General features: G+C 40.0%; 5 protein-coding genes across 14 annotated transcripts in view; 3 read left to right on the top strand and 2 right to left on the bottom strand.

The window, feature by feature from the left end:
* Window positions 1–1,021: 1,021 nt before the first annotated feature.
* cdc123 (cell division cycle 123 homolog (S. cerevisiae)) lies at window positions 1,022–12,191 on the bottom strand. Of its 2 annotated transcripts, XM_078242865.1 has the most exons (13): window positions 12,062–12,185; window positions 11,692–11,763; window positions 10,645–10,708; window positions 10,077–10,109; window positions 8,525–8,620; window positions 8,100–8,206; window positions 7,580–7,631; window positions 6,618–6,693; window positions 4,423–4,545; window positions 3,442–3,470; window positions 3,229–3,333; window positions 2,767–2,904; window positions 1,022–1,613 (listed from the first exon to the last, which is right to left on the bottom strand). In XM_078242865.1, exons 1-13 carry the CDS (start codon window positions 12,133–12,135, stop codon window positions 1,515–1,517), a joined length of 1,068 nt encoding a protein of 355 aa, XP_078098991.1. In that variant the 5' UTR covers window positions 12,136–12,185; the 3' UTR covers window positions 1,022–1,514. The 2 variants fall into 2 exon arrangements, with proteins under 2 accessions (XP_078098991.1, XP_078098992.1); XM_078242866.1 differs by lacking the exon at window positions 3,229–3,333 and having other exon boundaries at window positions 12,062–12,191.
* A 665-nt stretch (window positions 12,192–12,856) lies between these two features.
* nudt5 (nudix (nucleoside diphosphate linked moiety X)-type motif 5) lies at window positions 12,857–17,911 on the top strand. Of its 3 annotated transcripts, XM_078243102.1 has the most exons (10): window positions 12,897–12,931; window positions 13,212–13,360; window positions 14,070–14,137; window positions 15,109–15,161; window positions 15,266–15,373; window positions 15,670–15,765; window positions 16,483–16,584; window positions 16,952–16,960; window positions 17,051–17,104; window positions 17,224–17,911. In XM_078243102.1, the coding sequence occupies exons 2-10, from the start codon at window positions 13,250–13,252 to the stop codon at window positions 17,331–17,333; spliced, it is 711 nt and encodes a 236-aa protein (XP_078099228.1). In that variant the 5' UTR covers window positions 12,897–12,931; window positions 13,212–13,249; the 3' UTR covers window positions 17,334–17,911. The 3 variants fall into 3 exon arrangements, with proteins under 3 accessions (XP_078099227.1, XP_078099226.1, XP_078099228.1); XM_078243101.1 differs by lacking the exons at window positions 16,952–16,960; window positions 17,051–17,104; window positions 17,224–17,911 and having other exon boundaries at window positions 12,857–12,931; window positions 13,287–13,360; window positions 16,483–16,808; XM_078243100.1 differs by lacking the exons at window positions 16,952–16,960; window positions 17,051–17,104; window positions 17,224–17,911 and having other exon boundaries at window positions 12,889–12,931; window positions 16,483–16,808.
* Window positions 17,912–18,773: 862 nt separating this feature from the next.
* Window positions 18,774–42,526, top strand: fbxo18 (F-box DNA helicase 1). The gene is made up of 21 exons (XM_078243094.1): window positions 18,774–19,169; window positions 19,761–19,928; window positions 20,775–21,328; window positions 22,013–22,149; window positions 23,248–23,395; window positions 23,699–23,880; window positions 23,966–24,040; window positions 25,670–25,761; window positions 26,009–26,177; window positions 29,880–30,099; window positions 31,443–31,530; window positions 31,631–31,726; window positions 31,837–31,973; window positions 32,855–32,951; window positions 33,128–33,294; window positions 34,742–34,805; window positions 34,898–35,095; window positions 36,368–36,493; window positions 36,798–36,904; window positions 40,471–40,605; window positions 42,059–42,526. The coding sequence occupies exons 1-21, from the start codon at window positions 19,151–19,153 to the stop codon at window positions 42,218–42,220; spliced, it is 3,141 nt and encodes a 1,046-aa protein (XP_078099220.1). The 5' UTR covers window positions 18,774–19,150; the 3' UTR covers window positions 42,221–42,526.
* A 3,572-nt stretch (window positions 42,527–46,098) lies between these two features.
* Window positions 46,099–56,940, bottom strand: il15ra (interleukin 15 receptor subunit alpha). 4 transcript variants are annotated; one of them, XM_078243095.1, is made up of 7 exons: window positions 56,765–56,940; window positions 55,320–55,517; window positions 54,549–54,596; window positions 52,698–52,820; window positions 49,602–49,703; window positions 48,496–48,586; window positions 46,099–47,604 (listed from the first exon to the last, which is right to left on the bottom strand). In XM_078243095.1, the coding sequence occupies exons 1-7, from the start codon at window positions 56,880–56,882 to the stop codon at window positions 47,523–47,525; spliced, it is 762 nt and encodes a 253-aa protein (XP_078099221.1). In that variant the 5' UTR covers window positions 56,883–56,940; the 3' UTR covers window positions 46,099–47,522. The 4 variants fall into 4 exon arrangements, with proteins under 4 accessions (XP_078099221.1, XP_078099224.1, XP_078099222.1 ...); XM_078243098.1 differs by having other exon boundaries at window positions 49,602–49,700; XM_078243096.1 differs by having other exon boundaries at window positions 52,698–52,817.
* Window positions 56,941–58,844: 1,904 nt separating this feature from the next.
* rbm17 (RNA binding motif protein 17) overlaps window positions 58,845–60,948 on the top strand; it is a 13,336-nt gene continuing 11,232 nt past the window's right edge. For all 4 annotated transcript variants that reach the window (XM_078242821.1, XM_078242820.1, XM_078242819.1 and 1 more), the window contains exons 1-3: window positions 58,845–58,946; window positions 59,170–59,321; window positions 60,048–60,164. In XM_078242821.1, the coding sequence (XP_078098947.1) occupies window positions 59,199–59,321; window positions 60,048–60,164 (240 nt within the window). In that variant the 5' untranslated portion in view covers window positions 58,845–58,946; window positions 59,170–59,198. The remainder of the gene's footprint in view (window positions 58,947–59,169; window positions 59,322–60,047; window positions 60,165–60,948) is intronic.

The following is a 60,948-nucleotide window of genomic DNA, read 5'->3' as shown; positions in this document are numbered from 1 at the left end:
TTTATCAAAAATGTCTTGTTAATATTTTGTGAAAGCACCATTAGTCAACCCTAGAATATCGTCGCAATGTCGACATTGATGTATTCGTGCAGACTGGAGTTCATCATGGGCTATGCTTTGTATTCAGCAGTAAAGAACCCTGTGTCCAGACACTGAGGTATACTGAGATATACGCAGGTCAGACGGGGATACCTCCTCCAGGTCTGGCTGCTTCGTTTCCAGCCAGATTTCATTTTTAAAATGATGATTAATGTGCAACATTCTCCACAATATGTGTACTCTGCTTCCTCCCGTCCACAGCCTTTCACCCGGGGAGCTCTAACTCTCATCACACCAGCTCATTCCATCTCCCTGTAATTGCTCTATCAATCCAGCGGGGAAAAAAACAACCCAAAATGAACTGCCCTGCGTTGGGCGTGCACAGCTCATTTAGCTCCCGGCGTAATGAGAGCCGTTGCGTAAAAGCACAATCAATTTCTAATGTGCTAGTTTACAGCACCCACCGGACTGACAGCCAAGCCAATACATGACGACAAGTCTAATGGTGGTTTTTTGTTTGTTTTTGGACTAACAGTCTACACCGATGCATGATGGGAAAAAAACAGGACTTGAAAAGAGTGCCTTGAGGGGCTTGGAGCAATGAGTGTGTCAAAACTGCTCAGGGGAAATTGGCAGGGAGAGATGGAGGAGCAGGGATTGCTGGGAAAAACAATTAAAGGTGACTCAGTGATGAACGGTCTTTGGTGTTAAATAAAGAAGTGTGACAGACACACACACACACACACACGCATGCGCGCACGCTCGATGGTGTTTTAAGCCCCCAACGTCTCCTTCCAGGCAACGCTGCGACCGTTGACTTCAAGGCACATAACCCTAACCATTGCCTAATCCTAGGGCTGCCTGGAAGGAGAAGTTGGGGGCTTAAAACACCGATAAACCACACACACACACACACACACACACACACACACACACACACACACACACACACCATTTGGGCTGCAAAAAATGATACACAGACTGTTATATACACCTATTTTTAAGTATAAAAGCAGGTATTCTTTACAGTGTTAGTAAATACATCCCCTTACAATAACACATTTTGCTTCCCCCTCCATTAAACAAAAACGAATCATTCCCTCCCAAACTGAAATAAACGACTAATTGACACTGCGGAGGCCTCCCTTTCCTGTCTCAACGAGCCATTACCATCAGCAAGACGGCGCTCTGCAGTGTCGGGTGCAACAACAACAAAAAAACAGAAAATGAATCCACAGAGATACATTAACATGATACTGCTAATTTAACATGTTCAATAAGACGTAACACGAAAGAGCTATTTAGGAAACTCCGGGTACGCCGTGTGTGGTTTTACAATCGCGTGAGAGAGAAACTGAAAAGGGAAAAAGAAGCTCAAATGGGACAGAGAGGTAAAGAGTCACTTTGTGCAGAAAACATTATATGGAGGGCTGGTGACACTAGCAGCTAGTCTTTAGCTTTCGGCTAAAGCTGCGTCACTGTGGAGCGTTCGCCTCCTCTTCCTCCTGCTCCTCCTCCTGCTCCTCCTCCTGCTCCTCCTCCTCCTCTTCAGAATCTTCCTGTTGGCTTTTCTTCTGTAGAGAGGAGAAGAACGTGGAGATGAGATCAAAACGTCAAGTTATACCCTGGTTCCCAATTTAGTAAATGCATTCACTCGACAAGGGTGTCAGTATTGGAAAAGTCGGAAATATTCCGGATTATGTTCAATGTCAACATTAAGCGAGCTAAGGCGTGGAATGAGCTGCCCACTGAGCTAAAAGCAATACAAAACAGTAAGCATTTTAAAATCAAACTGAAGAAGTGTTTAATTGATAATCAGACCGGTAGTCACATACAGGGGTGGGCTGGCATGGGACGGCGTATGGGCGGGGGGAGGGGTACAGACGGACGTGTCTTGTATGTTTACGTGCTTTATGTATTTTAATGCGGCAATGTGTCATGCTTGTTTCTATGACTGTTTAAAAGCCCTTCTGGGAATGGGCATAGGAAACCAGCAGTAGCTAGAAATGCTGTGTTGCTGTACATTGGAGATTTTTTTTGCACAAATGTCATCTGTCCCTATTTCAAATAAACATGGAGAAAAGTTACTGGCGGTAACACTGAGAAGGTCTTCAAGCGAGTTCCTTTTGAAATGACACATTTATCGATTACCGTAGGTACTCGGTCAGAAATACGTCGGGAGGAGACGAGCGACCTGTGGTCTCTGTAGAGTGGGAATGGCGGACCCTGCCGCTGACAATGCAAACAAACTAATATATGAAGAGGGAAGTAATGAGCAGATCCAAATGGAATCTGCCGAGTTTGTTTTTTGTTTTTTTACATTTTCTTGTCCGTTTACACTTTCAGTGTTAATCCAGAATGAAAATCTGCAGAATTTCTTTCTTTTTTTAATTGTTAAAATCTGCAGAAAATCCTGCAGAATTCAGCATCTGCAGATTCTGAGTGGGCCCTGGTAATGGGGCCAAATAAAAATGCCTAAAAATAAAAAATAAAAATATTGTGGTTATGGTCAATAAACGAGGTGTGCGTTATTTGACGTGAACTCCAATCCCCTGTATGAAAATGAAAGTCTTGGTACAGCCCAGCCTGATGAGAGCTAATACCAACTACTGGAGTTTTTCCTCTCAGGGTTTCTGTGTTCTAGCATTCTGTGGTTTTGTAAAGCAACAGCCCAGTATCTGCTAGCTAAATACTCATATAACAAAGGTTTCGTAAACACCATCTTACCAGTTTGAGGAAGTCGATGAGTTTGTAGGCGTCTTCTCCGGTGGAGAGGTCGACAAAGTCCCGCGGGATTCTGTAGCTCAGACAGGGACTGGGCTGCACCGTCACCTCGCTGGTGGTGCAGCGAAACGCCGGGCCTTCCTGCACATACGGGTAAAAACCACGTCGGTTTTTTTTTATTGATCGTTTTGTAATGGGGTTTTTTTTTGGGGTGGGGGGCTTTTACGGCCTTTATTGACAGGACAGCTTGAAGACAGGAAACGGGGAGGGAGAGAGAGAGAGAACGGGGGACGAAATACATAGTTAAACTGTTTTCAGTTTTGACGGATTTAAGCGGGGCTCTAGTTCAGCATTACTACATAGGTCAAAAACGAACACTTGGTCTCATCTGAGCCCTTTTTCCACCCTCCAAACAATTCAAATGAAAAATATTTTGTTTTATAAAAAAACGTCACGATGGCTGACCTGCTGCTGGGCGATTTCCCCCCCACCCGTCAGCTCCTCCCAGCCGAACAGCAGCGAGTCTGTCACCTCTCCGAACGGGTTCACATCTATCAGCCACACCCTCCCCTGCGACACGCACACAGTACACAAGTGTTAACTCACTTTGCACAACAACAACAACAACAACAACAACAACAAAAAGGGACAATATCAAAAAATCATCAGTGCGCTTACCTGGCTATCTCTGTAGACATCAAACACAACTGCCAAACAGAGTAAACAAAAACTGTTTAAACAACTACATATGCAGTCACTTAACATTTACAGTATGTACATGTATATGTATATCTGCTAGTTTAACAAAGACAAAGTTAAACATTTAAGAAACTTGAAATGCAAGTAATAAAAAGACACATTTGATCAGTGTTTCCCTGCATGTTCTCCTGTCCCAATACAACAACAGTGAAAATGTAACCACTTAAAAAAGAAGAAGAAAGAAACAGAAACATCTGTTTCTGTCAGAGGAGAGCTGAAGGAGATGTGAAACTTTCCACAGACAGAGTAAGGCTTCCTGCACACTGCCTGTGTGGCGTGAGGGTGGCGTGAGGGTGGCGTGAGCGTGGCGTGAGGGTGGCGTGAGCGTGGCGTTTCTGTTGCGTCTCAGCTGCGTGGCGTTTTCTATGTCTTTACACACCAGAAACGTGTCAGCTGCTGCTGCTGCTAGCCTCGTCTGTACACATGTACTGTATGTTTCCCATTGATGAAATGAAATAACAGCAAAGACAACGTCGGCAGCATTGACGGCAAAATAGGCGACAGAATATTTCATTCTGTATTGACAGGTGCAACATTTGAAAATCGCTAATTATTTCTTAAATTACATTTATATCTGCATTTATGTCAACACCTAGAGGCTTTCAAACATCAAAATGTCATTTATTAATATGTATGCGTTTCTAAATGACATATAAACATCTTTTCGTATTCTATTTTGCCTGGAAACGCTTCCAACGCGCTTGCGCGTCGCGTAAAAAATAGCCGTCGGTCCTATTTCTAGCATTCGTGTCACGCAGGCAGTGTGCAAGCTCTAACCTGTTAACATGGGAGCCGAAATAAAAACGGACACGCCACGCAGCTGACACGCTCACGCCACGCAGGCAGTGTGCAGGAGGCCTAAGAGCAAAAAATAAAATAAACAAGGATGCCGATGCTCACAGTCTTCGTCCAGGAAGTTGTACTGGATGTGCTGGATGAAGAATCCCTGAATGGCGTGACAGATCTGCTCCTCCTGCTTCCAGACGTGCTGGTAATACTGAGTGTAGTCTCTCTGGGAGATCGCTGGGAGAAAAAAAAAAGACCGATACATCATTAGTGGAGCTCAAATTGAATTTTATAATTGTTTCTAAATTAGCCTGCTGAGGTAAAGTACAGCTCAAACATCATTATATCACAGTTCTAATTGAGGTTTCTTTTCAAACTAATTCACATTTCAGACACATTTTGGCTCAGTACGTGTAAAAGCAGCGCCATCTTTCTGTCTTGTGCTGTAAAGCAACCCAGCATATTCCCTGCTAATCCTGGTGGCACACAATAGGTACGTTTACATGCACACTAATATTCCACTATTATATATTATTATATTCCGAATATGGCAATATTCCTAATTTGATACAGGTGCATATTCTGTTTGGATATTCAGAATAAGGCCCGTTTCTGAATATAGCATTTTCCAAAAGAAGACGTGGGATATGTTGGTATTATTTGGGTTTTAGAGGCCTTCTTTGGAGATGTATACAGCGCATTGGCAATATGCGTCTCAATTGGGGGTTTTAACGAAGTTTGCAACAGTTTACTTAACGGCCTTTTGGTTGTTTATGGCTTAAGGCTGATTTATGGTCCTGCGGAGGCTCCACGCAGAGCTTTCGCCGTAGCCTACGTAAGTGGCCTGAAGTTTATACTTGTACGCGGGTGTGTGCGTCGATCTCTTTAAGAGAATAGCGGGGCCGGCGTGTGTGTGTGTGTGTGTGTGTGTGGTAGAGCGAGTGAGAGAGTGACGGTGATTAGCTTCGGAGCGAGTACCGACTCTAGAGTCAAAGTGTCTCCCCTGTGTTTTCTGACCACGGTGGGAAATCTGTAGCAGGAAAGGTTAACCCTCTCCTTGATTTCATGTTGTTTATGGAGAAGGAGAACCAGGAAATGAGTCGGGGGGGGGGGATTGCAACGCTACCAAGCCACGGCTGAGCGTCGCAGCGACGTGTAGTTACATTTTTCGAGAGGTGAACGTCAGGCTACGGCGAGAGGGTTGGTATCGCCACGTACCCACGGCGCCGATTTAACGCAATAGCATAAATCAGCCTCTGCGGTCAGCTTTGTGCATTGCTATGGTTGTATGGCAAACCAACCAGCCAACACTTTGCAAGGCTGCGGTAGAGATACATGCCCAAAAGAAAAGAAGAAGAAACACAGCTACTTTTAAACATTATGAAAGACTTGGGTATCAACAGGTTTTTGGATACGCGCAAACATCGCAACGTCGACCTTTTCTAGACGGGGGTTAATGGAATGATAGAGAGAGGCTTGTGGTCGCGCGGTCCAAGTAGTCCGCCACCGGTGGAAGTCTTTGAAAAAAAAAAAATCCTAATTTGCACGGCTGCATGTACATAAACAGCTCAGTCGAACTTTTGTCTTTTTCAGAATAAAGGGCAAAAAACTGAATAATACGTGCCTGTAAACATACTAGTCAATGTAAAATGCAATCAAGAGGCGATGGTCTCTTTAGTAACACCAGTGGTGGAAGAAGTACACGTCACATTTTAGTTAAAAGCAGCAATACTACAGTGTAAAAAAAATACTGTTAATAGTAAAAGCACAGCATTGAAACTGTTACGTAAATAAAAGTGCAAGAGTATCAGCATTAGCAAAATATACTTAAAAGTACCACAAAAAAAAAAAAAGTACCAATTATACAGAACGGCCCATTTCAGAATCATATAGATTATATTATTGGATTGTGAATGTGTCGTCACTTTAATCTTGCAGCTAGTAAAGGTGGGGCTGACTTCAAATGATTATTGGGTAGTTTAATGTAATCGATAATAATGCATCAGAAGTCATTAGTTGGTTTTTATTTTTTTATTAACAATCTGAATCAGCAAAGCAACTAGAAATATTATCAAATAAATGTAGTGGAGTGACAAGTAAAATATTGCCTTCGGACATGCAGCGGAGTAGCATAAAACGGAAATACTCAAGTAAAGTACAAGTATCTATAAATGTTACAGTACTTGAGTTAATGTACTTCGCTCCATTCCAACACTGGCTAACAACAATCACTACTATCTTTAAATGTAATATGTTTATGTATGTATTCTTCCTAAATGTTTGAAGACAGGTGAGCGGCGGCTTTTTACCGATCAGTTTGTTTTCTTTGACGAAGCAGCGAAACTCTCCGCCAGGAATCAACTCGCTCCACTTTCTCAGGACCAGCTGAGGACAGAGGACAACACCGCTGATAAAATACATAGGGGTGTGAGAGTGTGTACACACACACTTTAAATGAAAATAGAGCTGCAAAGTCGAAAAATCGTTTTGTTAACTATTAAATGAATCGCCAACTATTTCGATAATCGAGTAAAGGTGCAGTAGCAAAGACTAACTTGAAATGCAAGTAATAAAAAACTAACTTTCTGTCATATTTGCTGAAACTGACCCTATGTTCCAGTAGAACTACATGAAGCAGGTCATTTAAACAAAAATCTGGCTCCTCTGGCACCACCTACAGCCTGTAGTGCAAAAATCCACCGCTCCCTGTTCAGATGCACCAATCAGGGCCAGGGGGGTGTCTAACTGCATGTCAATCACTGCTCATGCACACGCATACATTCTCACTTGTGAGGGGAGGGGCTTAGAAGACCGTTTTGGGCTTTAGCGGAAAGGGGGGGAGGGACTGAGCAGTTGTCGATGTTCAAATTTTTTTGGCTAAGTCCTGGATCTTCGCAATCCTACCTACCTTTAATCGGTTTGAGTCATTTTTTTTTTTTTTTTTTAATGGAAAAAACATCGAAAATCTCTGATTCCAGCTTCTTCAATGTGAATATGTTCTGGTTTATTCACTACTTTGTGACAGTAAACGGAATATCTTTGAGATACGACATCTTGGGCTTTAGAAAACACTGATGGACATTTTTCACCATTTTCTGGCATTTTATAGACCAAACAACTAGTCGATTAATCGAGAAAACAATCAACATAATACTCGCAGCCCTAGTATAAAACATCATTTTCATAAGAGCAAATATAACTCTCCATCTGCATGATGAGACACTAAAACTCATATTAAAAACAAGCTAATGACAATAAAGCTTAAAAATACCTCATAGTTTATGACTGGATCTGGGGAGTCCTGGTCACTACATGCAAGGAATCTGTGCCAAGAAATGAATGAAGGTTACAACCGTTAATAGAAATATGAACACCAATGCATCACAAGTGTTTGGAATTTCTATTTTAGTTTTCACTATAATCGGATCAGTCAGTCACACTGCAAACAGCTTGGCTGCTGAAGTTTTTAACAGAGTCCAAAAAAAACAAGCATATGTCACATTGCGTCTCACACACACACACACACACACACACACACACACACACACACACACAGACACACACACAGAGAGTAAATAACTCGCTGCACTAACTGCTTGTCATGCAGAGCGGAGAAGCGAGAGGTATACATCTACATCACAGCAATTTCTCCAGCTGCCACTTGTGTTTTACTGCAGAATCACTGAAATCAGCCTGTGCACACCAAACCTGGTTATTTTCTGATATTGGTTGTCATCTAAATGCAAAATATGTGTGTGTGTGTATTGATGTTGTTGCACGGCGAGGCTTACGGCTGCGCGAGGTCGTGGGTGATGAAGTCTGAACTTTTGAAGAGCAGAAATATATCGCTTAGGCTGTCACACTGCAGGGAGCTGTTCAGTGCAATCCAGTTAGCATCCTGAAAGGGACACACACACACACACACACACACGTGTGCGCGCGTACACACACACACACACACACACACACACACACACACACACACTTAAGTTATGCATCAATCATTAAGGCTGGCAGTGGTGCAAGAAGCTATTCTTATCTTCAATGCACTCAATTGTACAGGGCCTTTAGCCAAAAAAATAATTTGGTTATGCTAAATAAAAAGAAGTCATGTTGACACACTTTTTCTAATGAATTCACCACTCTGCTAACTTAAAATGAAGCAGGCAAACACAGTTTTTCATTTCACTAAAAGCAGCTTAGTGCTGTATTTTACCCGTGGAGCGCTCCAGTTCAGTTTGGGAAAGACGCGCCCACCCAGGGTGTTTATGGCCTCCTGCACTTTAGAGGTGAATTCTGGGAACTCAGGAGCCTAGCACACACAAAGTCACATCACATCACATGGTTATCATAATTACTGCATTATTAAATGATATGCACGGGGTGATACACATTTCTGTCAAAAGCAGAGTAAATAAGTAAGTAAAACTTTATTGATATAGCACCTTGTTAAACACAGGTTACAAAGTGCTTCACATCAACATCATTAGAGAAAAAGAAAACAAATACCAAGCTAAAAGTGCATACAGGAGAATAATATTCAGAAAATACATGCAAACAGACAAAACGGAAACAGAAAGCATTCAGCAACCAGTCACCGCGCAGATCAACCCTTAAAAATAGAAACACCCACTTAAAGAAGTGGGCTTTCAGATGTTTTTTTAAACAGTGTACAGACTCAGCTGATCTAATGGGAGGGGGGGGTTGATCTAGACTGGGGGCTAGGACAGCAAAAGAGCAGTCGACTTTAGTATTACGTTCAGCATGCGTTATAGCCAACAGGTTTTGGTTGGATGACTTGCTGTAAGTGGCTGCTCAGTGGTGTAAAGGTTTAGTCGTTTTGAAATACAGGCAGGAGCTATGCCATGTAGTGGCTTTATAAGTGATTAAAAGAATCTTAAAAATAAATCCTGAACTTTACTGGCAGTCAATGCAGCGATGCTAAAACAGGAGTGATGTGAGATCTACGGCCAGTCTTAGTTAAAAGCATCGCTGCTGCATTTTGAACAAGCGAAAGACGTGCCATTTCAATTGAGGATCAAATGTAACGCCAAGACTAGACAGGAAGAAGAGTCAGAGTTTAGTTGAAGAAAGTTATGTGACAGCCAGTCCTTTATAAAGGACTAAACATAAAGCTAAACAGTTGCAGAGGGTGTCCAGGTTGCTGAAGTCATCTGGTGTTACTGAAACTAGAGTGTCGTCCTTTCGCATTACACATGACATTACATGTCGTTTAGCTGACGCTTTTATCCAAAATTGCTACATATGTCAGAGGTCGCACGCCTAGCAAGATAAGTGTCTTGCTCAGGGACACATTGGTTGATGTATCGTAATGGGAATTGAACCCAGATCTCCCACACCAAAGGCATGTGTCATATCCACTGCACCATCACCACCCATACCAAAGTGACTGATTATCTGGCCCAAGGGAAGCATATGCAAAGAGAAAAGAATAGGACCGAGAATTGAACCCTGAGGCACCCCATTTAACAGAGGAGCGTATTAGAACACAGTTACCCATGGAGACCAAAAAATGTCTATCGGACAAATATGACAATCCACTCTCCGGCTTTCCCTGAGTTATGAGGATGGTATGATCAATGGTTTCAAAGGCAGCGCTAACATTGATTAAGACCAAGATTGAGTGTTACTACCTATCAGCCCACTGCACCGTGAGTGCGGAGGAATACTTTAAGATAGTTCAAATGCAGGTTTCAGACATTAAAAAAACATTTTATCAGGTGGGCAATAATACACTATGTACTTACAGTAACAGTGGTGGTTGTCTCATCATCTGACCACTAGAGGGAAGTAGAGAACAAGAAACCGGATTGAACACAGTTCTAGTTGTTGACTTATAAGACAGATAATTTTGACATGATGACAAAACATTTGGGTGTTCATGCATGTATTCTCTAATGTTTCATTATAAATTAAATCTCCAATTTAAAAGTGTACTATATCTCAGAGTTTCCCTGCTTTTGAGTAGCTGTGGTAGGTCAGCATAAAGCTGCTTAGGCAAAAAAAAAAAAAAGAATTCAGGAGTCTGGTTTCAGTGGAGTTTCAGTGCCCTGTGATGGTCTAAGTGTCGTTCCAGACTTTGGCCATTTAACAAATGTAACAATCAGTCATAAATAACTAGATTACGTTAAAAAAAGAAAGTGACAAAATGACTTCCTAAATTATAGCAGAGGTCTGATGCTTTTCTGCAAAAATGTGAACTATTTTAAGACTGTGAATTAGGAAAACAAGGACTAATTTCCTTTCCAAGCAATGAGGCAAAAATAAGACAGAATACATCCCATGGAAAAAACACCGTAGTCTCTGTTCCCGTACCTGAATGTCTTCCTCTGCGTCCGAGTCACTGTTGTTAGCGTGTGTTTGCTGAGTGTTATGGTCACTGAAGGGAAGAGAAACAACAACAGATTAGTGATTCGGGCACAAAACAAATCTGAGCATCATAATGCACATACCAGTGGTGGAATGTAGCTAAGTACACTTCCTCAAGTACTGTACTTAAGTACAAATTGAAGGTACTCGTACTTTACTTGAGTCCTTTCTTTTCAAGCCACCTTCCACCTCTACTCCACTACATTTCAGAGGGAAATATTGTACCTAAACTAAAGCTGACAGATGAACGTAGATGAGTATCTACATTCATCTGTCAGCATTAGTTTCTTTACAAATTAAAATGTTTGCACACAAAACACATGCAGTTTATAAAATACAACATTTTATTATAAATGAAACTACCCAACAATATACAGGCCTACAAGTCCAGCTGAAATGATTAGCCGATTAAACACTTAGTCGATTGACAGAACTGTTGTGATCATTTCCAGTTTCTAAAATTTTTCGATTATTCTACATTTTGTACTTTTACCTTTAATACTTTAAGTAGAGCTGGGCAATATATCGATATTATATCGATATCGTGATATGAGACTAGATATCGTCTTAGATTTTGGATATCGTAATATCTTAATATGGCATAAGTGTTGTCTTTTCCTGGTTTTAAAGGCTGCATTACAGTAAAGTGATGTCATTTTCTGAACTTACCAGACTGTTGTAACTGTTCTATTATTTGCCTTTACCCACTTAGTCATTATAGCCACATTACTGATGATTATTTATCAAAACTCTCATTGTGTAAATATTTTGTGAAAGCACCGATAGTCAACACTACAATATCGTTGCGGTATCGATATCGAGGTATTTGGTCAAAAATATGGGGATATTTGATTTTCCACATATCGCCCAGCCCTAACTTCAAGTACATTTTCATTACATGATACTTGCATACTTTTACTTAAGTAACATTTCGAATGCTGGACTTTTACTTGTATCGAATTTGTGTGTTTGTGTGTGTCAGTGGCCTCATACCTCCCAGAGACTACCAGTGTGCCATCATCCAGTAAATAGTCTATTACATTCTGAGGCAGTGGGAGAATCAGACTGGAATAAAGAATAATAATACCACATATAAATGTATGTAATTCATAGCATACATAATAGACAACAAACAGTCAGAGGTGTGGAAGAAGGAGGTTTAGGGAAGCTGCTCTGAAAAAGGGATTTAAACACAATTATTTAGTAATACACACGACACGATACATATAGCCTAAAGATGGCTAGCTGTAATCTGCTTCTGTCCGGTAGCTAACGTTAGCTGTTGGCTAAATTGGCTATGTTTTACAGCAACAACATTTAAAATATGTCTTTGGAATTTCTGTACAACACATCAGCTGTCTACCTTTTAATCGAATGTTTCTTGAATATCGGATACCAAACCGAAAACTGACAGTTGACAACTTGCTCCTTCTTCATGCTGCAATATCCTTTAAAGGAAAAGAGTCCATCAGTAAATATCTTCCGAACCCCATTAGATACTTGTGAAAATGTCACGGCCGCATTTTCATTTGACGCCTTGAATTTTCGAGGCAATGGTGCTCTCTATTTGCACTGTTATGAATTCATTTGAATCTATTAAAATCCCACTGGGAAACTGTCAAAGCTTTATTGCTAGAAGTGTGTAATACATTTGTGTTTACAGAGGGGGAAGCCTTTTTGAGGTGCACATGTGGGCATGGTCGAAAACCGCTGATTTGCGACATAGATCGTCTATTGAATTGATAACTTACTCAACACCTTAAAACATTTACAGGCTGAGGCGTAACGTCAATATATTTTGACATGTGACAATATGTTCAAATGTGACAACTTTAATCTAGCTAACATAATAAATAAGCATACGATAATAATACAGGAGCCAGTATCGTTGTATATAGGTCAACTTTTTTTGCTGTCAATTTACCATATTTATAAGAGTATGGTAAATTATAACAAACTCTTGCATTATCCCCGTGTGTTTTTATTTTATTGAATTTCTACGTTCGACATGTAGAAAGGAGACAATGTGTTTGTATTAAGTCAATGTTAGTTGTTAGCTAACGTTAAGTAAATAATCTATTTTTTTTTTTTTCTTTTAAAGTAAATAATCTACCCCACTGAAGGCTAAACTCCGGTGACGTTTGCGATACCCGGAAGTGGCGACAGAGTGACTCCTCACTGTTTTTTTTTTCACATCTATTCTCTACTATTACTACTGCAGTTCGGTTTTCATGTGAGTTAAGTTTAGTTTGTTCATTTTAGATGCTTGTTTAAAGTTTAAAATGCACGAGCTTCTAACCCCGGCAGCACTGTTTAGTGTAAAGCAGCTAGCTAGTGTTAAATAAGCAAATACCGAATAATAATTTAAAAAAAAAAAGCTAAAAGTGGAAAAGGAATGCGGGGAGTTAAATTTGGTTAGCGTTGCCTGGCTTTAGCAGCTAATTGAGTAACATTAACTCAAAACGTTTCGTCAGCATTGAAATGGTAGTTCTAACTCTGTGTTTGTTTTTCAGCCAACGTTGAACTCGTAGTGAACCATATACCATTGTGAATGAAAGCGTTTGACTCGACTTTACCTCCATTTTCAGTTGTCCAGAAATTGAAAATGAGCAACTCCGAAGAACCCAAAGTGACTTCTGCTCCACACATAGTGAAAGAAGAGGTAACACTACGTCTTTTTTTTTTTTTAGGGTTTTAAAAGGGATTTTCCCGACAAAACTCGATGACAGAACATTTAATTTACACAATATTGAATGATGATAGCCTTACTATAGGTAAGACATTAAAACTTGATGTATAAATAATATGAATATCAATTGTAATCCTTCCAGCCCAGTTAAATCTGCAATTCAATGTTATACAATGTATGTATGGTCCCTGCTCCGTTTCTCTTTTAGCTAAGGGGTCCTCGGCCTAAACAACTTTGAAGACCCCTGAGCAGCAAATTCTATATTTTTTCAACCTAATTTGTCGAAACATAGTTTAGATTATTCATGGTGAGTTGAGTATCCTAAAAGTTCAACAAAACATCCGACATACACCACTCTGATGAATGTTTTAAGTGTGATGGACTTGCATCGAAGCTCAAACCGGTCTGCACCTCGCTGTGTGTGCATACCATAGACTTACATTTATCATTTAAGATGATCACATACATGTTTGCGTTAGATTTTTCTTTCTCGCCATCCTTTTTGCAGAAAATACCCTCTCAGTAACCACATTCATGCGTCTCTCTAAGATAGTTTCTGTAATGTTTGTGTCTTTACTGAGCTGTGACGCAGTATTCTAAGTATTGGGATAACTGAGCAGCGTGTTGCGTTTGGTGCTATTCAGATCAACTTATCTCGGTGTGTTCACTCTCCGTGTTGCAGCTCATGGCAGCAGGAAAGTGGCTGAAGCTGGAGAAGACTACATACGTGGACCGAGCTGGAAAAACCAGGTACTGTTCTTTCTTTGAGAGGGCTGGGTACCGAATTCAATACTTTTTTTTAGGCACCGACTGAAGATGCTAATTGCATTTCATTTTCTCAGTACCTACTGTAGGCTACCTGTGTGCAATGGCAATACAGTCAAATCACATCTCACAAGTTAAACCTATTTACCCCCTTTATTGATTGAATAGAGCTGTTACAGCAGCACAAAGACAGCAATAGTACAAATAAATAAAGTAAAAAATGTGATAAGATGTAGGCTATATAAATGTATATCAAACTAAGATAAATAAAATAAAAGCTATAAATAGAAACTATAGAAAAGCATATGGAGACAACATTGCAAGGTAAAGTGATAGTGGTGATTGAGCAAGTCTATGTTAAGAGTACACCACACTGATTAAGTAATGGTACTTATAGATATAGTTCGTGTTTTACACTTTCCACTATTCATATGATTTCAGCTTAGTTGGTTTCCACACAAGTATGGTTTGGCTGCAACAGCATTTCTGCATGACCATATTTTTGTAATGTATTACACAATTCATCCATATGGAAGCTATACATCCAGGAGCACCTATAAGTGTGGTCTCATTCACTAATTATCGAGGCTCGAAAAATGCCGTGTCATTCAATACCCAATTTCAATACCTAAGGAGTAAATCTCATCAGCATCGCAGCCAATCAGCATGCAGCATGCTTACCAAGATCCAATAATGTTTGTGATTGGCTTTCTAATGTTACACGTCGTAGAGGCAGGTAGGAAAAACTCTACCTTACACACAGAGATGGGCTCACGTAGTAGGAGCTGAAAAATAAATCGAGAGATTTGTGCCGTAATGTCGTAATTTCTTTTTGTTTTATAAAATTGGTATCCAAAAAAAACTTTAACGATTCCCAGCCCTAGTCTTTGACTGACAACTTCACAATCATACATGTTTCCTGCATATTAGTTTCACCTCCTGTTTTCATCCGCCAGAACCTGGGAGACCGTGAAAAGGACGACGAGGCAAAGCAACACGCAAACAGACGGTTAGCGTCTCCGTTTCTCCACTTTTAGCTGCTCAGTCGAGCTTGCATTGACAGAATGGGCCGGAATTGGATTTGTGCAGGCTGTAACACCCTTTTCCCCGCAGGCGTTGGTATTATCGCCCTGCTGAAGCGGACCCTCCATAAAGACTGCGTAGTGATGGTGAAGCAGTTTCGTCCTCCTTTGGGATGCCACACTCTGGAGTTTCCTGCAGGTCAGTCAGACGGTTCTCTATGGATTCCTCAAACACTCTCTGTAGACATTGTCATACCCCACAACTTACCAATTGTGGTCCTGAATTTTTCAACAAAATAGACCTTGAAAAATGATTGAGAAGTCCAGCAAATTCACAACTTGTAACGTCACGTCAGTTTTGTTTCTTAGCCTCCAAAACATTTTTACGTCTTTCATTCTTGGCTGTTTGGTAACCTTTGGTAACTGTTGATGCTTTCTTAGAATACAGACACTTAGAATATTGATTTCTGTTTGTTTTGCCTCTGCTGTGCTCAGGCTTGATTGACGAGGGGGAGACTGCAGAGGCTGCTGCACTCAGGGAGCTAAAAGAAGAAACCGGCTACAAAGGGGAGGTAGTAGGAGTCACTCCAGGTATCGTCAAACAAAGACTTGCTGACTGTACACGTAATTGCGTAAGCTGCCTCTCTTGGCTTTATCTTATCTCCTGCGCATGTGTTGGAGAAGTGTGTTGGAAAAAAAAAAAAAAAAGTTCCATACTCCATTTTTTTTATTTTAGGAACATACAGTCATGTGAACAAATTAGGACACCCCTGCTAAAGTTGACTAAAAAGAGGAATAAAAAAAATCATCTTTATGAAATCATTTTATGTCAGTTAGCCTAATAGCTGGTTTGATTTGCATTGAGAGATGATTTGATGGAAAGTACCCCATGCCAATCTCTAGGTATGGTGAAGGGGATGTGATGATGTGAGGCTATTTTAATTCCAAAGGCCAAGGGAACTTTATCAGGATGCATATTATCCTGGATCCATGAAATAACTGGCCTTTAAAAAGAAAAATCTGCCTGCCTCTATGGGAATTTAACATAGGGGTGTACTGACTTATGCCCCCTGTATTTTAAGGAAGAACATTTATTTACTTACGATACATTATTCATTCACAAAGACAATTGGTGTCCTTAAAGATTGGATTTTTCCTCATTTTCTTTAATTAAGGCATTAAGATCAATTTCCTAAAGATGATTTTTTTTTTTTTTTATTCCTCTTTTTAGTCAAATTTAGCATGGGTGTCCTAATTTGTTCACATGACTGTACAATGCAAGTGGTAATGTTGCTGTTTTGTTGGCAGTGACCTGTCTGGACCCCGGTCTGTCTAATTGCACCACCCAGATCATCATGGTGAACATCAACGGAGATGAAGGGGAGAACATCAACCCAAAACAAGAGCTCGGTGAGAACACAGGATTTTATTCATTTACCCCTACTCGCTCATCTAATCAAACGCGCAACTCTTTCATTCTCTTACCTCTTTTCTCTACACTTAGTAATCCATTTTTGTTCACTCATTCAATCCATTACTCTGTGGCGAATCCATTCCTTCAATCACTTCCACTCATCTGGCCTCACGCAGAAATGTCTGAGTGATTTTAAGAGAACACGTCGCCGCCATCGACTTTCTCGTACTTAGAATTTTTACCTCGGGTACGAAGTATATTTGAGCACTAACCCAGACTTCACAGATAAAAAGTAGTTTGTCTGTAACATAAAAAAAAAAAAACCCACGTTGAATAATCTCGTTCTCTTTTGTTCTTCCACAGGTGATGGAGGTGAGTTATTTTCCTTTTTTATTTTATCAGAAATAATCCTTTTCTCCCATACAGCAAATCACCACCAAAGCCTCTATCCTCTCTTTGCAGAATTTGTTGAAGTCATTCTTTTACCACTTGACGAATTCCAGAAGAAAATAGATGGTGAGGCTTCAACTTTTTCCAGAGTGGCGTTATCGTGAGAGCGATGCGAGCATTCGGAGTCCGGACCAACGCAAACACACGCGCTAACTAATACTTTGCTTGGTTTTTTTTCCCGGCAGATCTGATGAAGAAAGAAACGATTGTGGTGGATGCTAAAGTCTACATCTTTGCCATGGGGATGGTCCAGGCCTTCTTTAAGCCGAGGGAGCTCCCCGTCCTGAAGCAGTGAAGGAAAACGTTCACGACGAGAACGAGAGAAGAAGAAATAGTCTTTTGTGTTACATGGGGCTCCTACACAGGACCGGAAAATCTGTATTAAAAAGGACATAGAGGACTTCCAAATTGTCACAAGAATTGATATGAAAATGTGTTGTTGCATTGTGGGTTTTAGCCACCATGTAACCTCATTTTTCAATTTAGTTTCTATGAAGTATAATGGCCATACATAGAGTAATATGAAAGACACAATACAACTTTGTGTGTTATACATACTGAACACAAATGTAAAATTATAAAATCAAAGTCTTGGGGGGTCCTTGGATTTAGAAAGAACCTATGAAGGAGCCCTGTTTGCACTACATGTACTGGACTACTTTTTGTTCTCAGTACGAAGGCCTGAAACACACTCTGGTGGCCAACGCAGAGTAGTTTTCAGCCTTGAGTCTCGGAATGCCTTACTTGACAAATAGTATTTTCCAGGTTTTTATGAGATTACGTGTAGTTTAATGAGATGCAATTTGTTGTAATTTTTTATTTAGTGATCGTAAAACATTCCTAACAATACTGTTGCAGACTTGACGGCGGACGGGGAAAAAAAAAAAAAAAAAAAATCCACCTCCAAACACTTTTCCTGTTGCTCTGTTGCTGAAGTACGACGCAATTCTTTCATTTAGTTTGTTGTGTTCTACTTTTTTCCCTTAGATAACCCATGCATTGTGATAATAGGTACATATAGTATTTGGTTGGGCTATTAACAACAGTGTTAACAATATGGGGGGGGGGGGGAAGGATTGCCCCGTGTAACTCCCCTGTGATGTACGACAGAGATACTGTCACGACAGAGGCAGTAACTGATTCATAGGAAGTCATCCATGCTGTATCTCCAACGTCATTGTGGTACAATTAGCTGGACATCGATGCTGTACTTACCCTAGCAACTACAAGTGATGCTACTTTTGTTCTTATGTGTCAACAACTGAGCAAATGACAGAAGGAAAGTATTGCGTGTATATTCCTGGGCTTATGTTTAGTCACATGCTATGTTCATTATGTGGTCTAATGCATATGACCTGAGGTGCTTCAAACAGCTGTGTATGTGCTAACGCTCTGTTGTTAGTGATTCTTTTTCTTTTTTTTTAAATGGAGGAGTCACCCACATTAATAAAGCCCTGTATGTATGTATGTTGTATGTATGTTTTGATTACTGTACCTTCCCCTTTAATACAAGTTTTAAAATGATTAACACAGTTAAATACAACATTTTTATTGTATACCCTTTTAGATATTAAACATGTAATACTTGATTAGCTCATTTTTTTGGTTATTTTTTCAATGCACTTCTTACTCTCGTTTTCTGCCCCACATGTAGTCCAGTAGGTGGCGACAATTCACTGTTATGATGCTCTGACACTCACCAGTAACTTAAACGAAGAAGAAGAGTTGGCCAATCACGTGGCTTCTTTCAACATAAATAGTAAACTGCCTACATTTTTTTTGCTAGCTAGCTAACTTCGAAGCATTTTCTTAAGCGTCAAATACCAAAACAAATATAATAATAAAGTCATAAATGTTGCCAGGGCGGGTCATTTGAATTTCAGAACAACAGGTTGGTGGTTACAAACTTAAGTGAGAAGTAACGTTAGCAGAATTATAAATAAGCTAGCAAAAACTCGGTGTTTACCATGTTGTTTACCAAGATTTAGTTGACGTTAGTTACCCCTTCTGTATTTTTGTGCAAGATACGACGAATTTGGCCTAAGCACACCAAATTCTGAATCCTTAATTACGTAGATTTGTGAGTAAAAGACGGATGCGCTGGACACGAAGATGGAGATGGCTGTTAAAGGTAAGTTAGAACTCGAGGCGAGTTAGCTAAACATAACTGTTGCTGCGTGTGTCAACACCGTTCAAATGGCTAACGTTACATACATTTTCACTCTAACGTTACGTAATATAATTGGTGTTTAGTGAAACCTGAGACCGTTGGCATTTTAATTAAATAACTTTACATGTAACGTTAACGGACATGACGTTAACTCTAAACTTTGGACTCACCAATGTTAATTTTTTTTAATCATTTTCCTAGCAATAAAAGGATAAATTCGGTGTTTTTTTTCAGTGTGCTAAAACATTTGGCACCACATTTGGACTTTTTTTTGGCCTTTAATGGATAGGACAGTTGTAGATAGGAAAATTGGGAGAGAGGGGGAAGACATGCAGCAAAAGGGACACCGGTCGGATTCAAACCCTGTGCCGCTGAGGCAAGTGCTGAGCCTTGGTACATGGGCCGCCCGCTCTACCAGAGATTTCCTCTTAAAAGGTTGCTTAAGAATGTTTATAACCAATGTGGGATAGGGCTGCTGTAAGGTGAGAATAATGACCAAATCAAGTGATTGTGTGTTGTGCTGACATGACTGAATGTTGTGTGGTTTTCTAGGAAAGGCCAAAAGGCGACACCTGAATGCAGAGGAGTGTGATGAACTGGGACAAAGTGCAGAGGGCACTGGTGCCCTCACCCAGCCCCACACTGTCAACCAGGGACACCACAACCGTGACCCCACCCGGAGGCTTTACCCCAGGACACCCACCAAGCGACGGAAGTGTGGTAATCTGCTCTAACCCTTCTGCTACAAACCTTTTGACAAATCTGAGTAGAGCTGTAACAATTCCAAATGTTCCTGTACAATGAATTGTCTCAGAAACAATTGCGATTAACAATATAATTGTCTACTTCAGTCAAACTTCAAAATATATATTTTATTTTTTACTTTTTAAAACAAATTCAAGTTTTGAATGAATTCCAGGATGCATCTTTTGGTTTCATCGCTGTTAATGCGACCACAGTCTATGAAGTAAACCACGCCTCTTTATTATCATAAAACATCCTATTTTTTCCGTAAATGAACATCAAATTGACAGTAGTACAGTAATAGATAGTCCTCTGAAAAAAAGGTGGGGGGTGGTGGTGATGGTCAGTGGGTTTGTCGGTCAGATTTCGGGCCAGAAACGCGAGCAAGTTTAATTTCTCTGGCTTGAGTCAGCTACCGCCAAGAATGCTTGGAGTTTCTGTGGCAACAAGTGACAGCTGCCGCTAGCATAGCATAGCATAGCATAGCATAGCATAGCTCAACGGTCCAACCAGTACATTTTTATATAATTACAATTTGGCACATCTAAACAAAATCAACAATTACCATCAACAAGCATACCCCTTAGGATACTAGCTAATCAAACAAAGAAACCCGTGATTACGTAATAAGAATATTCAATTAGACAATTATGTAATTATTGTTACAGGCCTAAATCTGAGTCTACTCAAAGTAACATTTAAAAACATGAGAGTGTATGGTTATGTTGTTCAGTACAAGTCCTGATTAACCCATTTTATGTAGGAAGTCATAAAATCTATGTCAGACATTGCATCTTTCTCTCTCACTTCTTACACCATCAGCATCAGCTTCAGGAAGTCCTGCCGGACAACTGAAGGGCATCGACAACTTTTTTCCTGTGACAGGCGTCCTTAGTTCTAGTCCGCACAAATCCTCCCAGCCCTGCTCGTCCACAGGCACAAACAGACTCAAGGGAGAGCTCTTTCCTGAAAAAGAGGAAGACGAGGATGACGACGTCAGCCTGTTAGCTGCCCCATTTGCGGCAGAACCTGAGGAAGAGGTTGACGATTTAAGCCTGTTAGCTGCCGAGATGGTGCCACAGCCTGAGGCGAGGAAGGAGGAAGTGGTGGATTATCTGGAGGGAATGACAGCAGAGATGTTTGGGGATGAGGATGAATTTGCCATTCACGTGGAGGAAGAGGAGGTGGAGGCCCTCCCTGACGCCCACTATGGGCTGCTGGGCAGCGGCAGAGTTCTGCTGCAGCCGCAGGGCTGCATGGACGACCTTCCAGAGGAGGTGCTGAGGCAGATTCTGTGCCTGGTCCCGACCCAGGACCTCTACCGCAGTGTCAGCCTCGTCTGCCATCACTGGAGGAACATCGTCCAGGACACCAAGGTTAAACAAACCACAGAATTACATCGAGTTCCATATTAGTAGGAGGGTGAGGGAGCTAATGTCGAAGTTAAGTTAGTGATGTAAACAAATAAAAGCAGGGCAAGTGTGTACTTGCTGCAGACATGAGTATCAGCAGGTTCTTCTATGAAAATAGTAAATGTTTGAGAGATGAACTTTGTGTTTACACGGATGAGTTTTAAGAGAGTTATAGGGCTGGGCGATATATCGATATATCGATATTTGAGGCTAGATATCTTAGATTTTGGATATCTTAATATGACAAGTGTTGTCTTTTTCTGATTTTAAAGGCTGCATTACAGTACTGTGATGTACTTTTCTGAACTTACCAGACTGTTCTAGTTGTTCTATTATTTGCCTTTAACCACTTTACTGTATATCCACATAACTGCTGACTATTTATCTGAATCTCATGACGTAAATATTTTGTGAAAGCACCAGTTGTCAACCCTACAATATCGCCGCAATATCAATATAGCGGTATTTGGTCAAGAATATGGTTGTATTTGTATTTTCTCCATATCGCCCAGCTCTAAGAGAGTATTTCATTTGTCTCTTGTGGTTGGAGATTGTCGTTCTATTCCTACTTGAACTTCGAGGTAAATTAAAGCTCACCAAATTAACATAGTTGTTTTGGATGTTGTGTGTCTGTGTTCCATTGTTCAGTTTGTCCCCTTCAAGAAACAATACTACCGCTACACGATGAGGGAGAAGAGCACAGTGCTGGAGATCAGCCAAATCCTGAAGCGCAGCAGCATCACAGATCCATCATCATCAGAGCACCGCATACGGCACCTTGTTGTGTAAGTCTACATTTCCTTTTTAGTAAGGGACATGTCTATAATAGCACAAACATGAAGAAGAGTCGCTGTAATGTTTTGTTTTAGGGATGCACTGATACCCATATGAAAGGTGTGTGTGTGTGTGTGTGTGTGTGTGTGTGTGTGTGTGTGTGTGTGTGTGTGTGTGTGTGTGTGTGTGTGTGTGTGTGTGCGTGCGCGTGTGTGCGCGCGTGTGTGTGTATGTGTTTTATTTAATTGTTTTTCCTGCCCCTCCATCTCTCCCTGCCAATTTCCACTGAGCAGTTTTGACACACTGATTGCTCCAGGCAGATCTTCAAGTCCTGTTTTTTTTTTGTGTGTGTGTGTCAGTGAATGGTGTACCTGACAGCAGTCAGATGATTAGTCAATCTGGCCACAGGATGACCAGTCTGAGCCAAGACACTCAGTCTACCCATGATTCAGACTTGTGGAAATATCTCATTCAGCTGGCAAATGCATACTGTCTCTCTGTGTGTGTGTGTGTGTGTGTGTGTGTGTGTGTGTGTGTGTGTGTGTGTGTGTTCTGCCCTGCTGCACACAGGCAGCAAGCAGAGGAGAGAGACAAAAATACCCATTCAGAAATGTGTTTCTAGTTAGCGGCAGGCTCCACATTATCGGTCGTAATTATGGTCTGAAATTCCATTGTCAATAATAACGGTACTTTAGTTTTTTTTTTTTTTTTTAATCGGCCAATAATGTATCTGCCTGAGATAACACATACATCCCTAGTTTGTATTTTAATGAAGACAGAGTGGTAGGATGTTGACAGAAGGGAAAAATATGGAACGTATATAAATACCAAGCAGACATTAAAACCTCCGAAGCAAAAGCTCAGACTGAGCTAACCAATTATAGCAACACAAAGCTGCTAAGTATTTGGATGAAGTCCTGACAACTCTGGTCATTATTTCCTTTGAAATTTGAAGCTTTTCTTCTGATATTGGTATCATCGTGTCACTGTGGATCAGAGATTTATTTAAATGACTAAAAAGGATTATATAAAATGACCCATTACAGAAGTATGGAAACGCTGACATGCATAGTTTTAATAATTATCTTGTCTGTGTGTGTTTTGGTCAGTTTAATGGCCCAGCATAAGGTCAGGGAGCGGGTGAGGCCGGAGGACGTTCTGGAGTGTGCGAAGAAACATCGCCTTTTTCCTCAGGCTGAGGCCTCTATAAGATTACGCATTCCTGATATTCAGAAGGCCTATAACCTTGGCATTGAGGTATGACACACACACACACACACACACACACACACACACACACACACACACGCACACACACACACACACACACACACACACACACACGGGTCCTCTGGTAGTCATATGGAGAAAATGAATACATTTGACTATTCTCTAAACTTATATTTATTTTTTGTTTGTTTATCTTTAGAGTGTCTTGTACTCTTTCCCCCTATCACTTGCTGCTGCAACAGTGTGAATTTATAACAGTTAACAAGTTAGTTAATGATGTGTGCACGACCGCTATGGAAGTTCTCCTCATCCGTGGTGTTTAATCTCCAGGGTCCCAACCCGTACGCGGCCATGGCTGTCATACTGATCCTCAGTGAGAGTGTCGGTGATGTGCAGGCCTTGGTGTCTCTGCTCAGCGGCTGCATGTCGCACACCGCCATCACAGAGTACCTCAGCCACATGGCCACGATGCTGCTCGCCATGAAGAGGAGCAACATCAAGATCAGTAACAGGTAAGAGCTGCAAGTGGGAGCACCTTAAATGTTACCACATCTTTACTGTCAGCCTCTACAATTCTTTTCTGTCCGGTCTCTCCAGGTTGCATTACAACATCTACTACGTCCTTCACCTGATGGAGAACGGACCTTTTCCTGTCGGCTGCGGTCAGAGCTGGTGAGGAACAAAATGCATTAGTTTGACTGATGTGTATGAGAAATAAGTACATCCTTCTTTCCTCAACACCTTAATTTCTTCATAATGACGGAACCACTTCTGGCTCTATAGCAGTATTTTCCAAGCAGGGGTACTTGTACCCCAGGGGGTACATGGAAAGATTGTAGAGTAGCTCATAGAGCTGGGTGATATGGAGAAAATCAAATATCACAATATTTTTGACCAAATACATCAATGTTGATATTGTGGCGATATTGAAGGGTTCACTATTGGTGCTTTCACAAATATTTACACAATGAGAGTTTTGATAAATAATCACCAATAATGTGGATACTATGGCAAATGATATTACATTACATCACTTCACTGTAATGCAACCTTTAAAACCAGGAAAAGACAACACGTATAAGACGTTTCGACGTGTAAGACGATATCTAGCCTCATATATCGATATATTGCCCAGCCCTAGTAGCTCAACTACTTTATAAAAAAAAAATTGAAATTATGATTTGATTGAAAGAATTAATCAGCTGTAACACCTGAACACAGGAATTTTAAACCGGTAGCTAAAAGTAATGAATATATAACTAGTAGAAATAAATAGCTGAAAGTAATGCATAGTAAATGGTTAGCTCACCTGGTTGAGTGTGCATCCCGAGAACAGAGACTCAGTCCTTGTCGCAGCACTTTCCTGACTTAATCTGTCCTATCAATAAAAGGCAATAAAAAGCCACAATACAATCTTTAAAATAAATAAAAGGTTAGCTAAAAGTAATGGATAAACAGTTGAAACATTCAGCTTTACTCCCAAGTAGATGTAGTCTGATTGCTAGTCTTGCATCGCCAGAGCTTCCTCCACAGCGCTGCGGAGGAGGGTCTGGCTAGTCCACACAGCATTCTGGGATGGTAGAAAAAAACGTGCTCTGGTTTTTATATTAAAACTTTTTTTAAACCAATCGCAATCATCTTGGGCGGCGCTAAGCCCCAGACACCATGGCGGCGCCTCTGCAAAATAGCCTCAGGAAGGAACTTGTTTTGGTGGAACGTGTACGTTCAAAAGTTGTTTTAGTCGTGCAACAGAAAACTCAGATTGGACAGATAGTCTAGCTAGCTGTCTGGATTTACCCTGCAGAGATCTGAGGAGCAGTTAACCATAGTCCTCAGAAATCCACCGGAGTTTAGAATGCCAACAGAAAGAAAGCGGAAGGTGTGGGACATCCGGCCGAAAATTAGGGACATCCGGCGGAATTTCCGGCGGCACCTGAACGGTCACTGTATACGGGAAGTTGCGGCGGCCGCTCTGAGCTCAGCGAGCTGCAGCTGGCGGCGAAATGCAGCCAAACTAAAAGTTGGGGATATTTTAGCTTTTAGCTGTGGAGTCTGGCCAGAGAATACCCACAGCCAATCAGTAACAGAGTCCTGTGACATTTTGACCCAAGTTTAAAAAAACAAAAACAAAAAACGTCTTCCCGCTTGAAACACATGGACACGCCTCCCGGCCGCAGAAAATTGTAGTTGTTGTGGCCACACTTTGCTGCTGCTTGGTGTGTTTCTGGCATAGGCCTGCAGAAACTGCAAGTAATGCATATCTGTGTTGCTGAGCTGAGTTTTGAATTTCTTTTCTGCTAGGCGGACACAGATTCAGCTCACACGTGAACAGCAGCAGATCCTCAGCCACGACATCCAGGGACACCATGTGGTCAAGATCGTGGCTTTTGCAGGTACAGTGACAGATGCAATTTTTTGCTAATACAATGTGAAACACGTTTTGTTTTTCTTGTGATGTGGTTACAATGTTAAAACTGTCCTTAACAGCATTTGCATTTTACTATTAAAAAGTGGTAATGTTGCATTTTGACCGTACACATAAATGTTGGAGATCAATAATCAGTTTTATCAGTGTTGCTGTGTAAGGGGTGATCGGAGGCCATAGTGTCATAGCTTAATGGCCCATGCTGTCGGCCACAGGTACAGGGAAGACGACCACGCTGGTGAAGTACGCTGAGCAGCGGCCCCACCTCCGCTTCCTGTATGTGGCCTTCAACAAGTCAGTGGCCAATGAGGCGCAGCGCCGCTTCCCCAGCAACGTGGCCTGCAAGACTGTCCACTCATTGGCCTTCACCAACATTGGGAGGAGGTGAGAAGTTTCCCCTTAGATGCTCTCAGTAGCAGTGAAAGCTTCTGAGTTGTTTGTAGGGCTGTCAAACAATTACATTTTTCTTAATCGCGATTAATCGCATGTTTTATCACGATTTAAAATTCTATTATTTTGCATTTCAGAACAGTTTTACAGTACATATTAACAATGGAAAGCTATTCTTACCCGTGTATCTTGATTGGGAATCAAATGAATGCAAAGAAAGTTGCTTTATGAACTTGACTTTAAGATTTGTATTTGTTTATTATTTATTTACTGTAAACAAAAGAAAAATGTGGGAATCTGTCATTATTGCACAACTCAGAACACGCCAACCGTAGTACGTCTTTAAGACCCGAGTCCGCTACGATGCTGACAGGTCTGCAGTTAGTTGCCACCCGTTTTGCAAGAGCTGTAGTCATTTTTTTGGATTTGGTTTTATCCACAGGTCGGCAAGTAGCACTCTCCAAAATAATGCTTTGCCTGAGCCCGCTAGCGTCAACCTGAGTCACGTTAACTGTACTACTATGCTTAGCTCCGTAGGTGGTAGCTCAAGCTTGACGTGCTTCGGTGATATTTTAATTCGGCTTTACACAATGTGCATATGGCTTTCGACTTGTCTACTGAGCCGTCCGGGAGTTTTGGAAAATAAAAAGCGCCATTCAGAGTTGCTGCTGTCTCTCTCCATCATGCTTGCAGCCTGCAGCAGCAGGATGTGTTGTTACGAGGAAGTATGGCAGCTTGATGGAGCCATGATACTACGATTCACCATGGTAACAACCACAAACAAACGGGTCGGCGGAAATACTCGTGCACACATACAGCGAGTTTCAAAAAAAGCAACCTAGCGGCTGCTACAAAAGAGAATTTCCATGGGAGAAAGGTGCTGCTAGAGTAAATGCGTATATATTCCAATATAGTGTATATCATATTTAATCATAAGTAGGCTATAGCCTAATATTACTGGTGAAATGATATTGAACCTATAATCTATTTTATTTAGGTGCAATACTGCGGGCGAAAAAGTACTACACCTACTAATCCCACTCAGCAGCACCATCATTAACAGAAATATAATTCATAATCTTTTATTTCAAAGGGTTTACATCATTCACCTGCAATTATGTGGAACATATTTTTAATGGCTCTTACTGGTTTGTGTCCAGGTAACACTACGAAAACGTTTAAAACCCGTTTCAGAGCGAGTCACGCTCTTCTGACGCCGCTTTGCTACAGTGGCTTCACTAAAATGCGCCGCATCACCAATGTTGTAAAGAAAACTGCCGATTTCAAAATTAAATTAATGTGACACAAATAATCTGCTGGGATGTAGAGCATGCTCAAGATGGGTGACGTTAGTGATATGAGGACGGCTAAGGTTATGTAGCCTATAGGCTGCATAACAGACTGGGAAGAAATACGATACCGCTCAAATAGGAAGTTATCCGGAAATTGAAATGTCCCGACATACAACACCCTGCGAAATAAAGCAGCTTCTTCATCAACGGGATCGTCGACAAAAGGAAATGCCATGTTTTAAGAAAGTAGTCTGCCTAACATAGTTAATAAACCAACACTGTTTTTTTTATTCATGCCGATAACAAACTGCGCTAAAATGCGCCTGATACAGACTGAATGAATGAATGAGGAAATGAAAGAGCGCTGTGTCAGAGGGAGGAGACTGAGAGAAACTCGAGGTTTCTTGAAGAAAAGCTGCTCCCGACCAGGTTCGGTTCACAGGCTCAGTTACCATAGTAACTGACCGAGGTGAAGTTACCTCTCGTTCTGTAACAGAAAACCCAGAGTTCCCCTCATCTCAGGGTTAACAAACTCAGAGTTTTCACTGAACCTGCTTTCTGAAATGGGGCCCAGGACAGACCCTTTGCATGTTAGGGGAGGGAATACACAAAATATCAGGTGGAAAACCGGCCTGATATTTTGTGTATCCCCTCTGTAACTTATATGGTGGACAGGTGAACAAAGCGGTTAATTGAAAAGCCATATTAAACTAAATTAAATTTAAAACAGAAATCATGTTAGAGGGAAGGGAGGGACGGGTTAGCGAAGACGATGAAAAAATATTGTTCATAAACCTGCATGACTCCCATATAGGCCTATCAGTCGGCCTATGTTGCTAAGGTGCATGGCAGTATGGAACTTTGGAAAACACTGTTGATTAGCGAATCCACAATAATAAACGAAGCATTAAACTATTTACACGTCGCCTTAATGTAACAGACAAATTAACGTATTTATGTAGATAAATGAGTCCCTTGTATCTATGGGAAACCCTGTCGAGTCACCCACGTCGCTATTTGTTCCATTTAAGAGGTGAATCCGAAGTGCAGTAAGTAGGTATAAGTTGGCATGACACCGGTTCTCCTCCCTGCCGAAATCTGTAGTATCATATATTACAAATACACACCATATTCTGTTCAGTATTCCTTATAGTACGAGTTAGAGCACTAAGATAACAGTTCTGCCTATATATAAATAAATAAAATCCACCGCAAGTTATGCAATCACTTCAGCTAAACATGGGTAGATGAAGAAACTTTGTGAGCATTATGGAGAATTTAGCATAAATAATGTATAAGTGTAACAAAAGAGGGTAACATAAACTCATACATCCTGTGTTGGTTGGAAATATTGCCCTTCAACTAGTAGCATTTCAAAGGCTCCCTTTTGCACGGCCTTTTGACACTTTTGCCAAAATGAGAAACCCAATGTGGGCTTGCAAGTGGGTCACTGTCAAGTCTTTTAAGCCGTTTGATTCAATTGATGGTGTTTATAAAGGGCTCAAATGCTGATTTTTGTGTATTGGATATGGCTTGGGTATTATGTTTTGGCATTGGCCAAAATGCAATCTCGGAAACCCATCAGCTGTCATCTGAGGACGATTTAGCTCTTTTTATTTGATTTCTTTTTCATTCCTATGCAGACATCTGCATAGATATCTATCAATAGATGCCGTCTCTCAACTCCAACTCCATACTCACGTCTCAAGTTGCTAGTTGTTCTGGCGCACAGAAAAGAAAGTCTTGGACTGGATATCTGTTATCCAAATATCCGCTGGCTACACCGGAACCCCCCCCCCCCCAGAGGCTAAATCTTTGTCAGATCGATAGCCAATGAGTAAGGAGATTGTCAAATATAAAGCCAAACAAATTATGTCAAGCCCTTATATTTAGAGATGTTAAACATTACATTTTTTAGTAATTTTTAGCATCTATCATATCAAGTTTGATCCCTCATGGTTTGCATCATTTTAATTTTGAATGTCTTTGAATTTTTGTATGCCAATAAACTAATAATAAAATAACTAATAATGTTACTAAATAGCATAATTTGATGAATTAAGTTAACAATCCATTTGACATGGACAGTGTCCAGAATAGTGTGACGTCTGAAATACAGTGAGTCAATGTTGAGCGTTGAAAGTAGAGCAACATAATAAAAGTCAACATCTTTTGACCTCCGCTCACCGTCGGCTTAACTGAGTTCTGCCTGCGAAACTTTCCATGTTGATGTCTGTTTGACAGCCGATAGAACAAACTGCTCTTCACAGACTTTAGCTTGTTTTGCCTTTTTTTTTATTTTTTTATTTCTGTAGTAACTTCATTTTTTTCTTGAGGTATATCCGGTGTTTTCCATTTAAGAACCACATCACTTGTTGTGCTTCTGTGATCTTCCCTGGTGCAGATACCATTCTCGTCAGAACCTGACCTTCAACTTGAAGCCATTCGCCATCAGCTCTGTTCTGCCTCAGGGCCGCGGTGGCTTTAGCAAGGCCAAAGTGGTGACCACAACTCTCAACGCCTTCATGGCGTCAACAGACGAGACTATCAACACCAGTCATGTCCCCTGCTCCCGCAGGGGCAAGAACGGCCTCAGAGAGTATATAAGCGAGGTGGAAAAAGAGGTACGAACACATTAATGTATACAAGTGACACTGCGTACCCTTTAGGGTAGAGCTGGGCGATATGGAGAAAATCAAATATCACAATATTTCTTGACCGAATACCTCGATGTCGATGTTGCGCCGATATTGTAGGGTTGACTATTGGTGCTTTAACAACATAATTACACAATGATATTTTTGATAAATAATCATCAATAATGTGGATATAATGACTCAGTGGTTAAAGGTAAATAATGGAACAGCTATAACGTCACTTTACTGTAATGCAGCCTTTAAAACCAGGAAAAGACAACACTTGTGTCATATTACAATATCCAAAATTGAAGACGATATCTAGCCTCATACATCGATATAATATCGATATATTGCCCAGCTCTACTTGAGGGCACAGTCACACATGCGCGAAATTAACACTGGTGTATATTGGCCTCCCGTTCACTTCCATTCTACGCGACCGAAGAGGCGAATATAACCTTCGCTTCCGGTAGTGAAGGAATTTGCATTGCGTGGAGTTCAACTTTGGTGAACCTTGAATGCCACAGTCACCGCCTCAACCATTGGCAAAAAACAAAAAAGTGTTTGGTTGACCCTATACAGTCTATGAGGTTAACCTCATTTGGCTGTCATTGGCGTCACATCCTGCACTGCCCAGGGTGGCTGTGGCTCAGGTGGTAGAGCGGTAGGTCGTCTTCTAATCGTAAGGTCGGTGGTTCGATCCTTTTTTTCCCCCATGCCCGAAATGTCCGTGGACACACCGAACCCCGAATTGCTGCGCCATCGGTGTGCGAATGTGTGTGAATGTTAATCTGATGTGCAGGTGGCACCTTGTATGGTAGCCTCGGCCCCCATTGTATGAATGTGTGTGTGTGTGAATGGTGCATGTTCTATGTAAAAGAGTAGACTTGTAAAGCTCTATATAAATACAGCAGATTACCATTACATTTAGCACAAATATCGCTTCACCAGGCGATGGTCGCCAGCATTCGCGTAGGTGTGAACGTGCCCTTATTGTGAATAAATATTAAGCAAGAGAAATATTTTTTCTTTTTTTTTATATTTATGATTTAAATATGTTTTATTCTGTATTTAGTTTAATTTAGTATTCTGTTTTTAAGTTTTATGTTGTATGTATTGTACGTTAAAGTTTTTAGATACTTTCATTTCCTTTTCTACACAGCGTCTTTTCCAATTACTGTGTATTACATGGCTCTACATTTACATGTAGGTATAATTGCCACTTTTCTGTTCATGTTGAATGTCCAATGAAATATGAATAGCAAAAAACAGCACGCGCACTGCACAGTCCCATTTAAACTGTGTGTCTTTTTATTGTGCAATCCTAGTTGTTTGTGGAAGACGCAACGATGATCTGGAACAAAATGAAGGATCTCAACGAGACAAAAAAAGACGCGTACTACATGACCCACGATGGTACGCCAAGTGCAAATGAGTAAAATGAAATAAAAGTAATTCTGTTCTAATAGAGGGAATGCTGCACAGGTGTTTAATAGATGTTTTATTTATTCACCAGGTTACCTTAAGTTATGGCAGCTCCAAATCCCAAAGCCCTCCTTGTCTGACCAATACGATGTCCTTTTCATCGACGAGGCCCAGGACTGCACTCCAGGTAATGATGCGGTAAACTGGTAGGATTGTGGGAAAGCATCATTATGATTATTTTGTTTTAACTTTGTGATGAGGTCTTCCTCCTTCCCTCCCTCCCTCCCTCCCTGTCAGCCATCATGGATGTGCTTCTGTCTCAGCGCTGTGGGAAAGTCCTGGTTGGAGATCCTCATCAGCAGATCTACACCTTCAAAGGAGCTGTCAATGCCCTGAACATTGTTGACCACACTCACATCTTCTACCTGACACAGGTATACACAGTGACACACACAGAGAGACGTAGCATTTGCACAGAAGCAGCCTAAACTTCATGCCTAAACTTAACAGTCACATAGCGGTTACCGGGGTCACCGCTTCACAGCATTTAATACATTGTCATATTTTGTGAGATGTTATTCGAACCCGGTGATGAGAATACGCTGGCATGTTAATGAGTGTGTGTGTGTGTGTGTGTGTGTGTGTGTGTGTGCGCGTGTGTGTGTGTGTGTGACTTCTCTATCTGCTCCCATTCAGACATTATTTACTGTGTGTCGAAATCTGTAGGTGTAAATATATACCTCTGGCCAGTGGTGGAAGAAGTATTCAGATCCTTTACTTAAGTAAAAGTACTAATAGCACATTGTAAAAATAGTCTGTTACAAGTAAAAGTCCGGCATTGAAAAGGTTAATTAAGTAAAAGCATGTAAGTATCATCAGGAAAATGTACTTAAAGTGTTAAAAGTAAAAGTACTCAATGCAGAAAAATCCTCACATTTTAGAAACTGGAAACGATCAGAACAGTGTTTAATCATTTCAGCTGGACTTGTAGGCCTGTATATTGTTGGGTAGTTTAATTTATAGCAAAACATCGTATTTTATAAACACCATGTGTTTTGTGTGCAAAAGTCTTTATTTGTAAAGTAACTAGTAACTTAAGCTGTCAGATTAATGTAGTGGAGTAAAAAGTACAATATCTCTCTCTCTGAAATGTAGCGGAGTAGTAGTAGAATTCCACCATTGCCTCTGGCTCTATTCATAGGTGAATACTAATCATACACTGGCAGTCATAAAGAGAGTCTTGTGTTTTACTCTGAGCATTTTTAGTGTTAATCAGAAACAAATGAACTCCCGTGCTACTGATGTCTTTGTTCAGAGCTTTCGGTTCGGTGCTGAGATCGCCTACGTGGGCGCCACCATACTCGAAGTGTGCAAGGGAGTGGATAAGATTCTAGTGGGAGGAAAGCAAAAAGGTAAACACTGCAAACCATTTCCTTTTTTTTGAAGTATGTTGTCCACTTAGAAACACATACGAGATTCTTCAAAAACTTAGATGCTTGTATTGCCCTGGAAGTTGATGCAATGTGAAAATTTGAGGTTTCCACTGGTTTGTTAGCATATCTGTGTGCGCTGCATGTCCATTCTACAGGAGGTGTGTGCGACGAGACTGCAGACAAGGTTGCAGCAGCTATGAAGATGGGCGTCAGTCTTTGCCGGGGGAAGACGGCCATCTTGTCCCGATGCAATGTCAGTGTGTTCAGTGAAGCCGTCCGGCTGACTGATTCCAATCCACACTGCCGGATCCACTTCATAGGAGTGAGTGTGTTTATATATACTAACAGACAAGCACAAGGAAGTAGTAGCAATCATATTTTATATCATAAAGACTAGGTTACATGTGATATCTGTCTAAGTAGCATTTAAAAAAAACAAACAACAACAACATATTGTCAGGCACTTACAGGTAGTCAGGGGGCCAATTGGGGTACAAGCTGTCACCCCATTTTTTTAGTTAGAAGACACCCATAGGTACGATATTAGGGTGGTTGTCAAGTGGTTTTTGTGTGACTTGTACAAGCAATTGCAGGCCAATTTTTTGGTTTCCTGCTAACACGACATGCCAACAATAAATGTTGAATATCTCCACAACCACAAGGACCATATACATTAAAATGGTATCAAATGAAAGCCAACACTCAGGATGTCTGCTGACGTGTCAGAATGAACATTTATTGTACAGTGTAAGAGAACTAGAACATGAAAAAAACAATCTCCGCCTAAAGAGAACCAGTTTTCAAAGTGAAGACGAGTTTTGGCCCTTTTACTCTATGTTAACGCCATATTTGCAATGGGAATGTACCACAGCAGCTCACACTTCTCAATATTTACTGACGTTTGCCTCCTACCGTTAGGTTTCGATTTTCACTTTTGCGTGCTCCTTTGGTTTTTTACAATAAACAAACTTCTTAAGCCACCTGACAAAGTTTCTACAACTCTTTTCTCTCACTTTTTCAATCCAAAGTCAACACCGTTCATAGGCGCCGATGAAAATGCTGAGCACCCACGTGTGCCAGACTGCCAGTAGGCTACATTCATTTACAGTTAAACATTGCAGTTGGTGCTAAGTGGAGAGTCTGTCATAGTGTGATTGGTTATGTCGGTGGCATTGATTCTTAATTTCCCACGAAGCTGATCGCGGTAACGTGTCCGTTGAACTTTTCATCTCCAATCCTATCCCTATATCATTGTCTGTATATGCATGGAGGTGAACTGTTGACCGGTACGTTTGCAACGGCGTCGTACCGCAGACGTTGCGGCTCGCGCCTCTCGATATTTACCGACGTTTGCCTCCCAGCCGCCCGGCTTCGGGTTCCGCTTTCGCACGCTCCCCGGGGCGTCGGAGGCGACTGGCGTGGGTGGCTTGGGCCCCGTCATAACTGCTTGCAGTTCTAGTTGATTATTATTTTTTAATGATCCTGCTTGCCCATAAATTGGATTATATTGCACATTTGCCCAAAATTACAGTAGGTAACATGGAAGAAAATGGAAGCACTTTGGGGAAAAAAAATCCGCTTTTACCACTTTTAAGAATATAGTGTTAAAATGGACAAAAAAACATTTTCTAAGCTGACAACCTGGCTAGAACACACATTGAGCGGTTAAATATTAATACTGGATAGGTTGTATGCTTGTACCAAAAAGTGTCCGACAAAGTTTTAATATCAGTTTTGGCCTCCTGACTAAGGTCTACCTTTTCCCTCAGGGTGTCGCAGGTATCGGCCTGAATAGGATCATGGACGTCTGGCATCTGATGGAAGGGGGGAAATGTGAGATTCATGCACATATTGTTTTTTACCCACTGAGTGATTTTCCTTCTTTTAAAAATTCGACATTAATGTTGAATTTGCGCTTCCTTCAGTCATCAGGGATCCTTTGATCCGCTCCTTTGCCAAGAGAAACCCAGAAGGGCCCTTTTGGGCCCTGAAGAAGTATGTCGAACAGACCGAAGACCTTGAGCTGGATGCCAAAGTCAGTATTGTTGAAAAATACGGAAAGCGCATCCCCGAACTGGCCGAGCGCCTGGAAAGTTGCTTTGAGTATGACTACAACGAAGCAGGTATGCAAAGAAAAATCTTAAATTAAAGTATACACAGATTGAAAAAAAAGGAAGTTGTATGATGTCTAATTCCAAACACATAATTTCTAGCGCAGAACAACCATGTATCAGCATCTTTAAAGGATAAGGCTTGTGATATTCTATACCTTTTTTTTTTATTGTTAAAGAGTCTCGTGAAAAAAAAAACAGGCTGGCGAGGTTAGAGATGGTCCGATACCATTTTTTGCTTCCCGATACCTGAACTTGCGTATCGGCCGATACCGAGTACTGATCCGATACCAGTGTGTCATATATTTTATTATGTTTTAACAGCTGCATACTACTATCCCTGTATGGATGTGATATTATTTCTCTTTGTTGTCGGTCTGGCTCAGGTTAAACTCAGGTTTGTGAAACATGATTCACACAGAGTCAGTGGTTGGTTAAGTCTGGAATATCATAAAATCTTACAAACTGATACATTTTCTGTCAACGGACTAAAATGATTCATCGACTAATCGTTGCAGCTCTACTTGGAAGTTTATGAAGGCTAAATGTATGTTATGTATATGTGAGTGTTAGAGCCTATGTAGGGTAAACACTGCGTTCTAGCAGGCATGAGGCCCAGAGCCTCCACTTCGCTGCACATGGCCAGAGAAAAGAGGCCAGAGACGACGTGCAATGTGGAAAAAGTGAAAGCAATAAAACGCAACATCTGTTCTCCTGCAGATGCATCTTTTCAGAGGGAAATGGCGGTACTGCATCGGTTTTGAGGTCGAGGTTCGGTATGTTTTCGATACAACAGGGACAAAAACTTTTCTTTGAAAAGTATAAACATTCAACAGTGACTAATTGGCCATAATTGTTACTGTAACAGTTAAATACTGGCATATTGTCAATAAGCAACTATTAAATCACCCTTATGTCAGTAATGCTACATCATAAGACTCTGGCCTGTTGATAATTCCTGAACTGGGCTGTAGCTTGCGCTTGTTTATACAGAGCAGGCACAAGAGAGCGACTAAATTGCACACGTGAAGGCACACTGTAGCACTCAAGCACTTTGACCAAATGCGGTATTGTCCACGACTGAGTACAGTTGCATATACGCAGCAATAAACACTCCATAGCTATTAAATTAACTAGTGAGAGAACAGCATTTCTGTTTCACGTGTGCGAGTGGTAGACATAAATTCACTATTTTGACATGTTTGGGTCACAGGGCATAGAACGTTGTCGGGGCGAATACCTTTACAGCACTGGTTGTTACCGATGTTTGCTGTTTTGTTTCAGACTTCATAATCGGAACAGTCCACAAGGCTAAAGGTCTGGAGTTCGACACTGTGATGGTCACCGATGACTTTGCCAAGGTTCCCTCTTCAGAGCACAACCTGCACCACAATCCCAACTTCTCATTCGGTATGTTTCTTTGGACAAACCTTTCTTTTCTTTTTTTTTACACATATTTTACATTATATGTTTTTGGTAGACACTCTTGCCCTATCTTATACGGGAGTAACTGCATCTGTTTCCAACAACTCATTACCTCTTTTTTTAGGGTTGCTTTCCTTTGTTAGTTAGTTCTATTGTTAGAGGTCTTAGCTAGACTGATAAGTCAGCCAGGGTAATACATCGACCGATATTGCATTACTGCAGATTTAAAGGCAATCTAAAAAGTGGTTAATATTTAAATCCTTTTGAATATTTTCTCTTCCCTGCTCAGCTGATATTGCAGATGATGAGTGGAACCTGCTGTATGTGGCGGTGACTCGTGCCAAGACGTCTCTGATCATCACTAAGACCGTTCGTCGCATCCTCACAGTGGCTGGGGTGAGACATTATCACACACTTGTCCTAAAATGCTTCGGCAGGCTCTTCCCCCAACTCTTTTTTAAAAAATTTTTTTTTACATATATTGTTAGATGCAATGATGTACAAAATATTTGCATCTTCTTATTTCTGAAGCTTTTTTTCCCCACTTCTTGTCTTATCACCCAGTCCTTCCTCTCGTGAGAGATTATAGAGGGCCTGTTCTGTCACTTAGGAATGCAGTTTGATTGATGACTGACAGGTCAAGAGGTCACGACCTGTCAACATTTTGATTGATGGTCGACAGGTGTTTCTGATGCAATATCGTTCTATTTACAGTACAGGCTAGAGAAAATAGATGGGTAGGGTTTGAATGAATTACATATTAAATTAAATATCTTTATCAGTATTTGATACATTTAAACGCCTCATATAACTGCGAGAACTAGAAATGGTGAATGTTTAAGACCGCTAACCAATGAGAGAAGGAAGGGAGAGGATTGTTATTGCATTCAACGTCTTTTAGTAATATAGGAATGCGCCACAAACAAACAATATTAAAGCTATTAAACTATTTAAGCTGTTATCATTATTATATGAAATGGAACAACTTAATAACTAATAACTTAGCTCAAATCCGGTTTTAAATATTTCTTTAAATGTTGATGGTCTGTGCATGCATCGCTCCGACCCGTATGTCTGGCTCACAGTGTCCTCTGCCCTCCTGCACCCTCAGCTGCTCCGTACTCATCTGGCAGTGCCTGCTTCCTTCTGGCCCCGGGGATCGGTGTTCACACCCCTTTTTCCCACCACACCTCTTTTTCCCACGCCCCCGGAAATTGCGTTTTCAATTCAGATGAGCGAACAAATGAGAATGAAGGAGACAGGAAATAGATGTGACTACTTTCTTTGAATTTTGAGTGATTTATTCAACTTAGTCATACTTTTCTTGTTTACGGTCAAAATAACCGAACATGCCCTCTATAGTCTCCCGTGGAAAAACAAAGCGTTTGTGACCCGTCACCACCACCTCCGTCACTGGGGGTTTTCTGTGGCCGTCCTTTCATGTAGCTGTCAGGATGTTAGGGATGTGTTAAATAGAAGTAGGATGTCCCACCCACATGTTCAATGCTTCCTACGCCCATTGCTGTAAACATAGCAGTGCAGTGTGTGCACAGTTTATCGGTGAATAAATGCCGCAACTCCTCAAGACCCAAGCCAAGGTCCTGTGTCTTCCTACACTGCTACCTGCTGGTTAAAGTGAAAGGGGTTAGCCACGGAGCTAGCAACTACTTCAGCTCCGGCTCACTGACTTAAGGTGGGCTGACCTTTTGAAGCTATTCTCCTTTTAGTGACAAGCTGCTATTTAAAATTTTGCTTTAGTGATCCCTTCCTTGCTGCAACCGACAACCACTACGCTTAATGCTAACAATTGCACGATGACGTCACTAATATGCAAATGAGTGTATGACATAATTTGCACCTAAGCTTCTACTAAAAAATCCAGGGAAACCCCTGGCTGTGGTTCTGGAAGTCCCTTATCTCACACCCTTATCTCACACGTTTATGCCAGCATGATTCAAACCAACATGTTCCTCAACTTCTGCCAACTTAATCAGTTTAATTTCAGAGTCAGTGGTTGGTTTGAGTTTGGAATGTCATAAAATCTTACTTGTTGGTTATTTCTGCAGGAATATAACCAAACTGCTTATTGCTTGCATTTGATGGATTATGGTCCATTTAAAACTAAGTGATCCATTTTGTAACAATCAGCGAGCAGATGTGGTGAATCATGTCACGCTAACCGCATTTTAGCGTGATGGAAGTTTTTTTTCCCATTAAAGATGCACGTTAACGACATATATGAGCACCTCACTTTGGAACCGCAGTTTAGCGGGATTGAGTCCCCCCATTAAAGATCTACATTAAGGACATAAATGAGCACCTCACTTAACCAAGAGGTTTTATAAAGCCCTGGACCACAAGCTTCAAACACAGACTGATACATAATGGACTAAAAACCATTCATCGGCTAATCTAAACTATGAGCAAAAACACTTTTATTTTCTTTCATCATGCTAGCAATGCCCACCAAATTCTACAGTATGTTTGAACAAACTGCAAACAACTTGGTTTGGAGACCAGATCAGCCAGGAACTCAGCGTTTCTGACAGAAGCGCTGCAGCAGTGGGCAGTATGAGAAACAGAATATGTTGGAAAAATTAAAAAAAACACCCACTGCTGCTGGAACCGCATTTTAGCGCGATGGAAGTTTTTTTCCCCATTTAAAGATGTACATTAAGGACATAAATCAGCACCTCACTTAACCAAGAGGTTTTATAAAGACCTGATTAGACTAAACACTTTTAGAAAGCATTAACTTGTTCACTGTCCAGTTTGTGCCCTGTTAAAGAAACAAAGGAAGTATGACTAAACTGAAGCTGAATTTGTGTACACTTCACTGTCTGGACTTCTTTTTTTGTTTATATGAATAAATTGCTGTTGTTGACTCCGCCAGATGGATGGCTTCACATTTGCTCTGCTTAACCATCTGGGAACTTTCCGTTGGAGAACTTTTGGGAAGGGAAAATACTTCCCGAAAATACTGATTAGCTGATTGGATAAACCATCTGTCTGTCACTGACCTGACTCCGCCAGATGGCTCGCGAGATCAGGACCGTCTCACAAGGCTCATTTTCTTCACGACTAGTGGAGCCAGTTGATATATCAAACTCTTGCCGAAACCAGTCGGGAGAAGAGCAAAAAAAACACACCCATTGCTGCTGGAGCCGCAGTTTAGCAGGATGGACATTAGTTAGCACCTGAGTTTGCCTATTGGAAAAGCAAGAACGTTTCCCCTTGGACCACAAGCTTCAAACACAGATTGATACATTTTTTGTCAGTGGACTAAAAACCATTCAGCGGCTAATCGTTGCAGCTGTTTAAGGGAAACACTGCGTTGTAGCCAGGAGCGGAGCGCTGGTGGGGGTGTGAGGGGGTGGATTCTGGGGATTCAGCTCAAGATGTTTTCTCAAAAGCCCCGGAACTTTTAGGTTCTTCAAATGCCTTTTGTCATTTCCCCTCTGGCAATCAATGGAGCCAAAGAATGTGTGACGTGCACCAAAAACACCAAAACAAATTCCTTGTATGTGTTTAAAAAACGTACTTTGGCAAAACCCTTTCTGATTCTGATTCTATTAACAAAGGACGATTTATGTTTTCTTGGCAACTATCATGTTTTTTCCAAAATTTAAAAATAGTGCATAGCTACTGTAAATGGAGAAAAGAAATCTCCCTGGGGCAGCATGTTCCTGCCTTTGAGAAAAGAGTCAAGAGATGGAATACAATGTGAGAAAGTGAGAGCAATTTAACACTGATACGAAAACATAGACACTCTGGAGTGTATCCAACTCAGCTAGTGTGGTCACATTGTTCAATGATCCCACTAGCTGGTCCCTCTTGTGAAGCTGTAAAGCCATAAAACAAAGCTGTGTGGGCCCTCCCAATTCTTACAGTACACTTTCTAACAGTTGTGAGAAAATGTGTCTCTCATATATTATAATAACAACAACTTCCTATCACTACAGGAATACTTCCTGAAGTCGGAGATGCCCAGCACCTTGATGAAGGTGGGCGATCCTCTGCCGTGCTGTGTCACGGACTGTCCCAACTGCACCACGCCCGGCTCAGCATTCATCATGTGCAAACAACAGATGAAATGTGTAAGAACATATCAACTCCTCACTAACCTAACAGGCCAATGTAATATTCTAATGTGCCGGCTACATTGCACGCGTAACATATGCGTTTTTGCATTGCATGTGGTCAGCGGATATCCGCGCTGCAAGCGTAAAAACGGGAGATTATTCTATTTATATTTTTTCACACGAGGTGTGTGCAGCCCTTTTACACAGAAATGGATCATAAAGTGCCTTTATATCTTTTAAATTAAACAACCAATGCCCAGGAAATGACTTAATGACTGTCAGTGAGCGTGTTGGCAGTTTGGTCTTGAGAGTTTCAGTTTTTTATTTTTTGTTTCCCTCTGATAGGGAACAGCTGACAGTAGATAGACGTTTCACTGTGTCTGCCCCAAAAAACTGAAGAAACCACAACAATCCCAAAGCAAAAGCTCACCGTCTCGCCTGTGACTCACACATTCCTAGGCAGTGTGTGTCCTGCAAGTGTAGCCAGTTAAAAGATACATTCCCTGGCCCATATGCTCTGCAAATGGTCCGCACACATGCGTAATGTGTTCAATGTAGCCAAAGCGTAAGACCTTTTCAATGGAATTCCATTGCTAGGCAACAGCCTGGCCCCTCGTTGACTTCCTGTCAGTTGATGTTTTGTCTTTCACATAGACGGCAACAGGAAATCAACTTGGGGCCATTAAGAATGTTTATGTTTACATCTGTGAGATATATATATATATATATATATATATATATATATATATATATATATATATATATATATATATATATATATATATATATATATATATATATATATATATATATTATCTCAGCACAGTTTCTGTCATGGACATGCTGTATTTCAAGTGTCACCGAATGCTTACAGCCTCTGATTTACTGTTAGCCTAAATGAGCCAGTTAGCATTTTGTGAAGGTTGTATTGAAGAAAAACGTAGGCTGCGTCCGAAATTCCATACTAACATGCTATTTAGTAGGCTAAAACAGCACGGGAGAGTTTTAAGTATGTCCGAAACCTTGGTATGAAACCATTATTAGGTGAATTGCATACTATTTCCGGTGAAATATTACAGTATGCAAAAAATGGACACTACGCCAGCATAAGTATCACACAATGCAATGCGGCAGTAACGACAACGTTCATAACAGACAAACGGAAAGCAACTAAGGGAGCTCTACAACGTCAGTAACGCTTCAGTTTACCATCTACATATTTAAAATCTGTAATTTCATCTCCAACCGGCAAGGAGGCTCTCAGGAAGTGACGTTGAAAATTACAGCTTAGTGCGTCCGAAAAGATACACACCACTGTTTTTATTTACACAAAAGTTTGTTGAACGGTAGTATGTTCATGTTGAGTATGTAGTGCATAGTATGCGATTTTTGGACGCAACCAAACTAAATGCCCACAGAGACGTTGCTTGCTATGATTTATTAAGTCTCCCTCTTTTTGTCTGTCCAGTCTGATGGTGTGTCTGCAGGCGGCCCGTTGTGCGAGCGGTGTGTGTGGACGCGCATTGGCTCAATGGCCTTCCTCATGACCGACGACGTGCTCTCGATGGCTGAAATACCGCGAAGACTCGGCCAGCAGGTCCACCACATGATGCTCCTGGCACTTTTCTAACCCTTCTCGTCTTCAAGGACTTAAAATAAAACCATCTGCTTTTGTGCATAGTTGGAAAAAGGACTTTCAGGTCAACGGCCACGAATAATGTTAGGTGTCTGTCCGTAATAGATGTTTGCAACGTTGCTATTTTTTATTTTTATTTTTACAGCCTATAGCTCCCAGTGGCCACTAGTAGGACTGAGGGTTAACTGGAGAGCACCGTGTGATTGTGTGACGTGTGAGTATATTATTAAAAAAAAAAAAAAAAAACATTTGCTGGCAGACTTGTCAACTTTTACTTAAAAATAAACTTTTGTGAATATCTTTCTTCTTTAATCAAATCAGTCATTTTGTGTGACTTTTTGGCGGTTTATGGTTAAAAAAGATGTGTATTATGAAAGTAGCTGACAAGATAAAACCTTATTATTTCATCATGATCACATGAGTACATCATCCATTATGGATTTGGTTATATTGTAAATGGTACAAGTTTAGACCAGTTGTGGTTTTAGTAGTAACAATTCTCCACATTGCATTGGCAGACAATCCACACATGCACTGTGATTTACTGAATTCTGTTCCAAGTTCCTGCTAACAGTTAAACAGCTTTTCAGCTAATGACACCATACCACCAAAAGCCTTTTAGCACATTAGACAGAAATGAGAGTGAATGATACAATATTTCCTAAGTATTAATGTACTAAATCCATGTTCAAGAGGCTACTCTAAGCTGTTAGGGTGTAAGTGTTTGACAACGAACACCTTTTATACCTGTTCTTATAGAGTCAGCTCCCCCTAACTTCAATTTTATGAGTGAGAATAGAGCGAATAAGAAAGGAGGTGGAGTCGCCATTTTGTTTAATGACTCGTTCCAATGTACTCAAATATCTTATGGAAACTTTGCTTCTTTTGAATATGTGGCTCTTCAGCTAAGGTCCCCGTCTCGACCTATATTTCAAATTATCTACAGGCCACCTAAATACTGTGCATCCTTCTTTGACGACTTTAGTGAACTGCTGTCTATAATCTGTATTAACTTTGACTGTGTAGTTATTGCTGGTGATTTCAACATTCATGTTCATGTTGTTGGAATGCAAGGCGGTCCTTCTTCTCGGACATTATTACCAAAAACAATAATAACTCACATGCTTTGTTTGCTACTGTCGATAGGTTAACAAACCCTCCAGTACCAGTAGCATCTGAACTTTTATCCACCGAGGCCTGCAATGATTTTGCCACCTTCTTCAAAGACAAAATTCTGAAAATTAAACAATCAGTGCTTCCATATCGAGTACAGTGTATGTGTTGTCACAGTGTCCAGGCAAAACAAATTCCAATATGACCCAATTTCATATGATTAACCGTAAAAACCTGGAGGACATTATACAACATCTGAAAACCTCCTCCTGCTGCCTTGATATTCTACCAACGGGCCTTTTCAAAAATGTTTCGAATTGTTTGGCTACTGATCTCCTTCAGATTGTAAACACGTCTCTTCTCTCAGGTATCTTCCCACAGGCCCTGAAAACTGCAGTCATTAAGCCACTCTTAAAAAAGAACAATCTAGACACGTCACTAATGAGCAACTATAGGCCGATATCAAACCTTCCATTTTTAAGTAAAATCATTGAAAAAACGGTTTCTCAACATCTCAACCTTTTCTTGTCACTAAACAACCGTTTTGATGCCTTCCAGTCGGGTTTTCGACCACACCACAGCACTGAGACAGCTCTTGTTAAAGTCTTTAATGACATCCACTTAAACACAGATAGTGGCAAAATTTCAGTCTTGGTATTACTTGATCTCAGTGCTGCATTTGATACGGTCGACCATGACATATTACTAGACCGATTGGAAAACTGGGTTGGCATTTCTGGCCCAGTACTAAAGTGGTTTGAGTCTTATTTAAAGAATAGGGACTACTTTGTGTCTATAGGGAATTACACATCTGAGCATACAAATATGACGTGTGGAGTTCCCCAAGGTTCCATTCTGGGGCCTCTCCTGTTTAATATCTACATGTTTCCACTGGCTCAAATTATGGAAAACGATAAAATAAGTTACCATAGTTATGCGGATGACACACAAATTTATATAACCTTATCGCCAGGGGACTATAGTCCAATACAATAACTGACTAAGTGCATTGAACAAATGAATGACTGGATGTGCCAGAACTTTCTTAAATTAAATGATGAAAAAACTGAGGTGGTTGTTTTTGGAGCAAAGGAGGAACGATTAAAAGTCAGCACTCAGCTTCAAATGATAATGTTAAAAACAAGACAAAGCCAGAAATCTTGGTGTAGTCATGGACTCAGACCTGAATTTTAACAGCCACATTAAGACAATTACAAAGTCAGCCTATTACCACCTTAAAAATATATCAAGGGTTAAAGGACTTATGTCTCAGCAGCATTTGGAAAAACTTGTCCATGCTTTTATCTTCAGTAGACTTGACTACTGTAACGGTGTCTTTACAGGTCTCCCTAAAAAATCAGACAGCTGCAGCTGATTCAGAACGCTGCTGCTCGAGTCCTCACTAAGACCAAGAAAGTGGATCACATCACTCCAGTTCTGAAGTCTCTACACTGGCTTCCAGTGCCTCAAAGAATTGATTTCAAAATACTTTTGCTGGTTTATAAATCACTAAACGGTTTAGGGCCAAAATACATTTCTGATCTGCTGCTACACTATGACCCACCCAGACCTCTCAGGTCGTCTGGGACAGGCCTGCTTGTTGTCCCCAGAGTCAGAACTAAACAGGGGGAAGCAGCGTTTAGTTTTTATGCTCCACATATCTGGAACAAACTCCCAGAAAACTGCAGGTCTGCTGCAACTCTCAGTTCTTTTAAATCAAGGCTGAAGACCTTTCTTTTTGATGTTGCCTTCCTTTAAATAACTGTTCATTTCTTATACTGAAGCTGCATTGGTGACACTGTATAACAATCTATATAAGCATATAAATAGAAATTCCTAAAACAAATAATAGAATTGAATTTATGATTATTCCGGTGACATTCTTTTGCAGAAACGGTCATATCTCTGATTATTTCTCTGATGCAGGCATGACAATAGTTGACAGAAGAGACAGACATTGGGCTGGTCAAAAAGTTAGTCAAAGTAGCTAACTAATTTAGGCAGAAGGCCTAAAAAGAAAAGAAAATAGTCTATAAACATTCTGAGCGAGTTCTTGACTATTTAGAGACAGACTGCAGAAGAAATAAAATACTTTAAGAACACGTTCTGGACTATTAAGAGATTTTTGTCTGCAGGGCTGTACCGGGTTTTACAAGGTTTGCCGAAGAAAAGAACTAAGCTTTGCGGTGACGACCACATCGAAAATGATAAGAGTATACTAAAGGAAAAGCTTCTGTAACTATGGGGAATGAAACCTCAAAGCCGTGCGACGCATCTGGACCCATAGTGGGTGAGATGGTTAGAAAGTATGGACCGGACTGCTTCAGATCTGTCATATTGGTCAAAAAGCTTTGGCTTTCCAAAAAATGGATCACTGAGTCCAGGAAAGTTATTTTATTTTATCTGCTTTTATATATTTAACTGTTTTAACTGCTCTTCAATGTTTAATTTCTTATACTGCACTGTAACTTTTTTTTTCTCCGTATTTTATCTGTTTTCACTTTTAACCTTTTTTTTAAAGAATATTTTTAATTATACCAATTTAATGGACAGTGGGAGCAACAAGTAATTACAGGAAAAAGACAAGCGAGATTAGAAACAAAGGCCCATGACTGGATTTTAGCCCAGAATGGGGAAATGAAAGTAACCCACAAAGCTTTAAAACGCTGCTGACCCATGGCCTTTTTCACAGGAAAAACACTTTTATTTGCACGAAAACGTTCGTGGGTAGGCAACACAAAACAACACTGATGTAAAAACATGGTGGAAGTTTTTTTAATTATTAAACATCCAGTTGCTTATAAATATCAGGTCTGATACATATTTCAATAATACAATCATATAGTGATTCCTATTGAAACCTTATATTAAAGCATTACATTGATATGTGATATCTATGTTCAGCCAAGAATTGCTACGACAATACACATTTTACATTGTGAGAATTCGTAAAGAAGAAGCTTTAATTGTGAGACAATACAAAAAACAAACATACTGAAATAATTTGATTTTATCTGGGGAAGTGGGGGGGAGGCGCCGGATGTCTGTGCAAGTGTTAACTTTCTACTGCATTGATATTCGTCTTGCTAGCAATGCCCACTAAATTCTACAGAATGTATGAACAAGCTGCAAACAGCTGACATCAGCCAGGAACTCAGAGCGTTTCTGACAGAAGCGCTGCAGCAGTGGGCAGCATGAGAAACGGAATATGTTTTTTTGAACATCATAGCATATATATATTCTACTAGACCCGCAGGAATACAAATATGACGATGAAACAGATTATAATAGAACCTCTAGAACAGGCAGAGTCAGTTCTTCTCTTCACTTGCACCCACGGCCGTACAGCTACTGATGAGGTCATTTCTTTGAGAATTTAGTTTTTTTTTTTTTTTTTTTTTTTTTAACAAACTAGTTTACTTGCTATAATTAAAAACTTGTTTTCCTATGCTTAATCCAGTATTTATTTATTTTTTTACAAAAAGGCGGTTGAACAACTGTTCTTCAAATGGAATGTTTTGGTGCACAACTGTTCAGCTTTAGGGCCAAATTATCACTTTACACATTGCTCTGGAACTAATTTGGGCTTTCCTTTACAGAACGCTGAGTTTGTTCTGAACATTTTGATATGAAACAACGGTTATATGCAAATATCCTTAAAATGTGAATTTATGTGACTAGGGTTAGGGTTATGCGTCTCTATGTCGTAGAGACGCAGGAAAAACTCTACGTTACACACAGAGAAGAGGCTCATGTAGTAGGAGCGGAAAAATAAATTAAAACAATATGTGTTGTTTTATTAATTTGTTATCGAAAGAAAGGATTGTTTAGGAACCGGTATCGAAGTAATGTTATCGGTACCGGTATCGAAGTAATGGTATCCGTACCGCTATCTTAACATTTTTTAACGATACTCAACTCTACGAGTGAGTGATGAGGATTGTTCTCCAAAAAAAAAAAAAAAGGATTAATATAAATTGATTATATCGGTTCTAGCTCGGAGGATGTTTCCCGAATCGACCGGAGTTTAGAATGCCAGCACAAAGAAAGCGGAAGATGAGGGACATTCGGCGGAACCTCCAGCGGCACCGGAAACTATCCCGTCAATGAAACATCGTCGATATAGACTAGTTAGGCTGTGTGGCTGCTCTCTGCGCCAGTGGCAGGTCACGTAGGACAAACTCTACGATGCCGGGTCAGATGAAACAGCATTCATGTATAACTGTTCTTCTGTTGGCTCCGTTGGGATGCTGTTTCTTGACTTCCTACGAAAAAAAAGGAAACGGCGATGAGATCAGAACTAGTGAAATGATAATCAATCCGACAGTTGCTCACAGTCAGATTCAAGGTAAAAAAAGAGTAAGAAAAGAGCGAATCAATAAGTGTACAGTATATAGTAACAAAGCCCCAGCGCGAGAAATGAAAATACGTTAAGTAGAAGTAAAGTGAGATTGGGTTAAAATGTAATATTAGGTGAAAAAGAACACACTTGTGAACATAAGCAGCAGTGAGTAAATAACAGATATTGCACATGTAACTGATAAATGATTGCACCAAGTAATTATTGCACCTAATTGTTTAAGAATATTGAGATTGAGATGTGGAAATTAGGGGTGGAAATCACCAGAGGCCTCACGATACGATATCATCACGATACTCATGTCACGATACAATATTATTGCGATTTTATACCTATTGCAATATTTCGCGATATATTGCAATTGATTGCCTTTTTTCCAACTTCAAATTTTTCCCAATTTCAAATGATGTCCCCATAAGGAAACTTTGTCAACATCTGTTTTATCTAAAAAGATCTCTGTTTGTTCATCTCACTTCAATTTTATCGCTGCGAAATGGGATTGTCAAGCAGACTAACTGACCAACAGTTGTATAATAAAAGATGGATACTTGGTGTCTGTGTATCGATAGTCTTGCCACGAAAAAATCATGATACTATGCTGTATTGATTTTTTTCCCCCCACCCCTAGTGTAAATGCGTGTTTTCATTAAGTAGGCACATGGGTTTGCAAACAAACCATTTTACCTTTATTTCAGTTGTTCTATCAAGCGAAAGAAAGTGTAGCCTGACATATTTACACCTGAACAAATAGATTTTTCAATGAATCACTATGTTACCATGCTTTTCTCTAGCTTACCTTTTATAACAATATAGGCTGATTCCGATCATAGCTAAGACGAAGGTCAATGAAGCACAGCCGATCCCCGCTGTTGTTGTGCTGCCATGTCCTGCCAACGAGAGAAATACTCAACACAAGTGGTGGAAGAAGTAATCGGATCCTTTAGTTAAGTAAAAGTACTCATACCACACTGTAAGAATACTCTGTTACAAGTAAAAGTCCTGCATTGAAAATCTTACTTAAGTAAAAGTATGCAAGTATCATCAGGAAAAAAGACCTCAATGCATAAAAATCATTACATTTTAGAAACTGGAAACGATCAAAAGCCGTTTTGTTTTTAATCATTTCAGCTGCACTTATATTGCCTATATGTTTTATAATAGTTTCATTAAAATAAAACATCTATTTTTGTTTAAACTACATGTGTTTTGTGTGCAGAAATCTTAGTTTGCTAAGTAACTAGTAACTAAAGCTGTCTGTGACGAAGGACGGCCTCTTCAGACAGGTAAAACTGGCTGCTTGAGAATCAGCCAATCAGGAGCGGCGCTGCGCTCTGCTGTTCGCTGAGGAAGACTGCTTGAGTTTCTGTTTCGGGAGAGTTTGGAAGAGAGAGCTGGCGTCGAAAGACTGAGCAGTTATATAGATGAATAAAGAAGATAGTGTTGCTGTACTTATTTCTGAGTTCCTAGTTTGTGTGCGTGCAACTACCAAACCACACACATACTTGATCATTTAGTCCAATAAACCAGCTAAAAGGAACATCTTGTCTGCATTCTGATCGATGCCCCCTGGCGGCCACAATCTTTTAAAGACCAATCACGATATATATATACAGTCCTTTTCAATCACCAAAACAGATTAATGTAGTGGAGTAAAAAGTACAATATTTCTCTCTGAAATGTAGCGGAGTAGAAGTAGAAAGTACTCAAGTAAAGTACAAGTACCTCAAATTTGAACTTAAGTACAGTACTTGAGTAAATGTACTTAGTTACATTCCACCACTGCTCAACGTGAAATGGTAAGGTGTTGATTCTCTGGCTTTATATTCTTGTTTGTAAAAACAATGTAGTTTTTATATAGGGCTTCCCATTGGCACAAATGGGAACAACAGTGTGGAAGCTTACTGATGGAAGAGTTGGTACTGTTGCTTGAAGGCTCAGCGGTGGGTGAGGTTGATGTTGTCCGGTGCGTCCCTTTAGTCTCTGTTACAACATCTTCAGTTCCTGCTGTGAAAGAAAGAAAGGAATGTGATTTCCCTGTAGCTTGGCTTTTCATTTCAACAGTTTAGCATTGGCAGATCAAGGCAGTGCGAATTGCACATTAAGGATGATTGATCACATGACATTCTCAATGTCTTCCAGGTTTCTGAGCTGTTTTTCTATCCTTTTAGAACCCATATTTTTGGTTCCATTTATGTGCTGTGTTTGTTATTTTACAGATTTGTGTATGCTTGAAAAAAACAATATGATGGACCAGGCTGAAACCACCACAAACAGAGCAAAACACTTCACGATGAAGACAGATAGTGGAACCAGTGTGGAAGCACAAAGAGACTCAAAAAAAGGGGAAGTTTGCAGATTTCTTAGCCTGGGAAAACCCTGATGAACTTCCAGCAAATTTGAGATTTGCTCTGCAAGTCAGTCTGGCCAAGAGTCCATTCAAGCCCATTTCCAATTTTTCCAAATCGAGGCACCAATCACAACTGTTACACGATGACGATAGCACAGCGACGGCAAGCAGCTTTTTGTTTACATTCAACATAACGGCCACCGAAGCGCAGCAACCCATTGATGCCACTGTAGCTGCTACGTCACCTGGATCGTTGGTCTGATCGGTTGAAGGACTACCCAACTGCGCCCAGAGGCATTTGAGTGGTGTCCGTTGGTGACGCCCCTTTGGAAATGGACTGTGAATGAAGCTTGCCCAAACCCACTCTCAGTTACAACTGAGAAGGGTCTGGTGTCAACCAGGCTACAGATTTGTTTTTGTTTTTCTCGAGAAGAGGCCCAGATAACATTTTGGCTCGGTTTTATCGTGTCCAACAACCATAACAAAATTAAAATATGCAATTACGTCTCGTGTTTTCGTGACAGACAGTCCTGCAACCATTTGTACTCCTGTAAGACTACTGCAAGGTTATCTTCTAATGAGTCAGCTTGACTTGCTGTACATGATATGATTAATTATCCCTCTCCAATGTTATCAGACCCTTTGGCTGGATAATTCCCTCATATTTGCTTATGTTGAAATGGAGACAGCTATTATTTGGCTAAATGCTGTTTCCACATTTTTTGGCATTCTCATTCATTTCCAGTAACTTGTAATTTAATAAGAAATGTTATCCCTAATTAATTCCAATTTCAAATGTCCCACTTTAATCTCAGAGAATATCTGAGTTCTTTTTTCGTAAATGTACGACTTTAATCTTAGAAATTCTAAATTTGCCTCGGAATATTACCCCTCTCTCCCGGGTCTTTAACAATATTATTTTTTTCCTACGATGGCCTTAGAACGCTGTCCTAGCAGAAGCAACTTGCGTTTGCCAACATCAAGCTGACAAGAAACTCTGTGGCAGATAAAGTTTCTGATGGTATAGTGGTCTGGCCCACTTGAGATCACATTAGGGGTATTTGGCCCATGGACTAAAATGACTTTGACACCACTAAGCTACAGTGAAATACAAGAAGTCTGGTGAGTTTGAAAGATGATAAATGAAGTACTATTGCCAGTAAAAAATGTTATGAAATGTTTTTGTTTTGGAAACAATTATGTACAACCATTTTATAGGGCCTCCACTAAAGGTTATCACTTAAAAATGATCATTATATCCATCTTAAACTCATGTAAGAATTTATTTAGAATACCCCAAATAGCATATATAGACATTGTAACTATAGGGGGGGAAAGTGTCCGTCTTACATGCAATATATTCAGGGACGCGCACAGATGTTTTGGGGTGATCAAGTGAAAAAATGGCACTTCTCATAACTATTTGTTTAAAACTTTTTTTTTTTTTAACAAAACGTTAAATATATTATCACAACTCTGACTTCCTTACCAATTTCAATTCCCTCACATTCACTCACTCATTATCAGTTCACACAGAGACCATGGTCTTCTTTGGTATTCACTAGGTTTATCAGTGCAGAGCAGGCAACATCAAAGGAAACTATGCCATAATGTGCATGTTTTCTACGCTACTAGTTTTAAGTATATATTTAGAATAACTGACGGCACCGAGGAGAGAGGGACATAGTTTCACTAATAATTTGTTTATTTTGTGCATGGCAATACATCATTTAAATCCTTTTTGTGTTATTGGAATAAGATTGCCGGTGAAACACGCTGTCCCTGTGGCAATTAAAAGTATTAATTGGAGTGCTGTCCAAATGACCTTTATATAATGAGCTATAACGATATTTGAACATAACATTTCAGGGAAAAGGACTCTTGATGTAAGTCATTACCTGGGAAAGTTCTGTGGTGATATGGGAGGGCATCGGAACTCGACAAAGTCTAATCTCCTGAAGTTTTGATGCCCACATCGATTTTACATTAATAGGTGGTGCCCAAAATGGCTTGGGTGCTGCACCTAAATATTACCTTATAATGGTAGGGAAACCCTAAAAAACATACTGTATATAATGATGGACACAATGACTGATGGGCAGTGGCGGGGCTAGAACGGGGTACACTGTAAGTCAGTAGTAGGCTATACAGTGGAGTTGCATATTTAGTGGTTTGTGGGTCCTTCTGTAAGTAATTTTGGGGTACAATTTGTTTCTGGAGAAAGCTACAAGGAGCAATACCATACTGTACTAGCTTGTTTGAAAATGATAACAAGGGGAATTAATAAAGAATGTGATATTTTATGTGATGTTTTATTTAGCAGAATTACATTGTGTTGTTCTATCCTATCCAATATTTCCTATATTTCTAAGCAGATTTTCTATGCTGTATACTAATAACCCAACACCCCCCACCCACCACCCCCCACTAATGATTATTGGTCCACCCCTGTGCCACAGCACTAAGAAATATCCTGGAATCGCCATTGCTGATGGGTAATCTAAATCATGACAAGGTGTTAATGAATCTCAAGACCGTTTCTTAGACGTTTCACCCGGCCCTGGCCAATAAAATCATTTGACCTGATGCAGTTATAAGCAGCGTACAGTACACTGCAAGTAACATAACATGCATGACTTTATGCTATTTACCCTGTGAGTGATCTGTCTGGGCCTGTACACCAGATGAGGTAGGCTCTGTCCTGTCTCTTCCTGCAGTCGCTGGAGCTGCGGTGCTTATGCTCTGGGTCATCTGCAGGTACGTGGAAGCTGCTGCTGATAAGAAAAGACATTTTCCTCTACTAATACTGCTAAGAGCAAGACTGCTAATACGACTTACTTACTACTACACTGTTGCTTCTTCTACCATCGCTACTATTTGTAAAACTACTGTTAAAGAAAACCAACTCTGTTATACTGTGATTCGGGGAGTCCAGGTGTACAGATGTCTTTCATGCATGGAAAGTTCTCAAGTGACTGTGTTGTACAGAAGTACATTTTCCACATACACTGGTTATGTTATTTACTCTGAAATAACATGCCACATAGCAATTAACAAACATTAGAAAAACACATTTTTGGTTTTGTGTTAGTTTCTTACACTGTTAGTGATAGTAGTACTACTGTTACAACTGCTGTTACTACTTCTTGTAATAGTACGAGTGCTGCTACGACAACCAAAACTCAGCTGCTACTGTATATTAACAATCATTAAACCTACTAGTACGACTACAATACTGCTACTACTGCTACTACCTATACTACTACTGCTACTTCTAGGAGAGGAAGTTACAAACAGACCGTTCTATTTATTCCATTTTCCATTTAGCTGTTAGCCGTGGCAGTGACTACAATTCCACATTTATCCAAATTAATGATTCGTGCTTTTCGTACTGTGACATGTCAACATGTCCTTACAAAGTACTTATTTGGACTTTTTAAAGCAGTATTATCAGACTTTTTTGGCGACTTGGGGGCAGCAGGATAATCTAGCTAAAAAAAAAAACACACCATCGGCATATTACCACCTTAGCAGTTGTCTAAAAACACGTCCAGCAGACACGGAGCAACATTAGCATTCACGCTAATGTTGCTCCGTCACCTGACAAATGTAAGTCAAATATTCAAGCTCCTTTTAGCTCTGTTTTGGTCTCCACCAACCCGTGAGGGAAATATCAGCATCTTTAGCAGCTAATTGCTCCACTATCAGCTAGTCGCTAACTAGCTGGTGAGCAATTAACTAAAATGTGTTAAAATGCTTCACAAAACTAAAGGGGAATTGCAGAGTTATTTTCTGAGTGGACATCTTGACTTGTGTAATTAATGATGGCTGAATTCCATTTAGGTGTTTTGGGTATGGGTTCTGAGTCTCTGTGACACTTCATGGAATACCATCACTGTTATTACTTGCTTATTGCTTTTCCTGCTATGACAAGTTCTTACATGCCATGAACACACAGAAAAATGTAAATTATAACAGGTATCTACGTGCCCAGATTAATTACAATAATATACAAGGAAATCAGTATGTCAAAGCCGAATAACCATTTAGATCTCTCAATGGCAGCACACAATTATCCATCTCTTGAGTCTTGGGGGTCAATCCATTTTTCATTTTGTCATACACTGACATGTTAAGCTTTTTGGGATGGATCCTAGAATTTTTTGGTTATCCTCCCGCAATTTTCAACATGCAACAAAGTAACCACTACTACAACCACTGCTAACACAAATGATTTAGACATATGTCTAAAATTATTTCATAATTACTACATATGTAGTAATAATATCATATTTTTAGTTTATTAGTATTATTGTAGTATTTTTCTGTCTTCAGAATTCATGCAAATACAAAACTCACTGACTGAAGTGATAATGGTGGAGTCATGGGGAATTTAAGTGTTGTTCTCTGCAAGATCAGACGATTAATCACTAATGTTAAGAAAAAAACACTTCTCTCCGACACATATTAAAACCTTATAGTGTACAAATAGTGAAACATACTTGTTACTGTGCTCTTTGGTGGTTGTGTTGTGGTTCTTTTTGGGTCAGCTGAAACACAACAAATAAGAAATTGAGCAGTTTGATAAGGAGTATCGATAAGAGTAGTAGTATCGATAAAATCCTAATGCTACCCATTCCTAGATCGATATAGCATCTGGAACCTTGGCTTGATGTAGTCAACATAAGTACCTAATAGTATATTGTATACAATTCTAAATGGTTTGTAAACCACATATGCTGCAGCCCTACAGACATACTGTACACACTTCTTTCTTTAGTGTACAAACCAGTTTCACAAGTTTACTCACTGCTGAAAGTGCCCACCTTCCTATGGAATATGTTACTGGGTAACATAGTCTTGAGCCCTATGGTCCTATTAACTGAGCCATTTTTATTGCAGTCTTTGAAATATGTAAATAATAACAAAAGTTTGTCTACCATGCATCATTATAACCAATTATTTTATGATCTGTCTAGCACATAATTTTAAAATGCTGCCTATTGTTTTCATTCTCTCGTTGTCTCTCTCTAATTCTTCATCTCCTTAATGTTTATTTTTAGCCTTTCATCTGTCTTTCTTGACGATGTACTTTGACTTTGTACCATTTACTTTCTGAATAAAGTTTTCAAAAAAATAACCTGAGCCCTATGGTAGCATATGGTAACTGGGTGGAGAGATATTTTGCTTCACTCACAAAGCTCAGTTTTTCTTTGGGATTCTGTGATTGAGCTCTTTAAATGTAAAGACAAAAAAAACCAATAAAATCTTACCTATACACACAAGGGTGGGGGTGGACCACTTTGGAGAAACACCGTCAAGTATGCATTTGATGAGATTTGAAGTTCCCACCTTCCTCACGTAACCTCCTATGCACTTGTAGCGGAAAGTGCTGTTAATTCGGAAGCAGGTCTCTAGCGGAGGTTCAGTTAGCTCAAATGGAGGAATATTTGGACACGGACAACTGATGTCTGGAAGGAAAAACATCAAGTGGCAAATCACAATTGGGACGCAGATATCCACACAGAAATGCAACAACAGAAAATTAAAATGGTTCACCTTAGATTTGTTTTGTATTAGTTTCAGATAAAGATTTTTTTTTAAAACTAGGAGAGTAGAGCTTGGCAATATATCAATATTATATCAATATCGTGATATGAGACTAGATATCTTCTTAGATTTTGGATATCGTAAAATTGTAATATATTAAGTGTTGTCTTTTCCTGGTTTTGAAGGCTGCATTACAGTAAAGTGATGTCATTTTCGGAACTCAACAGACTGTTCTAGCTGTTCTATTAATTGCTTTTACACGCTTTGTCATTAAATCGACATTTCTGATGATTATTTATCAAAAATCTCATTGTGTAAATAATATTTTGTTAAGCACCAATTGTCAATCCTACAATATCGTCGCAATATCGACATCAAGGTATTTTGTCAAGAATATTGTGATATTTGATTTTCTCCATATCGCCCAGCCCTATAGGAGACCCAAAACAAAATCAGTTGTATGACTTGCCTATTTAGTCAGTTGTGAATGAGTCCTGTTGGATTTATGCAGGGGTTTTTTTAAGGCGATTTTGCACATGCTATTGGGTTTATTAACCCTTTGCTTTACTGTAACTCTATACTCTGTTTAATAGGCTTATTACATTCCTAGATTAATCAGTACATATACCGGTGAACAGAAAAGTTCTCTCTTCAAACTGTTTACCAAGGAGCATTGAGATTGTTCAAAACAATAAAAAAAGAAACAGGGTACACATTTTTCAGCGTCTCTGGGTCTACAAATTACAATTCAACAATTACAACAATACAGATGCAGATTTTTATACTGAAAATCCATCCCTTTAAATGGGTGGGTTTCTTCTGCACATCTGGTCTACTTAGTTATTACAGTGTTGTCTGTTTTGTTAAGAGCTTGACTGAATTGTGTTATAAATGTGTTTGCCATTCAGTTGCAGACTAACGTTAGCATACACAAAACCTCTCAGACGGTAACTAATAGTGGCTGAAAGGAAAAGTTAAAACACGAATAGCCTAATAATAACAATGGTAATTAATAAAAAGAAAGCAAACATTGTTTATTTTGCATTATTTTTTATTTTGCAGTGCCCTGGTTTGGACCAAACTAGAATAAGGGTGAATAAGATTATTTAAAAGGAGTTCTGAACATACATCTCATGTGTAAAGTGGGCTGAGTTTATTTTGCACTTACCGCCGTTGGAGCAGAGCGCAGCTCCGAGCAGATAGACAACAGAGAATAAAGAGGAACCCAGGTCCATCTGACAGCTCTGCGGAGACCTAAAATATGTTCGCCAAGTAAACCATGGCATGTATAGTTCATCCTCACACTGCGATGTCCTACTGTCAACTGGAGTACTGTGCTTTCACTTTCACTGCCTCAACGCAAATCAGTGGATCACGTGTTCCAGTCTGATATCTATGGCTGTTCGCACGCAGACGTCACGTTTTTTATATTAGCGCAATTAATGAATTAAACACATTCGGCTGCATCCAGTGGTTGAAGAAGTATTCAGATCCTTTACTTAAGTAAAAGTACTAATACCACGCTGTAAAAATAATCGAATACAAGTAAAAGTCCTGCATTGAAAAAACATTTTCATTACATTTTCAACATTTTCATAAGTAAAAGTAGGCATATGTAAGTATCATCAGGAAAATGTACTTAAAGTATTAAAAGTAAAAGTACTCAATACTGGACAATCCAAACAGTTGTGTGTTTAATGGTCTAATCATTTCAGCCTCGACTTGTAGGCAGTTATTTGTGTTGGGTAGTTTAATTCATGATAAAACATCAGATTTTATAAACTACATGTGTTTTGTGTGCAACAATCCTAATTTGTAAAGTAACTAGTAACTAAAGCTGTCAGATGAATGTAGTGGAGTAAAAAGTACAATATTTCTCTGAAATGAAGTGGAAAGTGGGCATGAAAAGAAAAGACTCAAGTAAAGTACAAGTACCTCAACATTTGTACTTAAGTACATTACTTGAGTAAATGTACTTAGTTATATTCCACCACTGGCTACATGTATATAGTGTGCATAAAGTGTTACATCATCTTGCATGGCTTTTTCCAAAACGGAGGTAGTACACGGGCCTCTGTAAAAGGGGACTGTGTGATGCCATTTAGATGCACCACTTCTGGACAAAACGTATTGTCAATAATAGAAGGTAAACTCTGGAATAGCTTGCCCCTCCCAATAAGAGAGTGTCCTACATTCAACAGCTTGAATACTCACTTAAAGCAGTGGCTTCTAGAAAACCAGAGATTCACTCCCTTTTAACTGTCACACTTTCATAACCCATACACTTTCACTGTTAAATTGAATGCAGTATAGAAGTGGATGAATAATATCTTTGTCATCATGTGTGTACCTTTTAATTTACAGTGAATGAGTGCTGTATGACTGCTGGCTGTCTCTATCGTAGTCCTATGTCACCTGCCTAGGGACTGCAGATGAAAAGTAGTTACTTTTACTAATTCTGGCATATTTACAACAATGTTCATAAATATGCATGGTCCCTATAAAATAAACCAATAAAAAAACAACTGACAAACAAACATATTAAACATTCATATGAAATAAACAATGAATACTGAAAACAAATATATAGGCTATACAGTTATTTAGTATATATACAAAATAAGAGAAAGAAAAAAGAGGCTGAATGGGTTGAGTGCAGAATGTGCAAAGAATATACTGTATAACTATGTGCAATGGGCAGATGTAGGTTAGTCCAGAATGAAGGTTAGTGCAAAGTAGTAGTGACTAGGGATGGGGGTCCTATCCTGAGACGAGTAGGCTACTCTCAGGATAGGACATAGGACATAAATAAGACACTCCAAATAATAGGTTAGCACCCTATAGGTGTATACATTTGTGATCAACATGAGTCTGTGCAGCATGTGCTGCTGGAGTGTAGGGGCTATGAAAAGGAAAGGAAGAAACTGAGATCATCATTAAAAGAAGTGAAGATAAGCTTTAGGCTACAATAGAACATTTGCTCGGGGATGTGGCACGGGGGGTCGTGTTCACATTATTGAATAGGCTATTTGAAGGAAACAGTGTTGTTAGAGATAATTAAGTTTAGTCTGTCCTCATTTTGATTGTTTGATTTGACTTTTTTGGTTCTCTTCATACATCCATGTAGTCATTAATAAAAAATAAAAAATAAAATCCATGTAGTCATCCAGCCGCTAGGTGGACCAAGAACGGAAAATGTTGCCAAATGTCGTTGACTGTCGCGCTTAGTTTTGTGCTTGTGGCTTCCGCCCATGGATGTATTGCTTCCGCCTCATACAGCGAGGGGCTAACTCATATCAGATGTGCCGCTAAACCTTATTTTTTTTAATGTCCAGGCATTTCTAAAACCGGTATGTTGAAAATAAGCTTAAATAACATGGTTGTTTAAAGGTAATTCGTTTAGGAGCATGCAGTAAAGTAGCTATGTTAGCATTAGCTAACGTTACATTGATATTTAACCAGTTTCTCCTGGCCTGTTGGGGTTTACCTCCAAGCATTGCAGAGCGAAATGAGGCTCCTGAAGCCAGGTTATATTAACGCTAACTCAAATGAAACTTGTCTCTGTGTCTGCAGAAATACAGAGGCACTACTGACAGGCAGCAATGTCGCTGTATGATGACCTCGGTGTAGGTGCCAGTGACACCAAGACCGAAGGCTGGTCCAAGAACTTCAAGCTGCTGCAGTCCCAGCTGAAGGTGAAGAAGGCGGCTCTTACCCAGGCCAAGGTAGGTACATGCAATGCAAGTAACGTTACAGTAGCTACACAGGTGAAATACTTGGACGTATGGCACGTAATGAAGGCTAACCAAATCTGTCGTAGTGAGGATACTTTATCAGGGTTTTCCCTGCCATTATAAGGTTTAGGTGTAAGACCCGAGCCGTTTTGGACAGCACCTAAGCCGAATGAATGTACCTAAAAGACTTTTCTCAGCTCTAACGATTGTAGTTGGACTTCTTTAGCATGTTTAGTCTTTAAGCCTTTTGAGTGTTCTTCATTTATTATGCGCGCTAGCTTTTTCAACATTTTAGACACAGATACGGTGATAATAATGCTACAAAATGATTTGAAAACTACCACAAAGGGACACAAACCGACTCCGAAAGAGACGCCAAATGACCACAGAGACCCAAAAGAATTCCAAATAGGACAAAAATGACCAAAATGAGACACAACACGACTACAAAGAAACTCAAAAACTCACAAAGACACAACATGTATGGGGAAATTGCTTTTTATTTTTTAAATTGAAAAAAATGTAACATTTTCTTCAGGAAGGACCCCTTTGCCGCATGATGATGTCCATATGTGCTCTACATTAACATGGAAATGTATTCAGAATGCCAGAACAATTACAAGGGAAGATATGTAATATGTACATATATATGTAATCTGTACAAGGGTACATATTAAATTATTTTGTGTGTGTGTGTGTGTGTGTGTGTGTGTGTAGACCCAGCGGATGAAGCAGACCACTGTCTTGGCTCCAGTTATTGATCTAAAGCGAGGAGGCTCCAGTGAGGATAGACAGATCATAGACACTCCTCCACATGCTGCTGCTGGACTTAAGGTCTGTCTTACCCAGTGAACCATGTCATCATTGTTTGTGAAATCTTTATTATAGGGCTGTCAAACGATGACATTTTCTTAATCGCGATTAATCGGTGAATTTCTATAGTTAATCGCGATTACTCACATGATTAAAATTCTATTATTTTGCATTTCAGAACTGTTTTTAAGTCCATATTAACAATGGAAAGCAATTCTTACCAGTGGATCTTGATTGGGAATCAAATGAATGCAAAGAAAATGAAAAATGAAAATTTATGAACTTGATTTTAAGATTTGTATTTGTTTATTATATATTTAATCTAGTCACACATTTGAATCTAGAGTCAATATTAGGGTTGGGTATTGTTTGGTTTGGATACCGGTGCTAAAGCGGTACTTTTAAAACGGTACCGGTGCCTTAACGGTGCCTGAACCGATACTTTTATGAAAGTAAAAAAAAAAGAAGGGTACTAAACAGTTGGCGACATTAAAAAATGGCTTGTTTATTGCTAAGGCCATGTCGTCAAAATGAAATGTTTAATAATAATGTAATCACTATAACAATAACTTATTTCACTAGTAAATAGCTGTTGAAAGACAAAAACAACCACCAGATGGGAAAAGGGCATTTAACAACAACTTTGAATGCACCATGAGGCTGTAAATTACCAGTTTCATTGAACTGTGTTTTTCCGACAACAGCAGCTGCAGATTGTTACATCCCGGTGTTGAATCCTCTACAGTGAAATACAGTCACACTTTACACCGTTTAGCGTTAGCTGTCAGCATTTTAACCGTGTTTA

This window comes from Sander vitreus, chromosome 23, assembly GCF_031162955.1.
Source record: "Sander vitreus isolate 19-12246 chromosome 23, sanVit1, whole genome shotgun sequence".
NCBI lineage: Eukaryota > Metazoa > Chordata > Actinopteri > Perciformes > Percidae > Sander > Sander vitreus.
Note: the sequence above shows the minus strand (reverse complement) of the source record. Positions and strands in the feature narration are given on the sequence as shown.

Bases quoted from the DNA above. Each gene is read 5' to 3' on its own strand.
- il15ra (XM_078243095.1), bottom strand. From the start codon at position 56,882: ATGCCATGGTTTACTTGGCGAACATATTTTAGGTCTCCGCAGAGCTGT. The intron at 55,518-56,764 runs GTAAGTGCAAAA...TTTTCCTTCCAG, and splicing joins TGCGCTCTGCTCCAACGGCG to ACATCAGTTGTCCGTGTCCA. The intron at 49,704-52,697 runs GTAAATAGCATA...TTTCTTTCACAG, and splicing joins CCAGACAGATCACTCACAGG to CAGGAACTGAAGATGTTGTA.
- nudt5 (XM_078243100.1), top strand. From the start codon at position 13,250: ATGAAAGCGTTTGACTCGACTTTACCTCCATTTTCAGTTGTCCAGAAA. The intron at 13,361-14,069 runs GTAACACTACGT...TCCGTGTTGCAG, and splicing joins CACACATAGTGAAAGAAGAG to CTCATGGCAGCAGGAAAGTG. The intron at 15,766-16,482 runs GTATCGTCAAAC...TTTTGTTGGCAG, and splicing joins GGTAGTAGGAGTCACTCCAG to TGACCTGTCTGGACCCCGGT.
- fbxo18 (XM_078243094.1), top strand. The intron at 23,396-23,698 runs GTATGACACACA...TTTAATCTCCAG, and splicing joins CCTATAACCTTGGCATTGAG to GGTCCCAACCCGTACGCGGC. The intron at 26,178-29,879 runs GTGAGAAGTTTC...TCCCTGGTGCAG, and splicing joins TTCACCAACATTGGGAGGAG to ATACCATTCTCGTCAGAACC.
- cdc123 (XM_078242865.1), bottom strand. From the start codon at position 12,135: ATGAAGAAGGAGCAAGTTGTCAACTGTCAGTTTTCGGTTTGGTATCCG. The intron at 11,764-12,061 runs GTAGACAGCTGA...TCTTTATTCCAG, and splicing joins AAGAAACATTCGATTAAAAG to TCTGATTCTCCCACTGCCTC. The intron at 3,471-4,422 runs GTGAGCATCGGC...TCTGTTTGGCAG, and splicing joins CAACTTCCTGGACGAAGACT to TTGTGTTTGATGTCTACAGA.